Genomic DNA, 72,089 nt, shown 5'->3' with positions numbered 1-72,089 from the left:
GCTCCTGATCCTCCTCCTGGTTCTGGTTCTGCTGTCTCTCTCTCCAGGCTTGGAGGTTTAATTGCGGGATACTGTTGCAGTTAATGAGTTTGTTCTTGCCTTGGATGAATTGGTCATTGGACACGACTGTTATGCCAGTGTTGTCACAGATGATCCGAGCCAAAGAGACACGACTCAGGGCAGCCCTCTGTGCTGAGGTAAAGACACCTGTGTTTTCATACCAGAGCCTGGGAATCAACAAACAAGAAGGGATATGAGAGACACGTTCATACATACTCTGATAAACATGCTGGAACAACCACTCTCTCTATTTCTCTTGATTTTCTCTCTCTTTCTCTTTATTTTTTCTTTCTTTCTCCCTCTCCTTCTATCTATCTTTCTTCCTTTCTTTCTTTCTTTCTTTCTCGCTCTCCTTCATTCTTTCTTTCTTTCTTTCTTTCTAGCTCTCCTCTCTCTCTCTCCATTCAATTTCAATTTAAGGGGCTTTATTGGCATGGGAAACACATGTTTACATTGAAATAGATAATAAACATAAGTGAAATAAACCATAAAAAATGAACAGTAAACATTGCACTCATAAAAGTTCCAAAGAATAACGACATTTCAAGTGTCATATTATGATAATATACAGAGTTGTAAAGATGTGCAAATAGTTAAAGTATGAAAAGGAAAATAAATAAACATAAATATAGGTTGTATTTACAATGGTGTTTGTTAAAACGGACAGATTCAGTCAGCTGATTCTAGCCATCCCTTCTCGTTAGTTCTAGTCGGATATCTTAGTCTCCCATTCAGAGGACCCCTACTTTTGTTAGAGTCTTATTGGTCAAGGTCACGCCAAATACTTATCACCACATCTCCTTCAGCCTATTAGTGGCCTGATTCCCAGGACTTCAGTGTCAGTTAGTCTATGACCCCAGCATGCTGTGTGGTCAGAAAGTGCTAACCCAATCCTAATGAGCACTTCCACAGTTTTCCTCCTGCTGAACGTTTCCTCCTGTGGACTGAATCCCTGCATGTCTGATGTTTAATTGTGTGTGCATCAAAACGACCACATAGTTAATGTCAGTTATAACTGGACATGATTCTCAGTTATCTGAACCATGAGTGGTCAGATGTGTGTGTGATGTGTGTGTAAGTGTGGACATCTTCCATTAAACTCCCATTAACCTGGACATCCGCCTCATCCTTGTTCTGATCGGACATTCTGTAGTGGTTGCTACCGGCCTTGAGGTTTCTTAAAATATTCATGGTCCTTCGATTCTCTACAACCCCTATTTTTCAGTGTTTGTTCTTCACTGGTTGCACTTTTCTTGTGGCAACAGGTCATACATCTTGCTGCTGGGATTGCACACTGTGATATTTCACCCAATAGATTTGGGAGTTTATCAAAATTCGATTTGTTCCCAAATTCTTTGTGGGTCTGTGTAATCTGAGGGAAATATGTGTCTCTGATATGGTCATACATTTGACAGGAGATTACGAAGTGCAGATGAGTTTCCACCTAATTTTGTGTGCAGTTTGCACATAGCCTGTCTTCTCTTGAGAGCCATGTCTGCCTACGGCTCATGCTCTGCTGCGCAGTACAGTCATATCTGACTAGGGCTGTGGCGGTCACAAAATTTAGGATCGGTAGGATAGTCCGTTTTACGAGGGTATGTTTGGCAGCATGAGTGAAGGATGTTTTGTTGCAAAATAGGAAGCCGAATTCTAGATTTAATTTTGGATTGGAGATGCTTAATGTGAGTCTGGAAGGAGAGTTTAGAGTCTAACCAGAGACCTAGGTATTTTTAGTTGTCCACATATTCTTAGTCAGAACCGTCCAGAGTAGTGATGCTGGACGGGCGGGCAGGTGTGGGCAGCGATCGGTTAAAGAGCATGCATTTAGTTTTACTTGCATTTAAGAGCAGTTGGAGGCCACGGAAGGAGAGTTGTATGGCATTGAAGCTCGTCTGGAGGTTAGTTAACACAGTGTCCAAAGAAGGGCCAGATGTATACAGAATGGTGTCGTCTGCTTAGAGGTGGATCAGAGAATCACCAGCAGCAAGAGCGACATAATTGATGTATACAGAGAAGAGAGTCGGCCGAGAATTGAACCCTGTGGCACCCCCATAGAGACTGCCAGAGGTCCGGACAACAGGCCCTCCGATTTGACACACTGAACTCTGTCTGAGAAGTAGTTGGTGAACCAGGCGAGGCAGTCATTTGAGAAACCAAGGCTATTGAGTCTGCCGATAAGAATGTGGTGATTGACAGAGTCAAAAGCCTTCGCCAGGTCGATGAATACAGCTGCACAGTATTGTCTCTTATCAATGGCGGTTATGATATCGTTTAGGACCTTGAGTGTGGCTGAGGTACACCCATGACCAGCTCGGATAATGGAGAAGGTACAGTGGGATTCGAAATGGTCGGTGATCTGTTTGTTAACTTGGCTTTCGAAGACCTTAGAAAGGCAGGGTAGGATAGATATAGGTCTGTAGCAGTTTGGGTCTAGAGTGTCTCCCCCTTTGAAGAGGGGGATGACCGCAGCAGCTTTCCAATCTTTGGGGATCTCAGACGATACGAAAGAGAGGTTGACCAGGCTAGTAATAGGGGTTGCAACAATTTCGGCAGATAATTTTAGAAAGAGAGGGTCCAGATTGTCTAGCCCGGCTGATTTTTAGGGGTCCAGATTTTGCGGCTCTTTCAGAACATCAGCTATCTGGATTTGGGTGAAGGAGATATGGGGGAGGCTTGGGCGAGTTGCTGTGGGGGGTGCAGGGCTGTTGACAGGGGTAGGGGTAGCCAGGTGGAAAGCATATCCAGCCTCCAATGCTTATTGAAATTCTCAATTATCGTGGATTTATCGGTGGTGACGGTGTTTCCTAGCCTCCGTACAGTGGGCAGCTGGGAGGAGGTGCTCTTATTCTCCATGGACTTTACAGTGTCCCAGAACTTTTTGGAGTTTGTGCTACAGGATGCAAGTTTCTGTTTGAAAAAGCTAGCCTTTGCTTTCCTAACTGCCTGTGTATATTGGTTCCTAACTTCCCTGAAAAGTTGCATATCGCGGGGGCTATTCGATGCTAATGCAGTATGCCACAGGATGTTTTTGTGCTGGTCAAGGGCAGTCAGGTCTGGAGTGAACCAAGGGCTATATCTGTTCCTGGTTAAAAAAAAATTGAATGGGGCATGCATATTTAAGATGGTGAGGAAAGCACTTTTAAAGAATAACCAGGCATCCTCTACTGACGGAATGAGGTCAATATCTTTCCAGGATATCCGGGCCAGGTCGATTAGAAAGGCCTGCTCGCTGAAGTGTTTTAGGGAGCGTTTGACAGTGATGAGGGGTGGTCGTTTGACTGCGAACCCATTACGGATGCAGGAAATGAGTCAGTGATCACTGAGATCCTGGTTGAAGACAGCAGAGGTGTATTTGGAGGGCAGGTTGGTTAGGATGATATCAATGAGGATGCCCGTGTTTACGGATTTGGGGTTGTACCTGGTAGGTTCATTGATCATTTGTGTGAGATTGAGGGCATCAAGCTTAGATTGTAGGATGGTCGGGGTGTTAAGAATGTCCCAGTTTAGGTCACCTAACAGCACGAGCTCTGAAGATAGATGTGGGGCAATCAATTCACATATAGTGTCCAGGGCACAGCTGGGGGCTGTGGTCTATAGCAAGTGGCAACGGTGAGATACTTGTTTCTGGAAAGGTGAATTTTTAAAAGTAGAAGCTCAAATTGTTTGGGCACAGACCTGGATAGTAAGACAGAACTCTGCAGAATATCTCTGCTGTTGATTGCAACTTCACCCCCTTTGGCAGTTCTATCTTGTCGGAAAATGTTATAGTTAGGGATGGATATTTCTGGGTTTTTGGTGGTCTTCCTAAGCCAGGATTCAGACACGGGTAGGACATCCGGGTTGGAAGAGTGTGCTAAAGTAGTGAATAAAACAAACTTAGGGAGGAGGCTTCTAATGTTAGCATGCATGAAACCAAGGCTTTTACGGTTACAGAAGTAAAAAAATGAGAGCGCCTGGGGAATGGGAGTGGAGCTAGGCACTGCAGGTTCTGGATTAACCTCTACTTCACCAGAGGAACAGAGGAGGAGTAGGATAAGGGTACGGCTAAAGGCTATAAGAACTGGTCGTCTAGTACGTTCGGAGCAGAGAGTAAAAGGAGCAGGCTTCTGGGCACGGTAGAATAGATTCAAGGCATAATGTACAGACAAAGGTATGGTAAGATGTGAATACAGTGAAGGTAAACCTATGATGAGAGAGATTTTGTCTCTAGAACCATCATTTAAACCAGATGAGGTCACCGCATGTGTGGGATGTGGAACTAAAGGGTTAGCTAAGGCGTATTGAGCAGGGCTAGAGGCTCTACAGTGAGATAAGGCAATAATAATTTACCAAAACAGCAATGGACAAGGCATATTGAATTTAGGGAGAGACATGCGTAGCCGAGTGATCATAGGTCCAGTGACTAGCTAGGCGGGCTGGAGACACGGCGATTCAGACAGCAAGCGGGTCGGGGCTAGCAAGCTAGCAGAAGGGCCTTAGAAGGATGTCGCGACGGAATCAGTCTGTTGTAGCCCCCTCGTGCCGTTACGTCGGTAGACCAGTCGTGATGGATCAGCAGGGCTCAGTGTAGTAAAAGGGTCCAGGCCAATTGGCAAAATAGGTATAGTGGCCCAAGAAATTGGCCGATGGGCCTCTTCAGCTAACAGTCCGATATGCTCTAGACAGCTAGCGGGCCGTGGCTAGCAGGCTAGCAGATGGGCATTCAGGGGATGTCGCGACGGAGGAGCCAGTTGAAAAAACCCCTCGGGCAGATTAGGTTGGTAGTCCAGTCGTGATGGATCGGCGAGGCTTCGTATCGGCAGTAAAAGGGGTCCAGGCCAATTGGCAAAATAGGTATTGTTGGAGTTGCTGATGGACCTCTTCAGCTAGCCGGGAGATGGGTCTAGCATAGGCTAGCTCCAGGCTAATTGGTGCTTGCTTCGGGGCAGAGACGTTAGCCAGGAGTGGCCACTCGGATAGCAGCTAGCTAGCTGCAATGGTCCAGGTGAAAAGGTTCAGAGCTTGCGGTAGGAATCCGGAGATATGGAGAAAAATAAGTCTGATATGCTCTGGTTTGGATCGCGCTGTGCAGACTGGCGAGTTGTCTGGGCTAAGGTTAGTTGATGACCGCTAGCAGTGGCTAGCTGACTACTAGTTAGTTAGCTGGCTAGCTTCTGTTGGGGGTCCCGGTTCAAAAGTAAAGAAAATAGCATATCCATACCACATTGGGTGAGGCGGATTGTAGGAGAGTATGTTGAAGGTGAGGTTAACTTCTTTGGGCTGCAAGCCCGACGTCGGTACACTTATGACAACAGCCAGGCCAAGTGCAGGGTGCGAAATTCAAAATATATTTTTTAGAAATATTTAACTTTCACACATTAACAAGTCCAATACAGCAAATGAAAGATACACATCTTGTGAATCCAGCCAACATGTCCGATTTTTAAAATGTTTTACAGCGAAAACACCACGTATATTTATGTTAGCTCACCACCAAATACAAAAAAGCACAGACATTTTTCACAGCACAGGTAGCGTGCACAAAACCAACCTAACTAACCAAGAACCAACCAAACTAACCAAGAAACAACTTCCTCAGATGACAGTCTTATAACATGTTATACAATAAATCTATGTTTTGTTCGAAAAATGTGCATATTTGAGGTATAAATCATAGTTTTACATTGCAGCTACAATCGGAAATAGCACCGAAGCAGCTAGAACAATTACAGAGACCAAATTGAAATACCTAAATACTCATCATAAAACATTTATGAAAATGTTGTACAGCAAATGAAAGACAAACATCTTGTGAATCCAGCCAATATTTCCGATTCTTTAAGTGTTTTACAGCGAAAACACAATATAGCATTATATTAGCTTACTACAATAGCCAAAAACACAACAGCATTGATTCAAGCCAACAGTAGCGATAACGAATAAACCAGAAAAAGATATTAATTTTTTCACTAACCTTCTCAAAATTCATCAGATGACAGTCCTATAACATCATATTACACAATACATATATTGTTTGTTCGAAAATGTGCATATTTAGCGGCACAAATCGTGGTTATACAATGTGAATACTAGGCAAAATGCAATAACAATGTCCAGAGAAATCTTGGAGAGGCACCTAATCTAATCAAATAACTATTCATAAACGTTACTAAAAAATACATGTTGGACAGCAAATTAAAGATAGCTTAGTTCTTAATGCAATCGCYGTGTTAGAATTCAAAAAAAAACTTCAGTACGACATCCAGCTTACGTTATTGCGAGAGAGCGCCCAAAATCAAAGCGGAAAACACAACGACACATTTTCCACAGAAATAGGAAATAACATCATAAATGGGTCCTACTTTTGCTGATCTTCCATCAGAATGTTGTACAAGTGGTCCTTTGTCCAGAACAATCGTTGTTTGGATTTAGAATGTCATTTTTCCCTCTCGAATGAGCAAGCAAAACTTGCCAAGTGGCGCGAAGCTGTCCATCGTGAACAAACGCAAAGAACGGAACACGCCAAAACTTCCGAAAAAAATTCAATATTCTGATTAAACTATATTGAAAAAACATACTTTACCGATGATATTGTCACATTTATCAAATAAAATCAAAGCCGGAGATAGTAGCCGTATATAACGACAGCTTTTCAGAAGGCAATCCCCGGTTCCTTCTCGCGCCTTCCTGAAAACAGGAAATTGGTGTCACGTCATGCCAAGAGCTCTTATTCGACCTCAGATCAAGCTATACACTCCATTTCTTCTCTCACTGCTTATTGACATCTAGTGGAAGGCGTATGAAGTGCATGTATACTAATAGATTTCAAGCAAAAGATTAGGTAGGCCCTGGAACAGAGCCTCGATTTGAGATTTTTCACTTTCTGACAGGAAGTTTGCTGCAAAATGAGTTCTGTTTTACTCACAGATATAATTCAAACGGTTTTAGAAACTTGAGAGTGTATTCTATCCAGTAGTAATAATAATATGCATATTGTACGAGCAAGAATTGAGTACGAGGCCGTTTGAAATGGGCACCTTTCATCCAAGTTACTCAATACTGCCCCTGCAGCCCAAAGAAGTTAAGGAAAATATTTTAAAAATATATATGCGAAGAAAAGGAACAAAAATATATATACACGGGACACGACAAGACGAAGACAAAGACGTCTGCTCCGCCATCTTGGATTAATAGGTTCTTAGCCGAAGGAATATAAGGGAGTAAGGTCAGAGGGAACCTGAGGGTTACAGGTTCCATGACGGACAAGGGCCACGGTTGGTCGGAGGGCCTACATTTATTTTTAATTATAATTTAGTTAATAAAAAAAAATGATCTGGCTATGCCATATGGCTGTGGGCTACATTAGTTCAATTAGCAGACAAGATTTGCTTAGCCAGAGCATTGTTTTATTGTATGAAGTATACAATTGAACACAGCTGAATTAAATACAAAGGATATTTTCTCCAAACAATTTGAGGGAGTGCGCACATGCGGCTATTCTGTGTTGAGCAGTTAATTAACAAAGAAACAGCTACTTCTATATGCTTAATTTAGAGTTATTTATTTAAGTTGTGATACAAACGTTGGGCTAAATGTTTTGATTTTTTATACATTCCAAGGTTGCATGATGCAACTCTAATGATGATTTGAAAAAGTTGCATGAAAGGCATAAGCTCTGCTTTGCTTTTTGTGCAGGCCGTACACATTTCAGTCTCTCATGAACATTTTGACAAGCACTTGATAATGCCTCGAATTTCCCAGCGGCATCGCCTTTGTGTGGCTGTAAATCCCCCTAAAAAAATCCATGCCTTTTGCGGCCAGTGGCCCTTGTGCCCTTGGGCTGAATCTAATAATTGTAATTCCCTTCTCCCTGCGTGCTGCGTGCTCCGAAGCACCTCTCACTCGCATGGCTCTCTGTCACTTGATCGGGTCTTTCTCACAGGCAACAAGACAGACACATCAGCGACGCAGCTACACACACCCTTATCCAATACCGAGGCGCAAATGGAAGATATTGGAAGAACTGTCCACATTTACTTTTCGGCAGCCAACAAGATGAGTAGGCCTAACGAAGAGCAAAAGCACTAACCTATGTCAATCTACTATCCCCCATAGCACCAAAGTTGACCTATTCTATTCTGTGCGAGAAATAAATATTTCAAACACAGTCTGGGACAGTTGTGGGATGCGATAGATTCCAAATTAAGACAACCACTAGCATCAAAAAAACTTTTTTATGCAATGAGGCTGACGCAACAGATCCGAAAGTTTAGCTTAAAATGTTGATAAACTATTAGGCTATTTCTTCACATTATAAGCGTAGCAATGCACACACAGCAGTAGGCTATAAGAGAAAAAAAATCCCATTAGCGGAAAACACCATTATCAAAAGTGACTGCAAATGTGATTATCCTTGTAATGTTTTTATTATAAAGGTGCATTTTTATGATGAAAATGATCTTCCCCAAACTTGAAACTCACGCGCTGCTTATGTATACCAGTTAGGCTCTACACCCCTTGTAAAGCGGATTAATGTGCTTCATTTTAAGAAGTTACTAGGCCACTTTAGTTGTGATACAAACCTTATTTAAACATATAGGCCTATGGGCTAGGCTACATGAGGTCTGGGACTATGATTAGAAAAACAAGCAAAAAAAAGGTATGCATTGTTTCTTGCCTTATGCTGGGCATTATTCACAAGTGATAATATATCATTCACGTGATAGGCTAATATTATCACCCAACAGACTATTATTGAATTCATCTTGTCTTTACATATACTAAATAATATATGTGTGAAATTTGTTTTGATTTAGAATAGACCATTATCATGCACCTGTCTTGAAACAAGGGCAGGGGGAAAAATGTATGTAATTTATGCACTTAAATAGCGAATAGAGGATGCTTTTGACGTGGTTCATTTTCATGCCAGCCAGGTAGGCTATAATTCTGTTGTAAAGAGAAGCAATGTGCTTAATATTAGGAAAGTTGAGAAATAAATATAGTAGGCCTAATATTAGGAAAGCTGATGGGTTCCTCCTCTTTTCAATAGAGGCCATCACTCTGTTTTCTCACTCAATTGCATAGCCTATAGAAATGTTGCGCAACATGAGCTCATGGGCTCTTATGAAGTGTTTGATTAGATTTTCGATTACATTTGCATTGATGTCAGAGTGATTACAGGGACAATAGAGTGCTGAGTAGGCAGTTATCAAGTTTGGTAGGCTACTAATGACCATCAGCAGCATCAGAGCTCGGAGAAGCCTAATTACCATGACTAAACGGTCACATGGAATTTGACTTCATGACTGCTGGTGTGGTGGTAATACAGTCAGCTCTATATCTGACCATGATCAAAACATGGTGTCAGAAGTGCTTCAACCTCGTCAAATATAGGACATGAGATATAATTTCACAGAAAATTATAATGTTCCTTGAGTTTTGCTTCGTCATTGAGTAGAGCAGCACAAGCGGAGTCGTTGCTCCTGGATTACTGCAACTCGCTGTTGGCTGGGCTCCCTGCCTGTGCCATTAAACCCCTACAACTCATCCAGAACGCCGCAGCCCGTCCCTGGTGGTTTCAACTTTCCCAGTTCTCTCACGTCACCCCGCTCCTCCGCTCTCTCCACTGGCTTCCAGTTGAAGCTCGCATCCGCTACAAGACCATGGTGCTTGCCTACGGAGCTGTGAGGGGAACGGCACCTCGTCCTTCAGGCTCTGATCAGGCCCTACACCCAAACAAGGGCACTGCGTTATCCACCTCTGGCCTGCTCGCCTCCCTACCTCTGAGGAAGTACAGTTCCCGCTTAGCCCAGTCAAAACTGTTCGCTGCTCTGGCACCCCAATGGTGGAACAAACTCCCTCACGACGCCAGGTCAGCGGAGTCAATCACCACCTTCCGGAGACACCTGAAACCCCACTCTTTAAGGAATACCTAGGATAGGATAAAGTAATCCTTCTACCCCCCCCCTTAAAAGAGTTAGATGCACTATTGTAAGTGGTTGTTCCACTGGATATCATAAGGTGAATGCACCAATTTGTAAGTCGCTCTGGATAAGAGCGTCTGCTAAATGACTTAAATGTAATGTAAATGTTGCTATGGATATCACAGAAGCAGAGCCGCACTGAGCAGCGCGCATGCAGAGTGAGCAGCGCGTAGGGAGCAAGTGACAGAGAGGAGCAGCTTATGGATTTACTAACGAAGGAAGTTATTTCTGATTTTGGGTTTCGGGCAGGGCCTTAAATTATTATAATTTTTTAAAATATATATAGTACTTCCTTTTAATTTTGATCCCCTTTTCTCCCCAATTTTCGTGGTATCCAATCGCTAGTAATTACTATCTTGTCTCATCGCTACAACTCCCGTACGGGCTCGGGAGAGACGAAGGTCGAAAGCCACGCGTCCTCCGAAGCACAACCCAACCAAGCCGCACTGCTTCTTAACACAGCGCGCCTCCAACCCGGAAGCCAGCCGCACCAATGTGTCGGTGTTGAGGAAACACCGTGCACCTGGCCCCCTTGGTTAGCACGCACTGCGCCCGGCCCGCCACAGGAGTCGCTGGAGCGCGATGAGACAAGGATATCCCTACCGGCCAAACCCTCCCTAACCCGGACGACGCTAGCCCAATTGTGCGTCGCCCCACGGACCTCCCGGTCGCGGCCGGCTGCGACAGAGCCTGGGCGCGAACCCAGAGACTCTGGTGGCGCAGCTAGCACTGCAATGCAGTGCCCTAGACCACTGCGCCACCCGGGAGGCCCGCAGGGCCTTAAATTTGATGGAAGCAATCGGGCCTGGGTAGGGTAGGGCCTGACCGTCTTGGGCATGGGTAGGCGTCAGGCTTAAAATTCATACCCATGCAGGGCTCTAACACACACACACACACACCTGTCTCCCTGGCGGATCCTCTGGAACTGTGTGGCTATGAGGCAGGCGAAGAGAGGCCCGACGTGGCCTCCTCACACAAAAGGTTCAGCCACGCCCCCCATCCACACGTTAATGTTAGCTGTGGTGCCGTAGAGATTCAGTAGTCTGCTGGCCAGGTCTTCGTTGTTCAGAACCACAGCCTGCTCATCCTGGTTCCTAGGCGTTGAGAGTCCACAAAATGCACGCCAAGCATTGTAGCCTAGGTTGAGGGACAGAATGAAAAGAATGAGTGCATGGAATCAATCAATCAAATGTGTTTATAAAGCCCTTTTTACATCAGCTGATGTCACAAAGTGCTATACAGAAACCCAGCCTAAAACTCCAAACAGCAAGCAATGCAGATGTAGAAACACGGTGTTAAAATATTTTATCAAGGTTTAAGATAAATGATTAAATAATTCTACCCGGAAACTTAACCATTAGGATTAGAGGTTATGTAGCATGGACAAGGAGTAATTCAAGCTGATAACCATTGGGGAAGAAAGGAATGTATGTGTGTGCCGAAAGAAAGCAAAGAGACTCCTTAACCTATGTTTGAACCCAGCTATAACTCTGGGGAGATAAGATAGGACAGGGAGAGCCCCTCCAGGTTTTCTGTATCTGGGGGGGACTGGAACTGTCAGCTGAGTGGTAATAAACTGTGGTGAGACTTCAGGAGAAAATCCAAATATTAGTGTGTATGTATGTGCGTAGGTTAAGAGAATAGTATAAAATGAACGTTTTTGTATATGCACGGGAGAGCTCTCGCAAATAAAATTGGATTTGACTAATTGTGAGATGGGAATTCTGTCTGTTTCATTTAAACCAGAACTTTACAACCTCTGGGTTTCAGACCTAAAAAGATAATTGCAATTTATGAACATTAATTACTAAATTACATAACAACGGTGGCAAGGAAAAACTCCCTAGAAAGGCAGGAACCTAGGAAGAAACCTAGAGAGGAACATGGCTCTGAGGGGTGGCCAGTACTCTTCTGGCTGTGCCGGATGGAGATTATAACAGTACATGGCGAAGTTGTTCAAATGTTCATAGATGACCAGCAGGGTCAAATAATAATAATCACAGTGGTTGTAGAGGGCGTGACAGAGGGTGCAACAGGTCAGCACCTCAGGAGTAAATGTCAGTTGGCTTTTCATAGCCGAGCATTCAGAGTTCGAGCAGGTGCGGTAGACAGAGAGAGTGGAACAGATTGATAGAGCTATATTGAGGCAGAGAAAAATGATTTTTTTTTATCTTGAAGGCAAAATGTATTTCCCAACAGATTTGGTGTCAACAGACCTACTCTGCTGAGAAAAACATCATAGACTGGTCAGTGTGGTCACCAACCGTTGCTGTGTTTTGGACACTGGTGAAATAAAATGTAAATTCAATAAAACATTTATTTGTCACATGCCGAATACAACGGGTGTGAACTTTACCATGAAATGCTTGCTTACAAGCCCATCCCAATGACGCAGAGTTAAAAAATTATATAACAAAAAAAAAAAGTGTTATCAGAATGGCGGTATGTGGACGTGCGTACCAGACCATGGTCACGTCCCCGCTGCATGTTGAGGGAGCCCAGGTCCAGTGCCAGGGCCAGACGGATTACCAGGATTTATACTCTGAGCACGCTCTGACCAACTGGCTAGTGTCTTCACTGACATTTTCAACCTGTCTCTGACCGAGCCTGACCAACATGTTTCAAGCAGACCACCGTAGTCCCTGTGCCCAAGAACACTAAGGTAACCTTCCTAAATGACTACCGACCTGTAGCACTCACGTCTGTAGCCATGAAGTGCTTTGAAAGGCTGGTCATGGCTCACATCAACACCATTATCCCAGAAACCCTAGACCCAATCCAATTTGCATCCTGCCCCAACAGATCCATAGATGACGCAATCTCTATTGCACTCAACACTGCCCTTTCCCACCTGGACAAAATAAACACCTACGTGAGAATGCTATTCAAACAGCTCAGCGTTCAACACCATAGTACCCTCAAAGCTCATCACTAAGCTAAGGACCCTGCAACTAAACACCTCCCTCTGCAACTGGATCCTGGACTTCCTGATGTGCCGCCCCCTGGTGGTAAGGGTAGGTAACAACACATCTGCCACGCTGATCCTCAACACGGAGGGCCCCTCAGGGGTACGTGCTCAGTCCCCTCCTGTACACCCTGTTCACCCTCGACTGCATGGCCAGGCACGACTTCAACACCATCATTAAGTTTGCTGATGATACAACAGTGGTAGGCCTGATCACTGACAACGATGAGACAGCCTATAGGGAGGTCAGAGACGTTGCCGTGTGGTGCCAGGATAACACCCTCTCCCTCAACGTGATCAAGACAAAGAAGATGATCGTGGACTACAGGAAAAGGAGGACCGAGCACGCCACCATTCTCCAAAGTGGAGGAGAGGTTGACTTCATCACTACTTGTATTTGTGAGAGGTATTGACATGTTGAATGCCCATGCATACCCCACAAAACATGCCACCAGATGTCTCTTCACAGTCCCCAAGTCCAGAACAGTATATGGGAGGCGCACAGTACTACATAGAGCCATGACTACATGGAACTCTATTTCACATCAAGTAACTGATGCAAGAAGTAGAATCAGATTTTTGAAAACAGCACAGACACATGCATACACACACACGATAATATACGCACTATACACACATGTGGATTTTGTGTTGTAGATATGTGGTAGTGGAGTAGTGGCCTAAGAGCACACACTTAATGTGTTGTGAAATCTGTTGTGAATGTATTGTAATGTTTTAAAATGGTATAACTGCCTTAATTTTGCTGGACCCCAGGAAGAGGGGATCCATAATAATTACAAATACCACTCAAAGGACATCCAGCCAACTTGACACAACTGTAGGAAGCATTGGAGCCAATGTGGGCCAGCATCCCTGTGGAAAGCTTTCGACACCTTGTAGAGTCCATGCCCGACGAATAGAGGCTAATCTGAGGCCAAAATGGTGGGTGCAAATCAATATTAGGAAGGTGTTCCTAATGTTTGGTGTACTCAGTGTACATCCTTTCTTTGATGGCCTAATTATACCCTAACACAGTGGTGTTAGAAATCTCCTGCTTTACAGGCACATCAGGCCTGGAAGTCACATTATCATGGCTTGCAAAGTGATGTATAATTCCTATTGGAATCGAGACAGAGTTAGGATATCCAACAAGTAGAATTGTTAATCACCCACAACCTGCATTCAGAATGATTGCCAGGGTAGGGACGATTGAATACTGAGACTATCTCAATCATCTAAATCCAATTACTAATAGATTGGATTAGTTTAGAAAACTGTATGTTATTTATCTTTGTGTAGCATCAAATTAATCTACCAATCAATGTACTTGCAAAAACACAGACATTACAGTAAAACAGCAATTCTGAAAATCTCCCTGCAATAGAGCATGCTGGGAAATATTATATATGGTTCTATGTAAAACCCTCGTTCCAAACAATCCTTCTTGCCTTCCAAAGAATCATCAAAGAACCCGTTTTTCTGACCAAAACGGTTCTTGGTAGAACCATATCCCTCTGCAAAGAACCCATTTGTCGTAACAACTGTTGTTGTGAAGTCTTGTTGAAGATGTGTGGTGCTCTTCCTAACAGTTCTATTCATAGTTAATGTTGCAAAGCCCCGCCCCCTGTCATCTGTCATTTTTCAGATATGTCTGAAAATATATTTCCTTCTTCCTTCTTCCGACAAGTCTGCCCTTGCTTTGAATGATAATGTGGAGCAAATTGCATTTGATTGAGCATAAATAAATAAATAAATAACTTTACCCTCACCTATCTTTGCTTACTCTATATTCTGTCCTGTTTTTTCCTGCTGCAACTCTTTTGCAGTATCATGAGTTATATGACTGTGATGATTATGTCTGCATGGTCTGTGAATGAATTACTTTATTTTGAGCTGTGTACTCAGAGCCTCTTGATATTGGCACACTTACAACCAGCACAGGTTATAAATAGTTCACCACTCTTGTTTGCTTTCCATTTCTTCTGTGTAATGTCTTAATGAACAGTTATACAATATTTAAATTATTTAGGGAAATTGACATCATGCAACAGACTTGTGCATTGTGACAGAAACATCTGTTTTAGGATTTTATCGTAAAACACTTATCTCAAGTCACAATTAAACTTCACTTTTGTCAAAGTAAAATTGGTTCATTGGGAGCAGCTCTCCAGAGCTAGCTATAATAGTCTGTTGAAATCAGTCTTTAACACAAAGAGATTTCTGTTTGGCTTTTTGCCATTGCATACTGTATACAGTCACGTAAAAAATTATTGGCACCTTTGATAAAGATGAGCAAAAAAAAACTGTATGAAATAAATAATAGAACTACTGCTAAAGTGTTTTGGAAAATTATATTATTTTATTGTAGTACAATTGTTAGAGAAGGAGATTTTGTTTAACAAGACATATTTTTCCCCCAAAAAGACAGGTAAAATATTTTGGCATCCCTGTTCTCAATACCTTTCAATACCTCACCTTGCAAGGATAACGTGACTGAGACTTTTTCTAAAAGGTTTTATGAGATTGGAGAACACATTCGGAGTGATCGTAAACCATTTCTCCATACAGAATCTTTCTAGATCTTTCTGCCCTTCTCAGTTCAAACCACATGTGTTGAATGGGGTTCAAGTACGGAGACTGAGATGACCATTGCAAAATGTTGATATTGCGGTCAATTAACCATTTCTTTGTGGATTTTTATGTGTGCTTGTGGTTATTGTCTTGCTGGAAGATCCACTTAGCAGAGGCAACCAGGTTTTTGGCAAAAATGTACTTGTACTGGGTAAAGTTCAAGGGCCCCAGGACCAGTGGAAGCAAAATAGTCCCATAACATCAAAGATCCATCACCATTGTTTACAGTAGGTATGGGGTTCTTTTCTGCCTATGCATCAATTCTTTCTACGCGAAACCCACCACTGGTGTGTGTGGCCAAAGAGCTTTATTTTCGTGTCATCTGAACATAGCACTGGTTCCGGTCCAAGTGCCAATGGCGTTTATCAAACACCAGGCATTGACATTTGTTGGATGACATGAAAATGAAGCTCTTTGGCCACGCACACCAGTGGTGGGTTTCGCGTAGAAAGAATGATGCATAGGCAGAAAAGAACCAATAACTGTTTCTTGAGAAAGCTCCATTGGGAAGATTCCGAGTAAAAAAATTAGGTCATTAGCTCTTAACATGACTCATGTGTCATTTGAAATAAAATAGCCACACTAAAGCTTGGGATCTGGTTTACAAACTCACCATCATTCTTCCTTGTTTCAGGGAGTGACACTTTATTGATGTTATCTTAGGTCACAGTAACAATGTGTCGATGCAGTGCATTTGCATAGAAACATTTCTGGTATGCAACACAATTTGAAAACTATTTTGTGTTGTTCTTTGTGGAATAAGGGAAGGGAACAAAAAAAAGCCCTTGGTAATATTTTATCTGTGATGATGTTTGTTCCATGGTTAATCGTCCGAGTATAGGGTTTGTGTCTGGTCAAGGCATGAACGTTCAGACCCATCTCAAACAATGATACTGCAGTATTATCTGTTTCTGAACACATAGACCAACATAGAGTTTTGTTTTGCATGGCTGATTACTAATTGCTCGGACCTGCCCATGTGACAGACACATAAGAGCATGGTTGCAACACACAGTGTTTCCTGAGGTATGCCGCTCTGTCATGTTCACCAGCCTCTATGGCACCATGCAGCCATGAGTCTTTTGTGTCACTGTTGCATTCGGGATCCTCAGAACACGTGTTTTGCATAACCACTAACAGAAATATCTCTGGGGAAACTATGAGTCATTTTGTGATAGCCTACATGGCCCACACTGGAACGTGTTTAGCCAGTCAGGACCGGAAAGTTCACGTTGAGGTTTTAGTCAGATTTACCAATAAATTATTTATCTTTGGCCAATACCATGAAACAGCGAAAACGAATTAGAGGCCACATGATTGCACCAGTGGTGAGAGGCTGGCAGACTGTGGAGCACTTAGGTTCCTCCTAGCCCCTACACCTTAGGCCGTATGCTTCCATGGCCTATTCAGTCCTCTCAGCATCCAGCCATCAAGAATCAATGTAAATACCTTGAACTATACTTGAGGTATGGCCCAAGAAGTGGGTCATTAGTGAGATAAAATGTATTCCGTTGCACAACATGGATAATCACCATATAGACCATATAGGTTCTACAATAAGGAAGTGCCCCTGAGAACAGCCTTAAAAAATGGACATAAACTATAATAGTTTATATTCTAATCAGACCTGGGTTCAAATACTATAAAGGGTATGTCAATTACATTCGAAGACATTCGGTAGTAATTATTTTGATATTTCTTCTTTGAAAATACAAGTAGTTGAGTATTGGAATGTATTTGGAAATTAACTTTGAAAGTATTGGCATGTATCAGAAAATACTCAAATACACAGACAAGTGTATTTTAAAATACAAATATGTAAACACTCCATCCATTTGAACCCTGGTCAGTTTGGTATGTGAAATAACATATTTGGAAATGGTTTCAAATAGTATGCTATTTATAGGACATTATTTTAAAATACTAAAAAATACTTCCAATAGAAATAGTTGATTCGGGCAACATTATTTGAAAAAACTCAAATACACAGAAAATAAGTATTTCAAATACAAATAATCAAATACAAATGTATTTCTATTTTAATATCATAACTGAATACATTTCTTATCGTATTATGCAAATTGTTAAAAAAGAAGATGTCCACTATCGTTCAAAAGTTTGGGGTCACTTAGAAATGTCCTTGATTTGTAAGAAAATAAATTTTTTGTCCATTAAAATAACATCAAATTGATCAGAAATACCAGTCTCAAGTCATCAGTGAAGAGGAAACTCCGGGATGCTGGCCTTCTAGGCAGAGTTCCTCTGTCCAGTGCCTGTGTTCTTTTGCCCATCTTAATCTTTTATTTTTATTGGCCAGTCTGAGATATGGCTTTTTCTTTGCAACTCTGCCTAGAAGGTCAGCATCCCAGAGTCGCCTCTTCACTATTGACGTTGAGACTGGTGTTTTGCGGGTACTATTTAATGAAGCTGCCAGTTGAGGACATGTGAGGCGTCTGTTTCTCAAACTAGACACTAATGTACTTTTCCACTTGCTCAGTTGTGCACCGGGGCCTAGCACTCCTCTTTCTATTCTGGTTAGGGCCAGACTAGTTGAGTATCTGGAGCATCAGCATTTGTGGGTTTGATTACAGCCTCAAAATGGCCAGAAAGAAAGCCCTTTTTCTGAAACCTGTCAGTCTATTCTTGTTCTGAGAAGTGAAGGCTATTCCATGAGAGAAATTGCCAAGAAACTGAAGATCTCGTACAACGCTGTGTACTACTCCCTTCACAGAACAGAGCAAACTGTCTCCAACCAGAATAGAAAGAGGAGTGGGAGGCCCCGGTGCACAACTAAGCAAGAGGACAAGTACATTAGAGTGTCTACTTTGAGAAACAGACGCCTCACATGTCTTCAACTGGCAGCTTCATTGAATAGTACATGCAAAACACCAGTCTCAACATCAACAGTGAAGAGGTGACTCCTGGATCCTGGCTGGGATAAATAAAATATAAATAAATAAAAAATATATAAATATAGGACAAAACACACATCACGACAAGAGAGACAACACAACACTACATAAAGAGTGATCTAAGACAACATAGAAAGGCAGCAAAACATGACAACAACATGGTAGCAACACAACATGGTAGCAGCACAAAACGTGGTACAAACATTATTGGACACAGACAACAGCACAAAGGGCAAGAAGGTAGAGACAACAATACTTCATGCAAAGCAGCCACATTCCGATCGTCGTAGTGAGGAGACCAAGGCGCAGCGTGTGAGAAATACATCTTCCTTTATTTTGAAGAATACGTAACACGAAACGAAACACTCTTACAACAAAACTAACAAAACAAAACAAACGACGTGAAGCTATAAACGAAAGTGCACACACACAGCTACTAACGTTCAACATAGACAATTACCCACATAAACCTAGTGCCTATGGCTGCCTTAAATATGGCTCCCAATCAGATACAATTAATGACATCTGTCTCTGATTGAGAACCATTCAGGCAACCATAGACACAGCTAGACAACTATACTAAACACAAACCCATCTACTCTATTTAACCCCCTAAACCATACAACCACCTAGACACTACAAAAAACACATACATTCCCCATGTCACACCCTGACCTAACTAAAATAATAAAGACAACAAAAATACTAAGGCCAGTGTGTGACAGTACCCCCCCCAAAGGTGCGGACTCCGCCGCAGAACCTGAAACAGAAGGGGAGGGTCCGGGGTGCCCCCATCATGGCGGCGGCTCCGGCGCGGGACGAGGCCCCCACTCCACCCTGTCAATACCCGCTTTGGTGGTGCCTCTGGAGCGGCGACCCTTGTAGCAAGTCCCGGACTGAAGACCATCCCAGAGGCGCCACCGGACTGAGGTAGCCCGGACTGAGGGTAGCTCCGGACTGAGGGGTAGCTCCGGACTGAGGGTAGCTCCGGACTGAGGGGTAGCTCCGACTGAGGGAGCTCGACTGAGGGACGGGCAGCTCATGACTGAGGGACGCAGCTCCGGACTGAGGGACGGCAGCTCCGGACTGAGGGACGGCAGCTCCGGACTGAGGGACGGCAGCTCCGGACTGACGGATCTGGCTGCTCTGGCTGGCTGGCGCGATCTGGCGGATCCTGGTGTTGCCGCTCTGGCGGATCCTGGCTGGTTGCCGGCTCTGGCGGATCCTGGCTGGTTGCCGCTCTGGCGGATCCTGGCTGGTTGCCGGCTCTGGCGGATCCTGCGTGTTGCCGGCTCTGGCGATCCTGGCTGGTTGCCGGCTCTGGCGGATCCTGGCTGGTTGCCGGCTCTGGCGGATCCTGGCTGGTTGCCGGCTCTGGCGGATCCTGTGGTTGCCGCTCTGGCGGATCCTGGATGGTTGGCGGCTCTGGCGGATCCTGCTGACTGGCGGCTCTAGCGGGCTTCCTGACTGACGGGCGGCTCTGACGGCTCGGACAGACGGCGGCTCTGACGGCTCGGGACGACGGCGGCTCTCACGGCTCGGGCAGACGGATGCTCTCACGGCTCGGGCAGACGGATGGCTCAGATGCGCTGGGCAACGGATGGCTCAGATGGCGCTGGGCAGACGGATGGCTCAGATGGCCTGGGCAGACGGATGCTCAGATGGCGCTGGGCAGACGGATGGCTCAGATGGCGCTGGGCAGACGGATGGCTCAGATGGCGCTGGGCAGACGGATGGCTCAGATGGGCTGGCAACGATGGCTCAGAGCGCTGGGCAGACGATGGCTCAGATGGCGCTGGGCAGATGGATAGCTCAGATGGCGCTGGGCCGACGGCAGACTCTGGCCGGCTGAGGCGCACTGGTAGGCCTGGTGCTGGTACCGGAACTGAGGTACCGGGCTAAGGACACGCACCTTCAGGCTAGTGCGGGGAGAAGGAACAGGGCATACTGGACCCTGGATACGCACCTTAAGACCTAGTGCGTGTGCCGGCACTGGGTTACCGGGCTGAAGACACGCATCTCAGGGCTAGTGCTGGGAGCAGCAACAGGACGCACAGACTCTGGGAACACACAGGAGCTTGGTGCGTGGCGTAGGCACAGGTGTAATGGCTGGAGACACGCACCACAGGGCTAGTGCGTGGAGGAGGAACAGGGCTCTGGAGACGCACTGGAAGCCTGGTGCGTGGGAGGCACTGGTGGTACTGGGCTGGGGCGGGGAGGTGCGCCGGAAATACCGGACCGTGCAGGCGTACTGGCTCCCTTGAGCACTGAGCCTGCCCAACTTACCTGTTGTATGCTCCCCGTCGCCCGACCAGTGCGGGAGGGTGGAATAACCCGCACCGGGCTATGTAGGCGAACCGGGGACACCATGCTTAAGGCTGGTGCCATGAAGCCGACCCGAGGAGACGCACTGGTGGCAGATGCGTTGGGCCGGCTTCATGACATCCGGCTCAATCCTCATCTAGCCCTACCAGTGCGGGAGGTGGAATAACCCGCACCGGCTATGAACACTACAGGAGACACCATGCGCTCTACTGCGTAACACAGTGTCTGCCCGTTACTCTCGCTCTCCACGGTAGTACAGGGAGTATGCGCAGGTCTCCTACCTGACTTCGCCACACTCCCTTTCAGCCCCCCCCCCAAGAAATTTTTGGGTTGTACTCACGGGCTTCCAGCCTTGCTTCCGTGCTGCCTCCTCATATCGCCTCCTCTCGGCTTTAGCTGCCTCCAGCTCTTCACGACGGAGGCGATATTTCTCCCGGTTGTGCCCAAGTCCCTTACCATCCAGTATCTCCTCCCATGTCCAGAAACCTTAGTAGGTTGTTCCTGTTGCTGCTTAACACGCTGCTTGGTCCGGGTTTGTGGATATTCTGTCACGATCGTCGTAGTGAGAGACCAAGGCGCAGCGGTGAGAAAACATCTTCCTTTTATTTTGAAAAACGTAACACGAAACGAAACACTCTTACAACAAAACTAACAAAACAAACAAACGACCGTGAAGCTATAAACGAAAGTGCACCACACACACACAAGCTACTAACGTTCAACATAGACAATTACCCACATAAAACCTAGTGCCTATGGCTGCCTTAAATATGGCTCCCAATCAGATACAATTAATGACATCTGTCCTGATTGAGAACCATTCAGGCAACCATAGACACAGCTAGACAACTATACTAAACACAAACCCATCTACTCTATTTAACCCCAAACCATACAAGCCACCTAGACCCACTACCAAAAACACATACATTCCCCATGTCACACCCTGACCTAACTAAAATAATAAAGAAAACAAAGAATACTAAGGCCAGGGTGTGACACCACAACTGTCAGTAAGAGTGTCCATGATTGAGTTTGAATGAAGAGATTGAGATAAAACTGTCCAGGTTGAGTGTTTGTTGCAGCTCGTTAGTCGCTAGCTGCAGCGAACTGAAAAGACGAGCGACCCCAGGGATGTGTGTGCTTTTGGGACCTTTAACAGAATGTGACTTGCAGAACGGGTGTTGTATGTGGAGGATGAGTGCTGCAGTAGATATCTCAGATAAGGGGGAGTGAGGCCTAAGAGGGTTTTATAAATAAGCATCAACCTATTGAGCTGTTGTGGGAGCAGCTTGACCGTATGGTACGTAAGAAGTGCCCATCAAGCCAATCCAACTTGTGGTAGGTGCTTCAGGAAACATGGGGTGAAATCTCTTCTGATTACCACATCAAATTGACAACTAGAATGCCAAAGGTCTGCAAGGCTGTAATTGCTGCAAATGGAGGATTCTTTGACGAAAGAAGGACACAATTATTATTTCAATTAAAAATCATTATTTATAACCTTGTCAACGTCTTGACTATATATCCTATTCATTTTGCAACTCATTTCATGCATGTTTTCATGGAAAACAAGGACATTTCTAACTGACCCCAAACTTTTGAGCGGTAGTGTATATTTTCCAACGGGGCTATACATTTGGGTGAGGTTTTCTTCTCTCCTAAGTAGCCTCGTTTCACTGCCAAAAATAAAATGAAACCATTTAGTGTTCATCGAAATAACAACACAATGTCAAATACAGGTAGCCTAGTCAAATAATTAACATCCAATCAAATTAATCGTTACTCTTTCGCGGGAATTCCACCAACGGTCCGTATGTAGCTGCTGCTCATTCCGTTTGCTCAGAAATTTACAAATGGTTCAAAAAAGTAAGGCCCGCGTCCATAGAGACACATACCAGCTCTACTGGTATTACTGCTACTACCAGCAGTACTACACCTGTACCTGTCAACGACCCAAGTTGTTCTGCTTCCACGAGCACATTCAATGCTAGCATCAGTAATTCTACATTTGTTGTTAGCCCAGCTAGCATGGACACTGACAGTTGTGAATCTGATGCAGCCGAAGAACTACTGCCCCCTTACCCGGGAAAGCACCGAACAACAGACAGGGATGTTGGACCATCGAAGAGGTGCAAATATGATGAAAACTACATTTATTTGGGGTTCACTTATATTGGGAGTAGTGCCTTTCCTCAGCCACAGTGTGTTATATGTGCAAAAGTACTATCTCACAACTTGATGAAACCTTCACTCTTGCGCAGACATTTAGAAACAAAACATGCCAATTTGAAAAATAAGCCACAGGAGTTTTTTGAGCGAGAACCAAGACGACTTTCGAGTAGTAAGACATGTATGAAAGCAACAGATACCATTAATAAGAAGGGGCTAGAAGTGTCTTATATGGTAAGCTACCGAGTGTCTAGGACAGGCAAGCCCCATACTATTGTGGAGGACTTAATTATTCCTGTTGCCGTGGATATGGCTGGGACAATGGTGGGGGGAAAGGCCCAAAGAACTATACAGACAATGCCTTCATCAAACAACACTGTTTCACGACGCATCAGTGACATGGAAGGAGATGTTATGAAACAATTACTGCTTCGCATACAAGCCACCGAACACTGTTTGCTCAAAAACACGACTGGCCTATCTTGGTGATGTTTTTTCTCGCCTGAATGATCTGAATCTAGGATTACAGGGACTCTCCGCAACTATATTCAAAGTGCGGGACAAAATTGAGGCTATGATTAGGAAGTTGGAGCTCTTCTCTGTCTGCATTAACAAGGACAACACACACATCTTTCCATCATTGTATGATTTTTTGTGTGCATATGAACTCAAGCTTACGGACAATGTCAAATGTGATATAGCGAAGCACCTGAGTGAGTTGGGTGCGCAATTACGCAGGTACTTTCCTGAAACGGATGACACAAACCACTGGATTCGTTATCCCTTTCATGCCCTGCCTCCAGTCCACTTACCGATATCTGAACAAGAGAGCCTCATAGAAATTACAATAAGCGGTTCTGTGAAAATGGAATTTAATCAGGAGCCACTGACAGATTTCTGGATTGGGCTGCGCTCAGAGTATCCTGCCTTGTCCAATCGCGCTGTTAAGACACTGATGCCCTTTCCAACCACGTACCTATGTGAGAGTGGATTCTCGGCCCTCACTAGCATGAAAACTAAATACAGGCACTGTATTTGGAAAATGTGTGGGAAATGATTTAAGACTGAGTCTCTCTCCAATACAACCCACCATTGCAGAGTTATGTGCATCCTTTCAAGCACACCCTTCTCATTAACCTGTGGTGAGTTAAGAGGGTCTACACCAGAAGTGAATGGTTATCTGTAGGAGGAATGTATATGGTGGAGGGAATTAAGCTTGGAATGTACTGAGTGCAGGGAAGATGATCACATGTTGGCAGGCACTGATAAGGGTGGAGAGCTGTGGATTAGTGAGGAAGGGGGTCCATATTAAGGGAGAAGGAACAGTTTATTGCCCATATCACTTAACTTCCTGCCAAGCAATAAAGATGTAATGTTGAGAGACCACCCAAATCGGGGTATATACAGTATATTACCACTGGTGGAAATATGTTTTTGTCTTTTGCAGCTGTATTGACACAATGGGTGAATCAACTTGGTTTAAGTTTTACTGATTGTCCGTGAGATTTAATAGGTTCATTTAGAACCTAACACTTTCAAGCGTTCAGTCAGGGATGTCTAGTTGTAAATTAGTTTTGTTAGAGGATCCACATACTAAAATTACAGCTTCTATTGAATTGGGACCAACATTATGTTTGTACAACTCAGTTCCGCAATACCAAAGAGAATACAAAAAGCTTATCACACTTTTCTGTCAAGCTCTGATTGGTGAGGGCTTTATGTGGCAGGTGGACCCTGTCTATACCCCAGTTCTACGTTGAGCGGGTATTCATTTTTCAAGTAGAGTCTTTAAGGGAGAGACTGACTTATGATGGCATTGTTCAAGCTTGTATTCGTTGTCTTCATTGCTTACCAGACCACAGGTACGAGTCCGCTATACAATTGCACACATTTTAGGTTGTTTCCTCTATGAATGTGATGTTATAGTATTTTTTATTCAATGGACATTATTGACATATTAATTAATGTTTTAATTCAATTAAACATGTAATTAAAATGTGTAATCTTGTTCATGAGACATTTAGAACCATAAATGGAGTGCTCAATTATTTAATCATCTTTTAATATTTCCACAGCTCTGGCGAGGGTTGTCACTGGGGAGGAAACACAAAACGCCTGGGACAAGCTGAACGTAAGAACTGTTGTTATTTTGGAACAATGATTCCCCCATTTAACCCCCAAAATATAGCCATACTAGTGTATGCAACATATTGTGCTGCCTACTGTACTAACAACCAACTGGCAAGGTTCAAAGCAGATTCAGAAAGCTAACAAATATGGTGAGAAAAAACAGAAATGTGTAGTACCGGTAGAAACTTACCAGATAATGTGCTCTCTCTCTCTCTCTCTCTCTCTCTCTCTCTCTCTCTCTCTCTCTCTCTCTMTCTYTMTMTYTMTCTCTCTCTCTCTCTCTCTCTCTCTCTCTATATATATATATATATATATATATATATATTTATGGGTACTTGTATATACATATAATTCAAGAAATATACAGTACCAGTCAAAGGTTTGGACACACCCAGGTTTTTTCTTTATTTGTACTATTTTCTACATTGTAGAATAATAGTGAAGACATTCAAACTATGAAATAACACATATGGAATCATGTAGTAACCGAAAAAGTGTTAAACAAATATATTTTAGATTATGCAAAGGAGCCACCCTTTGCCTTGATGAGAGCTTTGCACAGTCTTAACATTCTCTCAATCAGCTTCATGAGGTAGTCACCTGGAATGCGTTTGAATTAACAGATGTGACTTGTTAAAAGTTAATTTGTGCAATTTCTTTCATTGTTAGTACATTTGAGCCAATCAGTTGTGTTGTGACAAGGTAGTGGTGGTATACAGAAGATAGCCTTAATTGGTAAAAGGCCAAGTCCATATTATGGCAAGAACAGCTCAAATAAGCAAAGATAAATGACAGTCCATCATTACTTTAAGACATGAAGGTCAGTCAATCCGGAAAATTGAAAAAACTTGGAACGTTTCTTCAAGTGCAGTCGCAAAAACCATCAAGCACTATGAGGAAACTTGCTCTCATGAGGACCGCCACCGGAAAGGAAAACCCAGAGTTTCCTCTGCTGCAGAGGATAAGTTCATTAGAGTTACCAGTCTCAGAAATTGCAGCCCAAATAAATGCTTCACAGAGTTCAAGTAACAGACATATCATCAACTGTTCAGAGGTGACTGCGTGAATCAGGCCTTCATGGTCAAATTTCTGCAAAGAAACCACTACTAAAGGACACCACCAACAAAAAGAAGAGACTTGCTTGGACCAAGAAACATGATCAATGGACATTCGTCTGGTGGAAATTTGTCCTTTGGTCTGATGAGTCCAAATTTGAGATTTTTGCTTCCAGCCGCTGTGTCTTTGTGAGACGCAGAGTAGGTGAACGGATGATCTCCGCATGTGTGGTTCCCACCGTGAAGCATGAGGTGGGATGGTGTGGGGGTGCTTTGCTGGTGACACTGTCAGTGATTTATTTAGGATTCAAGGCACACCTAACCAGCATGGCTACCACAACATTCTGCAGTGATACGCCATCCCATCTGGCTTGCGCTAAGTGGGACTATAATTTATTTTTTCAAGAGGACAATGACCCCAAACACACATCCAGGCTGTGTAATGGCTATTTGACCAAGAAGAGGGGTGATGAAGTGGTGCATCAGATGACCTGGCCTCAAAAATCACCCGACCTCAACCCAATTGAGATGGTTCAGGATGAGTTGGACTGCAGAGTGAAGGAAAAGCAGCCAACAAGTGCTCAGGATATGTGGGAAGTCCTTCAAGACTGTTGGAAATGCATTCCGGGTGAAGCTGGTTGAGAGAATGCCAAGAATGTGCAAAGCTGTCATCAAGGCAAAGGGTGGCTCCTTTGAAGAATCTAAAATCTAAAATCTAAAATATTTGTATAAAGATATAAAGAATAGTTTATCTCTTTTTTGGTTACGACATGATTCCATATGTGTATATTTCAATTTCATTTCTGTATTCTTGTTAAAGAAGAAGGTAGAAAACAGTCAGTTTATAAAAGACGGAAATGTTTTGCAACACGAAAGAACAGTTAATCAAAATCAAGCACTGTTTTTCAGGCAGTACATTTTCAGGAATAATATAAATGTCCACTTATATACTGAGTAGAATAAATGGAGGTCTTTTCCTCAGTATCCCACCACAACTTTGTGTTAGCATTCTTCTCTTTTCCTCTCCTCCGCTCAGAAATGGGACAGCTGCCAGGACTGTGCCCAAATAATTGAACTGCTTACAGCCCTTCTCTCCAATCCAGACATGCAGGTGAATACATCAGCAGAACACCCCTGAACCATACATTTAATAATTCATAAAAACACCAATAAACACTCACAACCACCCATAAACACCCATAACAGTCTATAACCACCCATAACCACCCATAAACACCCATAACCATCAGATCGCTACTATTTGCATGATGTCCATTCACCTGGTTCAGTTTTTGTTCCTGGTTGTCGAAGTAAGGTTGAGGATAGAGTCTTGAAGTTTCTTTTGAGCAAACCAGAAGGTAACACAGACTTTCAGTTCCTGATATGGTTTTCACCTGTAACACCCCTATAACGGCCATCTCAAACCCTCACTCTACACTATAAGTGTACGTATGTGCATTTCTGTTCTGCACTGCTGTGGAATTAGAGACACCCTGTTTTCTATCTAAACATGAAAAGAAACTACTAAGTATTTTACTGTAGCTTTTGATACTTTCTTTAATACGTGTTAATGATTGTAGAACCCAATAAATATACTTAATGCATTTCAAAGTGATTTCAGGATCTTTCTCAACCTCTGCCACTCCTCCATCCCCAGACCAAGATCAGGAGCGAGCTGGAGAAACTGTGTGACTACATGCCAGGTCCTGCAGCACCTAAACTGTGCCAGGAGCAGGTGGATAAGAACCTCCCCCTGTCCTTCACCTTCTTGACCAGCTTCGTCGTAAGTGTTAGTGGGAGGTTGAGAAAGATCCTGGTTTGTACTTCTTCAAATACTTCTGACTGAATGTGAGCCTAAATTAAGCTTCTCTCCTCTCCCACAGAAACCAGCTCAGGTGTGCTCCGTGTTGGGACTGTGTGGCTCCCAGTCAGAGGGCCAGCAGCATAACCTGCTGACCAATCACATTCAAGACACTCTGAAGTCAGCCATGACAATGACAAAGGTGAGACAGAAAGAACAAGACTAATGCTCTCTCTCTGACCTATTCTGTGTCCTGCTGACTGTTTTTGTCTGTCTGAACCTGACGGTGTTTGTCTGTCTTCATCTTGTTTTCTTTCTCCCTGTCTACCAGGTGCAGTTCTCACCACAATGTACCTTCTGCGTTTATCTCATCAAGTTACTGAAGAGTATGCTGCCAAAAGTAAGGCATGCCTTAGAAATATAATTACTGTAGTGATTCCATTTATTTAAGGCATGCGTACACACAAACACACACATGCCCTGTATCTGTTTCCCCTCCCAGATGGCTGTGATTGATATGCTGGGGAAGGTGTGTGGCATCCTGCCCTCATCTTACAGAGATCAGTGTGTGAACCTGATAGAGAAGTATGGTAAGATGCTGATGGACATGCTCCTGAGCTACATCACCCCTGAGGCCATCTGCACCCTCATCCAAGTCTGTCATGGCATGGAGACGCTTGTCAGTGGTGAGTTCATAACCACTTCCTCGTTCATCTCTCCTGCTCTGCACCACCACCGTATAGTCACTTTTCTCTCTATCCATTTCCTCTTTTATATTTCCTTGTTTTGAAATGACTTTCTCTCTCTCAGAGAGTGCTCCTCTGTCTGACTGTGAGTCCTGTCTGACCCTGGCGGTTTTGACTCATCTACAGTTGGGCTCCAACGCTTCAGAGCCCCAGACCGCCTCCTTCCTGGGCTCTGTCTGCCAGCTCCACCCCAACGCCCTCCCCAAGGTCAGCCCTGCCCCCTGGTCTACATCGCCCCTCATCTCACATAGGAGCCTTATGGGCTCATGTCTTATTTCTCTCTTTTCAGTGTGACGGCTTCACCCAGCTCCATGGCCACCAGCTGAAGGGGGTTCTGGGTAAACCAGAGTCTGCCCTTAATGTGTGTGAGGTATGTCATATTTAGATTCACTCAACTACATACTGTAACATAACATGAAAGTCACTTAAATCCAAGTTCTATGGGTTGGGTGGGGATGTACTGTAAGTGGCTGTGAGTAACTCGAGACATTTGTTTCTCAGAGGGTGGGTCTGTGTGGGGGAGTGAGAGAGGCAGGAGAACAGAGAGAGGACCCATGCATTCTGGGCACCAGCTACAGGTGCAGAGACCTCAAGACTGCCCTGGAATGCGGGGTAAGGCCACCAAACAAACAAAGTTTTATTTGACCTTTCTTTTAGCAGAGTCCCATTGAGACTAAGGTCTCTTTTTCAAGGGAGCCCTGCATTATATAACAAATTACACAATATAAAATACAAAAAGTATAGTACTCATTTCATAACAGAACAAAGGTGTTTAAATCTTGGCATACAATTTGTCTCATGCAGACAGTGTCCTTCTGCCAGAAGTTTGTGTGGAAGTAAGAACCTTCGCACAGCACCTACTCACAAAGTGGATGGTAAGTTGATTTGACATACAATATTTGTTTCAGAAAACTGGTTGTTACACACAACTCAGGTAAATGTGGGTCCACTCTCTTTTCAGAATGATCATCCAAGATTTAGAGAGCCTGCAGCCTTTGCTACAATGAATGACCCCAAAGCTTTCATCAAATTGTAAATACTTGATATTTACTGTGTCAATATCAGATAACATTTCCTGCAGACATGGACATTGATTGCACGGAGTATTTTGCCAATGATATTTTATAAAGCTCTTTTGTCCTTTTATTTGCTGTACACAACAGACTCTAAATGAACCATACAGAGCAGGTCAATGAATTCCTAGGGCTGGGGATTTCTCAAGAGGACACAATAAAGATATTGAAACTAGACATTCTTTATATTAGCAGTAAAGGTGGCCTAGAAAGGTAGTGGAGAAATTATTAGATCAAACAAGAGCTGAGGTGTTGACACACCAACGTGTATGCTTGCGATTTTAGCTGTAGATGGTCATAAAATCCTTCTCAAATATATTAGTTGTGTTCATGCCCATTCTTTTGTTACTCCAAAGTTAAAAATAAGGTGTGATCAGAGCTAAACTATATCAAGTAATTTACTCAAATAAAAAACAGTTTCCTTTACAGCTACTGACCCTTTTGTTTAAATGGTGCAGTGCAATCCAAACACTGTACATTACATTGTCCTCATTAGGGACATGATATTCTACCTCTCCCAATTCAGTTGCTTCTCTGTTACAGTGCCCATGGAGGTTAGTGCTACAAGAGTAGCATGTTGACGAGAACAAAAAAAAGAGACACTTACATACAGAATGCCAGAATAGACTTTTATTCAAAGACTTCCCATGTGGGACAGCGTTTCAGGTCTTTCGGAAATGGAACATTTGAGACAAGGGAAGGGGTGTTTAGGGGTCAAGAGACGGGCTATATCACATGTGATGGGTTGGGGATGGTAGCAGTAGGCAGGGTTTGGGTGGCGAGGGAGGGAAAACACTAGAAAAGGCACTTTTTCACCTTCAGTAACCAGACTGACAAGAAAGCAGAGAAAACAAGAAAGACACAGTCCACACAGACCCACTAGAGAGCATTGTAAACAAGGCCGGTTTCTCTGTACAACACCAGCCAGACTTTTGCTTCCATCTGTAGGCCTACGGGAACAAAAATATTACATTTGTTTTACTTCTGGGAGGTCAGTCATCTCACAAACCCTTGTCGCTGAAATATAAATAACACTGGCGAATGCTTAGAGCACCACCTTGTGGCCGCAACCCAAAGTTTTTCTGTAGAACACTTCAGGAACCAGGCTAAAGACAGCCCCTTAATCAGGAGTGACAAGCTGAGTTTCTCTGTAACCACAGTCTAAGGAGGGGGAGTGCCTCACATTACATCTTCAAGTGACAAAGAACACGATAGAGAACTAGAGATATGGAAGCTATATCCCAACAAGCCAGAGGTCATTAGCAGCTTCTGACTTCTCTGTAATACATCAGAAAACATGGTCTGAAGGGATTACGCTTCCAAACAAGGTACCATGTTTTACGACAAACTCACGTTCCTCTTCCCCAATTACATGTTTGGTTATGTCTAACAAAATGGCAAAAAGTTTAATTTTTATAAAATAGCTAAGGGGGACAAGAGTTGCATCCTAACTACCCAATTACTCCTAGCAATCTTCAACCCTAAATGTGCCATGACTTATTTGTCCCAATGGAGAAACATTGGGTGGGGGTTAGGTACAGAGAGGAGGGAAGGGGGTAGTCTTTAGCTAACATTCCACTCCTTGGCACATGACATGGAGAACAGGGAGTGGATTAGCTAAAGATATGGGTAGACAGGCTAGGGTGAGAATATATTTCTGTGAAGTCAAATCACTACAGAACAGTCAGAGGGAAAGACAGGGAAATGGATTTCAAGGAGTGTGCAAGCAATTTCAAGTGGGTAAAGAGGAGGGGACAGAGGTGTAACATTTTCAATAAGGGAGTAGATAGCGTTTTGGGGGGGGGGGGGCATTCTTCCCTCCCAGAGTGTGTTGGTTTTTCTGTAGTACACCTACAGCTCTGGGTGGGAAGGTTGGGGTTCAGTATTTGAGCTTTTTGGGGACCTCCCAGGGGAAGGCCTCCCGCCCAAAGTGGCCATAGGCAGCGGTCCGCTGGTAGATGGGCTTTTTCAGGTCCAGCTCCCTGGAACAGAGAAACACAATAAGGTGTTGGGTAAATAAATAAATGCATAGATTTACCAGAGGGCAAACCAAGCCGTCATCGCCATTTAAATGTAGAACCCCTCCACCAACGAGGACCAGCTTTGACCCCATGGAACCCCTTGCTGACAAAAAGTGTTGCCGGCAGCCACCATTGTTCCACACTACCTGACAATGACACCAGGGCGGAGGTCAAAGTTCTTCTTGACAATGTCCAGCAGCTCCCTCTCGCTCTTCTGGGAAGTCCCATAGTGGAAGATGGAGATGGACAGGGGATGGGCCACTCCAATGGCATAGGCTACCTGACAACACAGCCACTTATTAACAAAGGATCAAGATTTACATGACAGGTAACTATAACATATGCTACCTTTACTTTTCATCTCATTGCAATGCATAACAGCTAGAAGTGAATGACTTATATAGCATTCAAAACATGACTCCACATGCTGAAGACCACAAAACAAAAAGACAAACCGTTAGGTAACAGCCATTAGCTCATTCCTCACCTGGACCAGTACACGCTTGCAGAGCTCAGCTTTCACCAGGGACTTGGCCACCCAGCGGGCAGCATAGGCAGCAGAGCGGTCCACCTTAGTGTAGTCTTTCCCAGAGAAGGCCCCTCCACCATGGGCCCCCCAGCCTCCGTAGGTGTCCACAATAATCTTACGTCCTGTCAGGCCAGCATCACCCTGTGAAGGGGAGAGGAAGAGTAAGCCAAGTAGCCCAGGACAGCCTTGGAAGTGTCTGTATCTCGTGTTGATAAGAGTGCCTACTTTTTAATATCTGACTGACAATGTACCTACTTAATCACATCTCTATGGATCATTTTTTTCTTCCCCTACATCGTCTATGGGTCTAGAAAATATCTCACCTGAGGACCGCCGATGACGAAGCGGCCGCTGGGCTGCAGGTGGTAGATGGTGTCGTCGTCCAGGTACACGGTGGGCACCACAGCCTTCACAACCTGCTCCTTCAGCGCGTCCCGCATCTCATCCAGGCAAATGACCTCGTCGTGCTGCACAGACACCACAACAGTGTGCACACGCACTGGAAGCATGGCCCCACGGTCCTGCCTGTACTGAACAGTCACCTAGAGGGGGGGAGACGAGGTATGAAACGTAATTCAAAGTGTACAAACATGTCTTACAAGGTAAGGCACTAGGATATCTGCATACAAGTGGAGATAGCTGTGCCTCAAGTGTGCCTGAAAGGACTGCTTTATAACATACTTCCGGAAAAGGAATTTCCATGAGTTGTCAGGAGATAATTGTTTTACTTGATTACAACCAAAATAAAAAGAATTCCACCAGAATAGTCTTTCTGGTTCCACCCCTGTGTACGTACATCATTTTTTAAATTATTATTATTATTTAAAAAATATGTCCTTTTCCGCCAAGTGAACATAATCTTCTGGTAACCAAAGACATACTCCTGCCTTACTCAATGGGTGAGTGCATTTCAGACCTTAACCCATAAGAGTCTAAACCAGGAGGGGTGGGGGTACTACTAAGCTATATGGAATGGTTTTAAGGTCATACCAAGGATAATTTTGCTATTTGATTAAGATTTGTAAGACTCCTTTAGTACATTTAAAAAATATATCTAAAACAATTATTTGATGAAAAACTATTTATGGCCTTACTGCTATTAGCCCATACCAACACCTTAAATAACACATTCACTAAATGGAAAAGATAGTGTGGTGGATGAATCAGAATTAGTTGGGTAACATAGAGAATTAAGATGTCTTATCTGCATAATATGCTTATGTGATAAGAATGTATCCCTTCGGACTCTGGTGTTGGCAGTTGCACTTCTTCCCTCAGCTGGGGCTCAGTCACCTGGGGCCCAGAGAGGGGAGAGGTCAGGCTYRTCTTTCACATGTCYCTGGTGCTATGCAGAATATCAGAAAGGGAAGAGGACAGGAGGGAACATTGTCTTCATATGTGAATGTATCTGTTAAACCATGTGAAGGGATGGTGTTATTTTTTTATTTTATTTTTATTTTTTTCTCTCCCATTGATCACAAATACAAGTGCTTTATTGGGTGTCTGCCTAAATTGTAACATAGTAATTACATGAGTAATGCACAATGTGTTTCACTTTACGTTAAGTTGCTTGTTCCTTTGTAGAAAAATTGTAGTTACGATATTTTTCTTTATAACATTGTAATAAATAACATTTGGATATATTCTGTGAAATATGTAATTGCATTGAAAGTACATTGTAAACACATCTTGCAAAAATCTTCCCCTGAAATTAGCAAGCACTGATGCAGAAGATAATTGTGTAGTTTATTTTTGTATTTTTTTAAGCTTTTCCTTGTCACTGTGCATTTTTTAAACGTCAACTACTTTTTTGTTGTTTTGTTTACTATTGTTCGTCTCCATTGTTTTCAAGTGTTGGTGGGAAGACGGGTGGCAGTGCTGAAGTAGCCACTATATTTTTAAAACCTAGTTCGATCAGTTGTATCAGAGGGTATGAAAAATAAAGACTTTTGTATTTGTTCTGACTAGGACCCCAGATGTAATAGGACTGAAGGGAATTTGAAACAGACCCAGGGCGAGGAGGGCTTTTACTTTGTTTACTAATAGGTGCTGTAACAAGTTATTCTACATTGAAGTGTATTTTCCCAATGATTGTAATAGCAGCTAGCCTAGTGGTTAGAGCGTTGGGCCAGTAAGCGAAAGGTTGCTAGATCAAGTCCCCGAGCTGACAAGGTAAAAATCTGTCGTTCTGCCCCTGAACAAGGCCATTAACTCCCTCTTCCAAGGCTTTCATTGTAAATAAGAATTTGTTCTCAACTGACTTGTCTAGTTACATATATATACAAATCTACAAAGGTTATACCATTATGTGTTTCACTTTATATTTAGTTGCTTGCTCCTGGGTAGGTACATTATAGTTACATACATATCCATTGTAAATACATTACATTTAATTCAGTACATCCTTTAAGCCAAATAATATGGAAATAAGATAACAAGCTGTAATTAATGATAGGGTTAGCATTGTTACAACAGCTGACGGAGTCCTAGCCTAGCTTATTTAGGTGGTAGTGACTTATGTAGTTACATGTAACAAGGTTACACAATAGGCTGCATTGTTAACATGGTGCTACACAGGAGACTAACATGTTAGTTACATTTGGAACTAGACCTCTTGTAATTACACATACCGGTACATCAATCATGCGTAATTACACATGTGGAATAACCTCCAAGTAGATTTGTAATTACATATCCTTGTTACACTTGTGTAATAACACAAATAACACCTTATTACAGTGTAATTAGTAATTACATGTAACTATGTTATAAATAGATATGAATTAATTAATGTGCACTTAAATTAAAGTGTTACCCAATATATTCGCATTACGAATTTTAAATGTACAATTGCAGCATTGTTAGTTTTATTAATTTTTTATCACAAAGAAGACCTACAATCCCTCTCTCCTTTCCACATCTGTGAATTTGAATATGAATGTGAACTCAGGTGAGATGCTCAATTGGGCTCAACTAAAATACTGGAATACTTTTGAATACATTTTTATTTAATTTAAATGTTATCTGCATAAATAAAGCACCTTTAACAATATTAAACACGTTGAATCTATTTGCATTGAAGTTGTGTAGACTTGACAATCCAGTATTTTTAAATTGTGAACATTCATTTGAGACCAATGCACGTACTTCTGTGTTTGGGCTCCCCAAGCCTTCAGCTTTACCAGCTTGTCATGTGGGGAAAATCTGTTTTGGGAAAGGAGTATAACCACAGACAGAACAGCATCTGGTTGCTTTAAAGACTTAATTGGAGTTGGGGGATTCAATTTAGGATGAAAGAGGGGTTCAAACGTTTCTCCCCATCTGGATAGTCTTTACAGTAGAGTAGTACAAGTCAGTAAATAAAATGGTACTACTATCCAGAGTCCTACTGTACACTGTGGAATGATTCCAAATATCCTTCATGATCAAATCAAATTGTATTGGTTGCATACACATATTTAGCAGATGTTATTGCGGGTGTAGCGAAATACTTGTGTTCCTAGCTCGAACAGCGCAGTAGTATCTAACAATTCAAAATAATGAAAGTAACAGTTCCATTCCGCTGCTATGGAAACGTGCATAGAGTCCATACCATAAAAGAGCAGCATGAGAAGCATCAGAGAGGAGTGGCAGGAGGAGTGGGTCAGTTTGTTTGCAACTGGACTATGATACATACTTAATCTCCACCTGTATTCTTCTGGAGGTTTTTAATCTAATAAATGGCACCCAAGAGCTGTGGTGGCCAACCCTACTCTTTATTTTTATAATATGTTTATTATTTTCCAATAAAAATAAAGTAAAAAAGACAGCAATACAAACAATGACATTCATTGTACTGTTGAATGGGATGCCAGTTTAGAGGACAAAACAAAAGTTAACTACACATACACAAAATAAAACAAATCCTATTAGGTGGTACCTGTATAAGAAGACAGCATATAGTCATTACAAGCAGTGTAGTTCAGCCAAAAATAAATATTGAGTGGAGTACAGCACAGAGTAGCAGCAGATCGTCAGCCCAGTTATGAAGCGGGACTAGACCATTTATCCAGTATCGGCTGCCATATTTTGTAAAACAATGGACTTCTATTGGAGGTGTTGTATCGAATCTTTTCCATATGGATTACATTCCCTAAATCCCGTAACCACATTTCAAAGGTAGGTACAGTCTCCAATTTCCAAAATTCAATATGAGCCTTTTGCTAATAGAGTACACAGAGAGACGACTTTCCCCTCCTGTTATTCCCATCAACTGACCAAACAGAAGCGATCAATGGGTCTGGGGCTAGAACTCTATCAAAGGCCTTAGATAAGTAATCAAAAATGAGAGCCCAGTAAGCATGTAATTTAGGGCATGTCCAGAATAAGTGGGTCAACGTCCCCTCATCCTGCTTGCACCTCTCACACAGTGGTGAGGTGTCCGGGAATATTTTATGCAGTTTTACTTTTGAGTAGTGTAACCTGTGTATCACCTTAAACTGTACAAGGTTGTGTCTGGCATTCATCGAACTGTGGTTTATATTCCTGAGAGCTTCTATCCAGTCCTCATTTGAGATTTCTGAACCAAGTTCTTGTTCCCAAGCCCTTTAATGGTGTCTGTGGATACCTCTATGTGGGCCTGTAGCACATCATACAGTCTAGAGACCGACCCTTTTGAATGGGGTTTGACAAGTATCAAGCTATCTAATGTAGGACTATTGGGCTTAATGCCATACTGTGGGATATGTGTCCTTAAGAAATTCCTGATTTGGAGGTATCTGAAAAAATGTGTTGTTGGCATGTTGAACTTTGCCTGTAATTGTTGAAATGAAGCTAACTGGACCATCTATGTATAAATTACCAATTGTTGTGAGCCCCTTCTCCCTCCACTGTGAAAACACCACATCATCCAATGCAGGGTGGAAAGCATGATTCAGGCTAATCGGGCTGTCTATGTAAACAGTGGGTATGTTAAGAAAATCCCTAATCTGTTTCCAGATCCTAAGCGTATGACAAATGACTGGATTGGAGTCATAAGTGGCTTTTCACATATGATGGGCTATTAACAAGTGCAGGAGTGAGGAACGTTTACAGGAGGCCTGTTCAATCAAAAGCCATGAAGGCATATCATTCTGTCTCATCGCAGGTAAACTTCCCTCCAGAAGACACAATGTTCAGATTAGCAGCCCAATAATACAGTTTGAAGTGAGGAAGGCCAAAGCCCCCTCTATCTTGTACTTGCATAAATGCTTCTTTGAAATTCTGGCTGCCTTGTTATCCCATAAAAATGGAGTTACTATTGAATCCAGTTCTTAAAATAGCTTTGTGGTATGAAATATGGGTAGACATTGGAAGAGGTAAAGAAACCTGGGTAGGACAACCATTTTAATAGCGTTTATACGACCAACCAAGGAAATAGGCAGAGTTTTCCAGAAATCTATATTTTGTTAAGCTGATATATTTTCATGTCCCAATTCACTTTCAATAGCTGGTCAAGGTCTCTTGTCACTACAATGCCAAGGCTTGTGAACTTGTCCCTCACTGTTCTAAACGGGGTAGATGCAGAAATTGCATATCCACAGGCGTGATATTGCATCAACTCACTTTTTGCCAGTTTATCTTGTAGCCAGAGAAGGAGCCGAATGTGTTTATCAAGTTAAGTAATGGTGGAATAGAAGTTTTAGGCTTGGACAAAAACAAAAGAACAACGTCTGCATATAGGGAAATTTTGTGCTGTGTGTCTTTTATTAACAGAAGCTATATCGGCACATGCCCGAATGCGAGTAGCAAGGGGTTCCATGGCTAAGCGAAGAGAGAAGGCGAAATAGGGCACCCCTGTCGGCACCCCGAACAGGCGGAATGACTGCGACATTTCCTGATTGGTCACAACGGACGCCATTGGGTGTGCATAAATAATTCTTATCCAATTAATAAATTCCTTTCCAAATCCGAAATGCTCCAGAACCGACATCATATACTTCCACTCAATCTGATCAAACGCCTTCTCTGCATCAAGAGCTATTACCACTGCCTCAACTTTATGATCATGATACATTACGTTGAAAAGGCGTCTCAAATTGTAGTATATATGTCGGCCCGGGATAAAACCTGTCTGGTCAGGGTGTATGAGTCGGAAATATAATTTTCAATCGGTTTGCCAATATCTTTGTCAACACCTTGTTTTATGGGAGTAACGACACGGGGCGATACGACACATCTCCATGGAATCCTATCTTTTTTCAAGATCAGGGCTATTGTAGCCTCATACAGTGTTTGCGGGAGTTTGGTATTTTCTTTGGATTGTTGAACATTCGCGCAGCATAAGTGGAGATAGACTAGCGCAGTATTTCTTATAGAATTCTATTACATATCCATCGGGCCCAGGGCCTTGCTGTTTGGAAATTGTGCTATCGCTGTGTTAATTTCATCTAAGGTTATCCCTGCATCGAGTGCGGCAGCTGCCCCCTGTCTAGTTTAGGAAGTTCACATTCAGCGAGAAAGCGTCCATAGTTTGTGGATCAGTAGCATCGCATTTTGATTGGTATAGCTCTGAGTAAAACTGCGCAAAGCATTTATTAATGTCCTGCGGATCTGGTTACTATTTTACCCTTCTTGTCTTTTATTTTTTGTGAATAGCTCTAGATGCTTGTACATGCCTTAGCTGTCTTGCTAATAATTTATGTGGTTTGTCCCCAGTTCAAAATAACTTTGTTGCGTTCTAGCAAGTAAAGAGCCCACCCGTTTCGAAAGGATGGTATTGTATTCATACTTTAACTTTGTGATCTTCTCAAGGACTGTATACGAGGAATTTGTCCTAAAAACGTTCTCCTGTTCCCCTAACTCTTTCAATTTCTCTCAGCCTAGTATTGGCACGTTTCTTCCTCTCTGATGTATAAGAAATAATGTAACCTCTAATCACAGCCTTTAGAGATTCCCAAAGGGTGGAGTCGTCAACATCCCCCTTGTGTCTTAGTACTGAGGAAAAAGGCAATCTGCTCCTTCAAATACTGACAAAAAGCCTCATCTTTCAACAGGTATGCGTCTAAGCGCCACGGTCGCCGACCTGTCGACATATTGTCGAGTTTCAGCACCATGGACAGAGGAGAGTGGTCCGTAATTAGAATGGGGTGATAGGTAACCGACTCAGGCTGAAATTAGTTTGGAGTCCAACAAAAAATAGTCAATTCTGGAATATGATTTATGAACTGATGAAAAGAAAGAATAATCCCTGTCTGTTGGGTGCGTCAGTCTCCAAATATCGACAATGTTAAGGTTTGTCATCAATGTATTTAGACAGACACTGGCATTTGATTGTTGAAGTGACCTTGATAGCTGTGTTATCTAAAAGAGGATCTAACTTACAGTTAAAGTCACCTCCAACAATAACACTTGTATCCGAGATATTTTGGTATGGCCTTAAATACCCTTTGAAAAAATAATGGATCATCGAAGTTGGGTCCATATAATTGACCAAGGTTATTGGTTTGAATTCAGTGTACCAGCCACAATAATATATACCGACCATTAGGATCTGAAATCGAGGTTGAGTAAACAAAAAGATGTTTTCCTTATCAGGATTTCTACCCTCTCGCTTTTGCATCAAAGTTAGACTGGTATATCTGACCGATCCAGCCGACTCGTAGCTTGGCCTGCGCGGAGCGTTTAATATGAGTTTCTTGAAGAAGCACTATGTCAGCACCCAGTGATTTAAGATGAGAAAAAACCTTAGCTCGTTTCACGACATGCCCTAATCCATTACAGTTCCAGCTGACTATCTTTATTCCACCTGGTCTACTCTGTGCTCGGTCACTATGTGGCATTTCTTATTTTAAAGCAAATTGCTGCTGTCATACAAAACCCAGAAGAAAAACGTCCCGCCATGCGGGAGCTTGTCATGCCACCTGTATTAAAAACGTGAACATAAAACACAGACCCCATCCCCCTCCCGTCCCTTTACTGAGTGACCTTCCCCAAACGAAGCACTCCTTGGCTAACACACAAACCTTAGGGTCTAGACATAAAGCTTGAACTAACTCGTCGTCATAGATGCTCCGCATATAAACTAATATTAAATAACACTTAACTTAACTCTCACGTTAGGGGGTGAGTGGCGCTAAACATGACATGCCAAACAATGCTATATTAGCCACAACATCTCACCTATCATATAAGTCCCAATTTCTGATCTTTGATCGAGAAGACATAGGCCGGAAATTCAATTCACACACATTCCTGGCCTGTATTTGGCCATTTAGCCTGCTGGCACAGCCGTTCTGTATCCTCAGCCGGGGAGCTTGCTTGTCAAGAACAGATCGGCCTCTTTTGCGTTGTTTAAACGTACGTGTGTGATCCCTCGACTGTCACCTTAAACCGGGCTGGGAAGAGGAATCCATATCGGATGTTGGCCGCCCTGCATTTGTTGCGTACCTCATCATACTCTTTCCGTTGTTCCTCACCTCTAAGCTAAGATCTGGGTAGAAAGACACCCTGGCTCCGTTGTAGTTAAGGGGGAACTTTTGACTAGCCAGCTTGAGGATGAGATCCCTGGTGTGGGGATAGTGCAGCCTTACAATGAATGGCCTTGGTGGCCCGCCCTTGGCCGGCTTCGTTGCCTGTGCTCTGTGTGCGCGGTCGATCAGGATGGCCGTTTTGAAGTGTTCACTCCCCAGCAATGCCAGTATCAGCTCCGAGACAAATTCAGTGGGTTTCCCTTTCTCAGTGTCCTCCTGGATCCCACATATTCGGATGTTCTGGCGTCTTGAATGCRACTCGAGCATTTCCAGTCGGGCCTTCAGGGTTTTGTTGTCATTTTTGAACGTTGCGCACTGTTTCTCTATGTCCTGTAGCCTGGCCTCGTGATCGATTGTCGTCTGCTCAACCTCGTGCAMCCTTCCCTTAGTTGCCTTCACAGTTTCGGCCAAAGTCCCAATACTCTTTGAGATATCAGCCAACCTTGTGTCCACCTTCTTGCTTAGTGCGTTTATGGCAGCCAGTATGTCACTTTGAGTAGGATCTGTGGGGAASTCTTGGAAGCTAGCCTCTTCAGCTAGCTCCTCGTGGGTCGGCGACGTTGAAATTGGTTCGTTGTCTATCTCATTCCAATTATCTTGTTTAGCGCCCCCTTTTTTGTTGCCTTTTCCCTTTGTCATATTTGTTTGAAGTTATAGGTTGTGAGAGGTTAAGATAAATATTAATTTGTTTCAAAATTGAGCGGAGCTCTAGCAATGCACGTCTACTCCATAGCACGCTCTCTAGCGCCCCCCGGGATGGTGTTATTAATGGGGAACCAATTACTGGTTTCCACAATGTCTGTGCGCCAGTCAGTCCCTCCTTTGGCCTTGGGGGATGTGTGGTAGTGTCTAGAGTTGACAATTGATTTATGCCATTGGATGAGTTGGTGTTTTTGTGTTGGAGTAACAGGTACAAGATAGCAACCTCGTCTTAGGGGCCAAACTGAACGATAATTTATAGCGAATGCCATCTGGCTACAGGATACTCCTTTCTCATTTATAAAGTCTCACTTTGTGAACTGTTCCTAATATCTGTGGTTTGTTATGTCGACTAGGGGGTGGATCTTTGCTATAACAGATCTCAGTAGCCATTGTGTTGCCACTCAACAGATCATTAGAAATGGTGAATCGTTGAAAGTCATTGCTATTGCAAAGCTCTTATTATTAAAGATGTAGTTTAAGTATAACTCTGACTTGTGTGATAAGTTTGTCTCCTCATTTGATAATACAGAAATTAACCACCACAATAGCCCACCAAAAAAGTATTTTCTGAAGAGTCTGTCCTATATCTGAGAGGTATAAGATCAGGAATGTTTTTCTACATGTATTTAACCCCTTATTTTTGGCACTAAACAATCTAAGCAGAGGGTTCTACTAAGCTATATAGAATTGCTTTAAGAAGGTCATTCCAAGGACAATTCTTCCATTTGATTTTGAATTTTAAATGTCAATCCCTGCCGTATTTGGTGTATAGACTGCGGTGCTGAATCTAACCTGAGTTTTGGAGTCTGGCCTCAGCCAGGGCAGGGTTCCGTTGCGGCGCAGTTCAGCCATCTTGGCATTGAGCTTGTGGGCGAGGACGATGGTGAGGGGCATACACTCCTCAGTCTCATCAGTGGCATAACCAAACATCAGACCCTGTAACGCAAAACACAGTCAAGCACTTGGTGCGGAAACAAAAACCATAAACACTAATATGCAGTTGAGCATGAGGTCCAGTCAATTAGTCACTGACTCAAACGGTCAATGACAAGAGCCTTCTAACCTGGTCTCCAGCCCCCACATCCTCCTCTTTGCGGTCCAGGTGAACACCCTGAGCGATGTCAGGCGATTGCTGCTCCAGGGCCACCAGGACATTGCAGGTCTTATAGTCAAAGCCTGAGAAGGGAATAGAGTCAAACCTCAGTGTTACTTACTGTCTGTATCGCTTTGCCAAAGCTAATCCTGTGACTTCTTAAAACCATGTATTCAATTCAATCAAATTTGCCATAATACCCTTGGATGAGTCATCATAGCCAATGTGCTTGATGGTGTCCCTGACAACCTTCTGGTAATCTACGTTGGCCCTGGAGGTCACCTCCCCTGCCAGCAGAATCATCCCAGTCTTAGCCACTGTCTCTGAAAAGATGCAGACAGAAAGATAAAGCATGTGAGCAAAAGACTGGGGACAGATGGAGGGAAATCAAGTGAAGGAAAGTGAGTGAGACTAAGGTAAACGTGTGCATTAGCTAACTAGGATGACGAAGGGGGGGCAGAAGCAAGGGCATGTTACAGCATCAGACAGTGCAACATGGACAAACCTACATACAAAAACATTTAAAAAAATTATAGACGTGATTGATCCTTACCGCATGCCACTTTGGCATCAGGGTCCTGTTTGAGATGCGCATCGAGCACAGCATCGCTGATCTGGTCACAAAGCTTATCTGTCAAACAAGAGAAACGAGAGTTATGACTGTATCCTGCAGCAAAAAAATATCCTGCTAAACAATTCCCCAGACAGGTTATTCCTGCAAAACCAAGAACCTTATGGACCAAACTTGCAACACAAGGCAGACTCCGCAGCCAAGTATACAGTGCATTCGGAAAGTATTCAGACCTCTCCACATTGTTACATTACAGCCGTAATCTAAAATGGATTAAATTGTTTTTTCCCCCTCTCATCAATCGACACACAATACCCCATAATGACAAAGCAAAAACCTGTTCAGAAATTTTAGCCAAAAAAACTGAAATATCAAATTTACAGAAGTATTCAGACCCTTTACTCAGTACTAGAGGTCGACCGATTAATCGGAATGGCCGATTAATTAGGGCCGATTTCAAGTTTTCATAACAATCGGTAATCGGCATTTTTGGACACCGATTGTGGCCGATGTAAAAATATTTTTAAAACACTTTTATTTAACTAGGCAAGTCAGTTAAGAACACATTCTTATTTTCAATGACGGCCTAGGGACGGTGGGTTAACTGCCTTGTTCAGGGGCAGAATGACAGATTTTTACCTTGTCAGCTCGGGGATTTGTTTTTGCAACCTTCTGGTTACTAGTCCAACGCTCTAACCACCTGCCTTACATTGCACTCCATGAGGAGCCTGCGTGGCAGGCTGACTACCTGTTACGTGAGGGCAGCAAGAAGCCAAGGTAAGTTGCTAGCTAGCATTAAACTTATAAAAAACAATAAATCTTAACATAATCACTAGTTAACTACACATGGTTGATGATATTACTAGTTTATCTAGCGTGTCCTGCGTTGCATATAATCGATGCGGTGGCTGTTAATTTCTCATCGAATCACAGCCTACTTTGCCAAACAGGTGATGATTTAACAAGCACATGCACGAAAAAAGCACTGTCGTTGCACCAATGTGTACCTAACCATAAACATCAATGCCTTTCTTTAAAATCAATACACAATGTTTTTAAACCTGCATATTTAGTTAATATTGCCTGCTAACATGAATTTCTTATAACTAGGGAAACTGTGTCACTTCTCTTGCGTCCCGTGCAAGCAGTCAGGGTATATGCAGCAGTTTGGGGCGCCTGGCTCGTTGCGAACTGTGTGAAGTCCATTTATTCCTAACAAAGACCTTAATTATGTACAATTCTGGCAAATTAATTATGATATAACATTGAAGGTTGTACAATGTAACAGTAATATTTAAACTTAGGGATGCCATCCGTTAGCTAAAATACGTAACGGTTCCGTATTTCACTGAAAGAATAAACGTTCTGTTTTCGAAATGATAGTTTCCGAATTCGACCATATTAATGACCAAAGGCTTGTATTTCTGTGTGTTATTATGTTATAATTAAGTATATGATTTGATAGAGCAGTCTGACTGAGCGATGGTAGGCAGCAGCAGGCTCGTAAGCATTCATTCAAACAGCACTTTTGTGCGTTTGCCAGCAGCTCTTCGCTGTGCTTCAAGCATTGAGCTGTTTATGACTTCAAGCCTATCAACTCCCGAGATCAAGCTGGTGTAACCAATGTGAAATGGCTAGCTAGTAGCGGGGTGCGCGCTAATAGTGTTTCAAACGTCACTCGCTCTGAGACTTGGAGTAGCTGTACCCCTTGCTCTGCAAGGGCCGCAGCTTTTGTGTAGCGATGGGTAACGATGCTTCGAGCGCAGGTAGGGGCGAGGAGAGGGACGGAAGCTATACTGTTACACCGGCAATACGAAAGTGCCGATAAGAACATCCAATAGTCAAAGGTTAATGAAATAAAAATGGTATAGAGAGAAATAGTCCTATAATTCTTATAATAACAACAACCTAAAACTTCTTACCTGGGAATATTGAAGACTCATGTTAAAAGGAACCACCAGCTTTCATATGTTCTCATGTTCTGAGCAAGGAACTTAAACGTTAGCTTTCTTACATGGCACATATTGCACTTTTACTTTCTTCCCCAACACTTTGTTTTTGCATTATTTAAGCAAAATTGAACATGTTTCATTATTTATTTGAGGCTAAATTGATTTTATTGATGTATTATAATAAGTTAAATAAGTGTTCATTCAGTATTGTTGTAATTGTCATTATTACAAATACATTTGTTAGTTTTTGGTCCTCCAATAATCGGTATCGGCGTTGAAAAATCATAATCGGTCGATCATAAAATCATAAACCATCTCTGCAGCACTCTACCAATCAGCCCTTTATGGTAGAGTGACCAGACAGACACCACTCCTCAGTAAAAGTCACATGACAGCCCACTTGGAGTTTGCCAAAAGGCACCTAAAGGACTGACCATGAGAAACAAGATTCTCTGGTCTAATGAAAACAAGATTGAACTAATTTGCTTGAAAGCCAATCTTCACATGGAGGAAACCTGACACCATCCTTACGGTGAAGCACGGTGGTGGCAGCATTATGCTGTTCTCACATCAACACCATTATCCCAGAAACCCTAGACCCCACTCCAATTTGCATACTGCCCCAACAGATCCATAGATGACACAATCTCTATTGCACTCCACACTGCCCTTACCCACCTGGATAAAATGAACACCTATGTGAGAATGCTACATTGACTACAGCTCAGGGTTCAACACCATAGTGCCCTCAAAGCTCATCAACAAGCTAAGGACCCTGGGACTAAACACCTCCCTCTGCAACTGGATCCTGGACTTCAACGGGCCGCCCTCAGGTGGTAAGGGTAGGTAACAACACATCCGCGACACTGATCCTCAACACAGGGGCCCCTCAAGGGTGCGTGCTCAGTCCCCTCCTGTACTCCCTGTTCACTCATGACTGCATGGGGGGGGGGGGGGGGGCACGGCTCCAACACCATCATTAAGTTTGCCGATGACAACAGTGGTAGGCCTGATCACCGACAACGACGAGACAGCCTATAGGAAGGAGGTCAGAGACCTGGTCGTGTGGTCCAGGACAACAACCTCTCCCTCAAAGTGATCAAGACAAAGGAGATGATTGTGGACTACAGGAAAAAGAGGACCGAGCACACCCCCATTCTCATCAACGGGGCTGGAGTGGAGCAGGTTGAGAGCTAAGTTCAGGAGACTGAAAAGATATGGCATGGGTCCTCAGATCCTCAAAAGGTTCTACAGCTGCACCATCGAGAGCATCTTGACTGGTTGCATCACTGCCTGGTATGGCAACTGCTCAACCTCCGACAGCAAGGCAAGGCACTACAGAGGGTAGTGCGAACGGCCCAGTACATCACTGGGGCCAAGAGGCTTCTAAACAGCTTCTATCCCCAAGCAATACGACTCCTGAACACCTAATCAAATGGCTACCCAGACTATTTGCACCCCCCCTTTACACTGCTGCTACTCTGCTGTTATCATCTACGCATAGTCACTTTAATAACTCTACCTACATGTACATATTACCTCAACTAACCGGTGCCCGTGCACATTGACTCTGTACCGGTACCCCTCCGTATTAAGTCTATTGTTATTTTACTGCTGCGCTTAAATTACTAGTTACTTTTATTTCTTATCCATATATTTTTTAACTGCATTGTTGGTCAGGGGCTCGTAAGTTAACATTACACTAATACCTGTTGTATTCGGCACATGTAACTAATAAAATTTGATTTTATGTTTTTCAACAGCAGGCACTGGGAGACTAGTCAGGATCGAGGGATAAGTTAATGTAGCAAAGTAGAACGATCCTTGATAAACACCTGCTCCAGAACGCTCAGGACCTAGTCCTGTTGGAAGGTGAACCTTCGCCCCAGTCTAACTCCCCTAAGCACACAGCCAAAATAAAGCAGGATTGGCTTTGCGACAAGTCTCTCTGAATGTCCTTGAGCTGCCCAGCCAGAGCACGGTCTTGAACCCAATCGAAAATCTCTGGAGACCTGAAAAAAGCTGTGTAGCAACACTCCCTATCCAACCTAACAGAGCTTGCGAGGATCTGCAGAAAAGAATGGGAGAAACTCCCCAAATACAGGTGTGCCAAGCTTGTAGTGTCATACCCAGGAAGACTCGCAGCTGTAATCGCTGCCAAAGGTGCTTCAACAAAGTTCTGAGTAAAGGGTCTGAATACTTATGTAAATAAGGCCTAAGTTTGTTATATTTTCATAAATTTGCTAAAATGTCTAAAATCTTGTTTGCTTTGTCATTATTGGATATTGTGTGTAGATTGACAAGGGGAAAAAACTATTTAATTCTATTTTTACTATTTGGTTATGGAAAATATATTTCACAGCGGTTTAGATGGTATAGTAATTCACTATACTTGCTTTGTTGTCAAACTGAAATTAGGCTATTAGAATTGTAGCAATTAGAGGTCGACCGATTACGATTTTTCAACGCCGATACTGATTATTGGAGGACCAAAAAAGCCGATACCGATTAATCGGACGATTTTTATTTATTTGTAATAATGACAATTACAATAATACTGAATGAGCACTTATTTTAACTTAATATAATACATCAATAAAAATATATTTAGCCTCAAATAAATAATGAAACATGTTTAATTTGGTTTAAATAATGCTAAAACAAAGTTTTGCAGAAGAAAGTAAAAGTGCAATATGTGCCATGTAAAAAAGCTAACGTTTAAGTTCCTTGCTCAGAACATGAAAACATATGAAAGCTGGGGCTTCCTTTTAACATGAGACTTCAATAGTCAAAGGTATATGGAATACATATGGTATAGAGAGAAATAGTCCTATAAATACTTTAACTACAACCTAAAACCTCTTACCTTGGAATATTGAAGTCTCATGTTAAAAGGATGTTAGGTGGGACGTTCTTTGAAAAACTGGACATGTATGCCATATTGTTTTTATATATTCGTTTCTTACAGTAAATGTATTCGTACATTTGCCCGAGTCGAACACAGGTGTTGCATCAATAGACAGCGAGCTCGTTCAAGTGACACATCTTTCACAACTACGCGTGAAGAGTACAGTAGGTTGTTATCCGGTCACTGGGTTAGCTGAGCTTTCCAACTGTCAATACTAGGTCATTACAGTGCGGTTCAGTTGTGTAAGTGATATTTTGATTGGCAGAAGCAAGGGGCCGCGTAACATATAATAACAACGCTGGTGTATTTACACGGCAAAATTGCTCCCTATTTAGGATATCCGTTCAAATACGCATACTCCTCTAAGAAAACCAATGGTCATAACTGCATGTCTCTATCATAATCCGTCAAACGTTAGCGGAGTTTTTATCCTTGTAGGGTGTCAAAATTAGAGTGATTAATTTAACAATCCAGACAAGTAATTTAGTGACCTACTTTTCTGAATTAGCATTATCTGCTACTAGCTAGCTAACTAGACACCACACGCTAGGGCAAAGGCATCCCGCGTGGCCTGAACATAAACTGTAAAGAAATGGGCCTGACCCTATCGCGTGTTCCCCATTCATAATATCGTCCGTCTCAAAGATCAGAAAATGTGAAAACATTGTCAATTAGCTAGCTGGCGAGCCATACAAACAGTATACTAAGTAACGTTATGCGTGTTCGTAAAAATGACTGGCACCCATTTTTTAGCAATTTGTTACTGTAGTTGTTACTGAATCTACGCCATGACCTTGTGTCGAAAAATAGAAACTAGCTAACGTTACCTAGCTAGCTAAAATAAGACCGACGCATTGCGAACTCACCTGGATGACCTTCTCCAACAGATTCAGAGGTGAACAAAAAGCAGTCTTCATCAATGAGCGAGTTATGGAAACCGTTCAATTGCCGGTTCATTTTAAAGGAATTGTTATTTGCCGAGTTATAACTAGCTGGCTACCTAAAATGTGTCAACTGTGGTTTAAGAAAATATGATTTATCTGATAGTAATTATAATTCCCAATTTAAAAAAATACCAATACCAGCCTCTGAAGACTAGTTATTTGCCCGGTGTTCTCAAAAAGAAAATAATTGGTGGTGGTGATGGTGATATTTATCCTTTTTCGCGCGTCTTCTTCTTCGGGTTTGGGTTGGCGGATCGCATTCAACTTTTAAAGTGCATACACTGCCACCTACTGGAGTGTGAGGCCAATCACAGCCTAACTACATAAAATTATCTTCTTTAATCATGTTCCTCTAAGAAAGTAAAATAGAGCCCTAGACACCACTTCCCTCCACCACTACACCACCCAAACCCCAATCCAGCCTCTCTAACCCTTTCACACAGTCTCTCCCTATCTACGTCATACAATTCACAAATATCAACACGTGCTCCACCGTTTCCTTCTCTAAACACTCATCACACAGACCTGTTTCATGTCTCCCTATCATCCACAATGTGGCAATCAAACCTGTACTCCCAAACCATAGTCTACTCCACACAACGTCCTCTCTAGTACATCCCACACTGACCGATGCATGCAATACAATTGCCTCCCCTTACTACTAGTATCCCATTCCCTGCCAAAGATCGAGCCCTTTTGCCCAGATTAAGGACATGACTTCCCTACGACCCAGCGGGACCTGAATAGCACAGGAGGTTGATGGCACCTTAGTTGGGAGGACGGGCTCGTGGTAATGGCTGGAGCAGAATGAGTGGAATGGTATCCTGGTTTCCATGTGTTTGATGCCATTCCATTCGTTCTGTTCCAGCCATTATTATGAGCCGTCCTCCCCTCAGCAGCCACTGCTGAATATCTACCCCTTCTCTCCTCATAGCACTCTTAGCCACCACATTGACCTTCTCATTACCCTCCACACCCACATGGGCAGGAACCCAACAAAAGCTAACCTCCACTCCCATCCTCTCCAATCCCATTAACAGCACCATCATCCACAACCAAGTCTCCCCTATTCAACCTGCGCTTCTTCACACTACTCAACACTGCAGCCGAATCAGAGCAGATCACCACTCGGAGTGTTTTCACCTCCTCTACCCATCTCCAACCTATAATCATGGCCATCAACTCTGCCGTATACACTGACACATAATCAGTTAACCACTTACATACTCTAATGTAAACACCCCAGCCCCCACCCTTCCACTGACTGGATCCTTTGAACCATCTGTACATATCCTTAAAAAGGAATAAAACCGATGATCTATATATCTCTCCACACACCATCTCATGTCCTCACCCCATTCTCTCCTGCCCTCAAACATGTCCACATCTACACTTGGTTTTGGAAACAGCCACAGAGGAATGTTCCCCAATGCAATTGCCAGCCCTATCTCTCTCTCCCCCAGTCCATATTCTACAACCGTCTGTCTGATTGTCCATCTATATGCTTTCTGCTTACCCCCTCCTCGCTCCCAGTATTCCCTAGTTGCCGTGACTGCAGGATGTCATTCTAATTTCCCTTTCAACCTCGCCCAGTACAGTGATGCAAGTTTGTCCCACCTTATCCTCAGTGGCAGTTCCCCACTATCCACCTGCAATCTATCAACAGGTGTCGTCCTGAAGGCACACACAATCTCAGGGCCCTTGACTGTATCCTATCCAAGCTCTGTAGTACCGTTTTGGCTGCCGATCCATATACAAAGCACCCATAATCCAAAAATGTCCTGATCAATGCCTGCTACATATACAACAGTGTTTGTCTATCTGACCCACAATCATATCCTGCCTCTGCCCTCATGAGGTTCAGCACCTTCCTACACTTAATTTCAATATACGCAATGTCTCTTCCACATAAGCCTCTCATCAAACCACATACCTAAATACTTGAACTCACCCTACCTATATCCTGACTGTATATTTGCAGCTTAACATCTTTAACCTTCCTCCTAGAAAACACCATAAGCAGGACTTGGCCACTGACATCCTAAACTCCCACGTTAAAGACAAATCTTCCACAACTCCCACAGCTTCTTGTATCTTCCTCATCACATATTTCACATTCCCACCTCTCTTCCATACAGCCCCTTCATCAGCATACAAGGCCAGACCCACTCCCTGTCCCAACTCCTTAAATATGTCATCCATCATCAGGGTGAACAACACCGGACTAACTACACTTCCCTGAGGAGTACCATTGTCCACTTCAAACCGCATTGACAATTCTGACCCACCTTCACCCATATGACTTGATTGAACAGGAAGTCCATGATCCAGTTATACAGATGTCTCCCAATACCCAATGCACTCAACTTGATCAACAACCCTTCCCTCCACATGGTATCGTAAGCTTTCTCAACATCAAAATACACAACACTCATCACCTCTTTTATTGTCAAGGCCTTGGCTATCTCTGTACTAACTGTCACCAGGGCATCCATGGCAGAACTCCCTCTCCTGAAACCACTCTGTGCTCTGCTCATCAAACCCCTAACTTCCAAGAAATACATAATCCTACTCACTATCATCTTTTCATCAACTTACACATGTTGGATGTCAGTGCGATAAGCCTATAACTGCCCGCCCTAGCGGAATCTTGGTTTTACAAACGACAACACCACCGCACGTTTCCACCCAGCAGATATCACCCCAGTCCTCCACACTTTATTATACAACTCTAACACTGCTTCCAACTCACTGTTCGGTGCATGCTTAAACATCACATAACCCACCCTATCTTCTCCAGGAGCCCTTGTCATCTCAAACATAGAAAACTCTGCATCCATAGCTTCTACTGACTCCCCTTCTTTCTTTAAAACATTTCCATGCTCCTTTAACTTTTCCCCACGTCTCCTCCTACTCTCATCACACAGGTGATAACATATTTGAACCGCTGCAAATGCACCACCTAGGACATTTTCCTTTCCTTTACTTGATACAGCTGTGACGTTTCCTTCTACAGACACTGAAATTCCAGCAGTTTTACTGTTCCCCATCATTTTTTGAAACGTTTTCCAAACCTCACCAATTTCGGTCCCTCTACCAATAGTGGAGTAAAATTCCCGCCATGCCTCCCTTTTCGCCCTCTTAATCGTTCTTTATCGCTCTCTTCCTCTGATACTCCATGAGATTCCTTTTCTGTCAATCAATTCACTCTTAAGTACCCGTAGAGCTATATACCCTTCCTGCACCACATTTGAGCAGTCATCTGTCCACCATGGCACCACCCTCCGTCTTCCTCCCCCCGAACACACTAGAAAAGTCACATCTGCAGCTGATATGATTACAGACGTTACTGCCTCAGCGTTCTCATCCACAGACCCCTCCATTGATAACGTTTGTCCCGCCCGCTCACACAGGTACTTGAACATCTTCCAGTTAGCGTTCTCAAAGCACCACCTAACGTAATTGCCTCTACTCTGCACACACACACCCATATTGACCTCACATCGAACCGGAAAATTATCACTCATCACTTCCCATTCACACCTCCCTGCCTCCGCCACAGGTACCAACATCAAGTCCAAGCATGACTCCGCATTGATTCTTGTCCCCCTCCCATCATTAACACACACTAATCCCCTTTCACCCATAAATTCTTCAGCTCTACTCCCATTGTTATCTTTAGGCGTACTTCCCTAGAATTCATTATGGGCATTAAAATCACCACACCATATTACCTTCCTACCCCTACATGTCCTATCAATCCCTTCTAACTATGCTAACATGAACGGTTTGCAGGGGTTATAGAAATGAGCTATTACAATCTTACCCCTACTCCTACATACTTCTATTCCCACACATTCCAATTCCTGTAGCTCCAATACTCTGTACGCCATCCCCTCTTTAACGAACGTAACACAACCCCCACCCGACCCCTCCACTCTATTATACCATACCGAACTGAATCCCGGAATCACAAACTCCAGTTGAGGTTTGAGCCATGTCTCTTGTATACACACTACATCTGGTACTACATCAATGTCATATACAAACTTCTTAAACTCCTGCCCGTTAGCTATTAAGCTTCTAGCGTTTCACTGAAGGACCTCAAAAACCATACCAAAAAGGATGTTCCGACCATCACCTCTTGGCTGATTCAACATCTTATGTATCATTACTCCAGTTGCTTCTGTAATTCCCAGGAAATCTTTAGCCTAGCGTACCACCACGTCTATGCGTGCAGACTGTTCCTTAACCTGATCACTCATATTCATCACCCTACACATGAACGCCAAGAAATCAACCCTGTTCACCACCAACGATTCTTTTGTAACCGCACACTGATATTTCATGGAAACCGAGTTTGTGCGACTCTCTCACCTCCCCCTTCCATCGGACGCCCCTGCGCCAATTTCTTCTCAGATTCTGTACTTTGAAATCTCCGTGCTGCTTCAGCATATGCTACCTTGTTTGTGATCTTATATCTCAGTATCTCCGCTTCCTGCTTCAGTACTATACAGCACCCAAATGCAGCACTATGTTCCCCGACACAGTTACAGAACCTTGCCTTAATAACCTCTAACGAGCCTCTACCCCGGGTCCGGGAGCACCCCCCATCCCCCCACACACTGATTAGCATAGCTAGCATAGCTTCACAAGTAGATAGTAGCATCTAAATATCATTAAATCACAAGTCCAAGACACCAGATGAAAGATACAGATCTTGTGAATAAAGCCACCATTTCAGATTTTTAAAATGTTTTACAGGGAAGACAAAATATGTAAATCTATTAGCTAAACACGTTAGCAATATACCACTATTCTAACTCCATCAGTTTCTTACTCCTTCAGGTGCTATCACCAATTCGGCTCAACTAAGATATTATAGCCACTTAACCAAGAAAAACCTCTTCAGATGACAGTCTGATAATATATTCATGGTATAGGATAGTTTTTGTTAGAAAAAAGTGCATATTTCAGGTAGAAATCACAGTTTACAATTGCACCGACCTCACAAGACGACTAGAATTACTATAGAGAGCAACGTGTATGACCAATTACTCTTAATAAAACATTTCATAAGAATAGACAAAGCATAGCAATGGAAGAGACCAGATCTTGTGATTCCAACAATATTTCAGATTTTTCTAAGCGTTTTACAGCGAAAACACAATAAATCGATAAGTTAGCATACCACATGTGAAAACGTTACCAGAGCATCGATTCCAGCCAAAGAGCGCTTAAACGTAATCACCGCCAAATATATATTAATTTTTTCACTAACCTTCTCAGAATTCTTCCGATGACACTCCTGTAACATCATTTTACAACATACATATACAGTTTGTTCGAAAAGGTGCATATTTAGCCATACAAAACCGTGGTTACACAATAAAAATACTAGGAAATCAAGCCTCAATATGTCTGACGTCATCTATCAGAGTGATCTAGTTTAATTGAAAGCTAATCATATACTGGACTAAAAATACAGGGTTGACAGGAATCGAAAGACAAATTAGTTCTTAATGAAACCGCTGATTTACATTTTTAAAATTATCCTTACTTTTCAATACAGGGTTCGCCAAGTGAAGCTATACCAAACAAAATGGCGAAATATGCGTTTAAAATTTTCGACAGAACAACAATTTATCATATTAAATATTGCTTACTTTGAGCTGTTCTTCCATCAGATTCTTGGCAATGTATCCTTTCTATGTTATAAACGTCTTTTGGTCGATAGATGTCCTCTGTCCTTCGAAATATCCACTAACGATCGAACGGGACCCCAAAACGTGTCCAAAGTTTCAGAGTGCACAACAAATAAATTCCTCAAAATCGCACTAAACGGATATAAATTGCTATAAAAGGTTCAAATTAACTACATTATGATGTTTTTAACAACTATAACGACTGAAAACATGACGGAGAAATATTGCTGGTTTAGACAACGATTTGGAATGAGGCAAGTCCGATGTCCTTCACGCTTCAGGCGCGCGACGAGAAAGGCGGTCCCTATACATTTTGTGGTTTTATAATGGCTGGGATTGTGCAATAGACTCATTCAAAACGTGATGACGTACAGACACCCAGAGGAAGACGTAGGCAGTGTCGGTTTCTTCATAGCATTCACTGTCGCCTTAAAAACAGACTCCAGATCAGGGGTAAAAATTTCTAAAATCTGACCCCTGTCATGAAAAGTGCTGTAGATATTGTTCTGTACCACTCAGAGACAAAATTCCAACTTCTATAGAAACTAGAAGGTGTTTTCTATCCAATAATAACAATAATATGCATATTGTACGATCAAGAATTTAGCACGAGGCAGTTTAATTTGGAGACCCAAATATGCTAATGCGGAACAGCACCCCCTATAGTTGCAAGAATTAACCTCAACTCCACACTTGCCATATTCATGCGGTCCCCCACACTTCGCACAACGTCTCTGCCCCTTACAGACGCCAGCCACATGTCCCATGCGTTGGCACTTAAAGCACCGAAGCGACTCTGGCACAAACTCCATAACATACAAGCTGATGAATCCTAGATGTGCTCGTCTCGGAAGATTCACTTCAAACTCTAGCAGCATCGTAGTGCGCATTTAAGAAATGTATGGGCATAACAGGCCCGGCTCTGGACGTTCTGCTGCCCTAGGTGAGATGCAAAATTGCCACCCCCCCCTATCCCCGCTAAACTAGAACAGGTAATAATTGGCAGAACAGAACATACTAGCAATACATTTTTAACACATCTGGATAGTAGGCTATATATCAGTTCAATGTCAATAACATAACATATACAAATATTTGTGTTAACTTAATTTATTCACTTATAGCACCACCTGAACCTCCTGCCTCCCCTCCAACTGCACGACGGGGTAGGAAGAAAAAGGCCGAAATGGCTCTTCTGGCTCCCCTGGTGGCATATCCAAACCCTCAGCCACGGCTACACACTAACAACGCGGCAGCCTATACAGCATGGGACCCCGTGCTGTGGATTCAAAAGACTTGGCAACATGATGAAATTAATGACATTGCAAAAGATCTTCCCGATCCCAGTCAGGACTCTGTCAAATTCTGTGTTGATTGTGAACAATTGATGAGACAATGCAAACCCTCTTCCGCTGAAATTGCCCACATCTGTCGAAAAAATAAGGGTTTGAGATGGGGTGATGTAGAGGGTGGGTTTGACTCCAATTTATTTTGGCAGAATGACGGTGAGTTCCAGAACCAACTGGGACAGTTACTTCAGAGGATAAAATATCAATATCCCCCTAAAACAGACTGACCAGCGATTCAGACATGTACACAAGGTGACGAAAAGTGCCTGGAAGATTACAGGAAATGCCTGGAAACCTGCTTTCGCCAATTTAGCATGTTGAATAGGCAAGAAGCTGGGTATGAACATTTGTTAAAAAGCGCCTTGGTGTCTGGCTTGCGCTCTGAAATAGGGAAGATGGTGAAAACAACCTGTATCAGATGGGAAACTACGTCACTTACAACAGTGGTGGAACCTTGCAAGCACGCCGAACGACAACTGACACAAAAAACGAGTGAGACGCAGAAAGCTAAAACTGATAAACTACATGTGGCCAAACTGACTTTTTACCAGGGTAAAGTAGAGGGGAGAGGGAGGGGACATGAAGGAAGAGGAACGTACAGATGGAGAGGACGTGGAGGACCAGGGGGAGATCGGTGCTGTTTCAACTGCGGGAAACCAGGACACTTTGCTGTTCCTTGTAATGAGCAACCAGCCACAGAAGATAGAGCCTGGCAGAACAACCAACAACCAGGCAGAGGATGAGGGGCGCCGAGGGGAAGGGGAGCCTATTCAACCTGGCAGACGGGAACACCTGCCCAGAGAGACGGAGGACGAAAAGCAAAAAAAGGCAGTTGGAAAGAAAGAAACAGGGGAAGTAGAGAAAACTGGACACAGTCATGAGGAGCACACTATTTTCCTTAGTAGTTGTAGTTCTTTGTCTCTGAGTGTTTGTTAGACTGAATACATCAGACGTACCACAATGGTGATGATAGGGAAATGTTATTCTTTTCTCGTCTTCGGTTGAGTTTCCTAGACTACGTTACATGCAGAGCTGCAGGCGGTGCATGTCTTAGTCTAGTCTTCTTCTTCTCTGTTGAATGTTTCAGAGTTTCTAACAATTTTGTAACGTATTCAGCTCGCGCTGCACGTATACTGGTCTTGTAGTTTTAAACCATTTCAACGTGTAGCCACCGCTCCACGCTTTCTGGTCTGATATGTTAATTCTTCAGCGAGCCCTTTTAACTTCTTACGGATCATTGGGACGCTAGCGTCTCACCTCGACAACATCCGGTGAAATTGCAGAGCGCAAAATTTCAAATGACAGAAATCGTAATATTAAACATTCATGAAAATACAAGTGTCATACATCATTTAAAAGATTAACTTCTTGTTAATCCAGCCGCGTTGTCAGATTTCAAAAAGGCTTTATGGCGAAAGCACACCATGCGATTATCTGAGGACAGCGCCCCGCACACAAAAGCATTACATACATTTTCCAACCAAGCAGAGGCATCACGAAAGTCAGAAATAACGATAAAATAAATCACTTACCTTTGAATATCTTCATCTGGTTGCAATCACAAGGGTCCCAGCTACATAACAAATGGTTTCCCTCGTTCAAAATGCATACAAATGAAGTTACCAATAAACTTCTTCCAAACACATCAAACAACGTTCCTAATCAATCCTCAAGTACCCTAATATGTAAATAAACGATAAAATTTATGACGGAGAACACCGGAGATCATTACCGGAGATAAATAACGAAGTACGAGCATTCACCGGAACGCGCAACAAATACTACAGCCAAAATGGGAGCCACTTACTAAGACTACAAATTTTAGCTAATTTTTTGCGCGTAATAAACAAACCTAAAACTCTTTTTAAAGACTGTTGACATCTAGTGGAAGACCAAGGAACTGCAATCTGGGAGGTCTTCCTTTTATATTCCCATTGACAGCCATAGTAATCAAGGGTGAGCTGAATTTTTTTTTCCTGGATGGATTGTCCTCGGGTTTTTGCCCGCCATATCAGTTCTGTTATACTCACAGACATATTTTAACAGTTTTCAAAACTTTAGAGTGTTTTCTATCCAATACTACCAATTATATGCATATCCTAACTTCTGGGCCTGAGTAACAGGCAGTTTACTTTGGGCACCTCATTCATCCAAACTTCCGACTACTGCCCCCTAGCCCGAAGAAGTTAAGCACTCGCCTTGGAAGGCGGTTCCATCATGTTGCCACAATGTCTGTGCTCACGTGGGCATGGTCACTGACTCGGCAAAAGCTTACATGAAAAACTATTCTCCTCTAGAAGGCTAAAATCACATTTAATCTTTACATAAATAGTTTAATATTTAATCATATAACTTTTACAACATTTTGATGTAAATCTGATAACTGGGATGTATACATTTGTAGAGTTACAGTTATTTAGTTATACAATCCTTAATGATATCACAAAACAATACATTTTTGACAGGAWTTATTGTTTGGATCCCCACCAACCATTCCAGACATTTGGATTTGAAAACTAATGTTCCAATTCCCAATCTTTTGATGTTTGAAGTTTTGGCAAGATTTTCTCTCTACACACAAAGGATTTTTGACTCCTCCATACTGCAATGCAAAAGAGAGAAAGTTTACGACCGGCCATTAAAGTCATACAACCGGCCCCACTCCCCCCTTCCTCTCTGGTGGGAGAGAGGGGGGGGCTCTCTTTGATTCTCACACAGGAGGGAAAGTTATGACATGATGCTGTGCATGCGAGAACCCCAATTGTTCCAAACCAGACTACACTGCTATCAGCGGTACCAGCAACAGCAAATTGGTTTTCAGTTGTTGACCTGGCTAATGCTTTTTTCAGCATTCCCGTCGCACCAGAGTCACAGTTCTGGCTTGCATTTACGTTCTTAAATCGCCACTGAACTTGGACGGTGGCGCCGATGGGGTACACCGAATCCCCCGCATTTTTTCTGCTGCATTGGCACAACATTTTGAGGGTTTCATGCCCCCCGAGGGGAGCAAGCTGATACAGTACGTCGACGATTTGTTACTGTGCTCTGAAACCTTTGAAGCATGCGAAATTGACACCAGAGCTCTGTTCATGTTTTTAGCAGAAAATGGCCATAAAGTCTCATAGATAAAGTTGCAACTTGTCTCCCAACCAGTACAATATCTGGGGCATGACATTATTCCAAATGGTAGGCAGCTGGGCTCAGAGAGAGTCAATGCAATTCTGTCTGTGCCACAGCCAGTAACAAAGCAGCATATGATGACACTTACTGGAATAGCAGGGTACTGCAGGGCATGGCTGCCTGAATATGCAGAGGTTGTCCAGCCATTGTCTGATCTAATTTACGGTCACAAGATGACAATGAATGACAAGATAAAATGGACCCCTGAAGGACTGGACTCTATTGACAGACTGAAACAATTGTTGACTTCTTCTCCCTGTTTAGGATTGCCTAACCACTCTAAACCTTTTAACGTTTTTGTTTGGGAAAATAATGGGTTCATGTTGTCTGTCCTTACACAGGAACATGGTGGAAAGCAGAGACCTGTGGGATACTACTCCAAGAGACTTGACAGTGTGGTGAGGGGGCTGGTGTGTTGTCTTAGGGAAGTAGCAGCTGCTACAGAAGCAGTTTTGGCATGTGCTGATATTGTAGCAATGTGCCTACTAACTGTTCATGTCCCCCATGCTGTTCACACTCTGATTTCACAGCCCAAAACTGCTCACTTGACTCCTGCACGGTTGCTTCACTATCCGATGTGTTGTTAACCATGTCTCATGTTACCCTAAAGAGATTTTTTTCGTTTTGAACCCAGCAACTCTGTTGTCTACCGCGGTACCAGCAGTACCAGCAACAGCAAATTAGTTTTCAGTTGTTGACCTGGCTAATGCTTTTTTCAGCATTCCCGTCGCACCAGAGTCACAGTTCTGGCTTGCATTTACGTTCTTAAATCGCCGCTCTGGTGGAGCTGGTGTCAAAACCATGTTCTGACCTATCGGATATGCCACTACTTAATGCTGATTTAGAATTTTTTGTAGATGGCTCTGCACAGCGATCAGATAATGGACAGCCATTGGTGGCATATGCAGTAACATCTGCTTCCACTACACTGGAGAGCGTTAACCTTTTTCAGCTAGGGGGCAGAATTTTTATGTTTGGAAAAATAACGTTCCCAAGGTAAACGGACTATTTCTCAGGTGCAGATGCTAGAATATGCATATAATTGACAGATTAGGATAGAAAACACTCTAAAGTTTCCAAAACTGTCAAAATATTGTCTGTGAGTATAACAGAACTGATTTTGCAAGCGAAAACTTGAGGAAATCCAACCCGGAAGTGCCTTTTATTTGGAAAAATCCCTGTTCCATTGCCTGCCCCTCCTCCATTTAAAGGGGTATCAACCAGATTCATTTTCCAATGGCTTCCTCAGGCTGTGACCAGGCTTTAGACATAGTGTCAAGCTTTTATTTTGAAAACTGAGCGAGATTTTTCAAAAGTAGTCAGGTGTCCTTTGATTAGTTCCTGCGCGCGAGAGGGGTAGCTCTCCATTTTCTTTCTCTCTTTTATTGAATAGGTTACGGTCCGGTTGAAATTATTGAAATTATTGCATTCTTTGCCAGCCTCTTCGTCTCGATGACTGTTTGGACCCTGCAGAGATGGGAACAGGCAAGAGGGGAGGAAGGCCTAAATGCTACCGCAGTCCGACAGCGGGATTTAAATAACAGCCGCTCCAGCTCGAGCCAAAGCCAGGCTCAGGACAGGACAGGCTCAATAAACAATAGCCGCTCCGATACCAGAAGAAGCAGGAGGTCGATGCATCCTCCTGTTATGTATGTAGTCTTTTTCCACACTCAGAGATCTCGCCGTTCTTACAGTGTTCAGTAGAGGCCAGCATTAATGACACTCTATGTGCACTGGAAGTGCTCTCATTGAATGAAACTTCGTGGGGTAAACCTTCACAGGGTTAAACTTTGAAGGAAAAATGCCTTAATGGTGATTTGGCATCGACAAAAGATATGAGAGACGGATTTGAATGTAAACGTTGGTGTACCAAAATTATTTTAGAACCTAGACACCGTGTACCAGAACCAATTCTAATCCAACCCCAGGGAACCCCATTCCGAACCTGCCATTGTCACAACCCAAGTAATACCTCCATACCACAATCTAATGAATCCCATTTGTGTCACGGTCGTTTGTATAATTAACGGACCAAGGCGCAGCGTGCGTGGAGTTCCACATGTTTAATTAAAGACACTCGAAACGAAACGTGAAGTCAAATGCAGTGCAACTGGCAACTACACACAAACAAACAAGATCCCACAAAAACCCAGTGGAAAAAGGCTGCCTAAATATGATCCCCAATCAGAGACAACGATAAACAGCTGCCTCTGATTGGGAACCATACCAGGCCAACATAGACAAATAATAACTTAGATAACCCACCCTAGTCACACCCCGACCTAACCAACATAGAGAATAAAAGGATCTCTATGGTCAGGGCGTGACAATTTGGGAATGTCAACATATGTTAGTTATAGAGTCTTCCCAATAGGATGTAGCTGGATAAATGGAACATGCGATTCTAACTGGCCCGGTAAACTGAATGTGGGGCAGACCACTATTTGGACAGAAACAGACAAGTGATCTCCACATCAATACGGCTCAGCCACGTTTACTGATCATTATTGGATCTGTGGTGATAAGGCATACCTTTATTTAGCAAGAATTGGACAGGGTGCTGTGTTTTTGATAACTAAATATCTCCATTGTTGTAATGCATAAAAACGAACTATCCTATTCGAAGCAGATTAAGACGGATTAGGAGGAGCATTTCACAATTGAATGACGTTTCAAATGAGTGCCGACGATCCTTGAAACTTGAGATGTTTTGGCGTGGGTTAATTCCTTGGTATGGGGCATCGGAAAATGCACGTGAGTTAGACCGATTGGGATATAATTTAGAATCATTGGTAAATTTAACCACTTCAGGATTTTCAATAATGAGACTGGAATTGCAAGCCGCTCGCCTCACGGCTATACAGAATAGAGTAGCGCTTGACATGTTACTAGCACGAGAAGGGGGTGTGTGCCAAATGATACGTGAACATTGTTGTACATTTAACAATGAGGGTAACTTCACGATTGTAGTGGAACATCTGAAAGAGCTCAGTGGAGTGGCGATCTCGCAAAAGAACACCAACCAGACAACGATTGGAATCCGTTTGGATGGGTTCAGTCATTATTTGGTGTTATGGGAGCAACAGTTTTCCATTGGCTCATTTATGGACTAGTAATCTTTTTTGCTGTGCTATTTCTCATTGTCAGTGTTAAAAATCTTTGTTGTGTCAGTGTTAAAGTGCTGGATACTGCCCTCACTATGCCATTGCTTGATGATCATGCTTTATCTGAGGATGATGATGAGAATAATGATGATGTATCTATAAATTATAGAAGGCCTGATTTTCAAGACCAATTTCCTATTCCTGATTACATATCTGATGATGAGGACCCCAACCCTGATTTTAGGGCTGAGGGTATTGAACGAATGGTCCACTCAGTTTATAGAAAATGTCCCAAGAAAGGTAGATGTTCTTGGTGTAAAAACTCAATGAATGTTAAGGATGGACATTTTCATCATGCTGACCCATACCATCGTACCAGTGTGATGACTGTCCTATTTGCTGTAATGAAGCTTGTGTGTGAGTTTTTTTAATGTTTACTTTTCTGTTCCAGATTGACTGTGTTTTGATAAGAAAGGTCTAAAACTCAGCAACCCAAAGGAAGGTTGTTTACCATGGATGAAATGTCAGGCGCCAGAAATATGTATTTGGTTTGTTTAAATGTATGTTTAACAATAATTATGTAGTGCTTGTACCCTTACATTTTTATAGAAGAAACTGAGTTTCTTGAGAGGGGAATGTGGGAGAGAATTACGTATTTACCAGATTTGTTTGATATTAATAGTTAACAATTATATACTTAACAAATAGTAAGACCTTTCTATTCTGTTTAATTCTGTGTTTCTGTAAAGGGATGGATTCCACTCTAGCTTCCTGAAATTGGGTTTTGCTAGAGATAGCTTGAGCTGACAATGACTTTGCGATAAAAACCTACAACCTGAATTCCATAGACAAGATGTGGTGTGTGTGACCCGAGATATAGAGTGCCTCATTGTTTCATCATCCTGGCATCTGGGAAACTAAGCCGGGTTGGGGGTAAAACAACATCCCGTGTAGATAAACAGGAGATGAACCAAGGTGGCTTACGGGAGGGGTGGAACCAGCTTTGAATAAGCATTTTTAGGTCCTATATAAAATCTCAATTTTTTCATTTTCAGTTAAGCTTCGGCAACACACCCACTTTGGAGTGTGAGGTCGACGGTTTCATAATCGATATTGAATGAATATGATTGTTCGAAGAAATTACAAAGTCTCTGTCACTTGGTTAGAATTTCCACCACAAAGTCTGATTTAATTTGATACTAATTTTAGAATTTCAATTGAAATATTTTCAATGTTATGTTTAACTCAGGCCTTTTCATTAGGGGAGCAATGCTAAAAAGTATTAGAAATATTGATTTGTTTATTACTTTTTGGACTTTGAAAACTGTCACGGTAATGGAAATTTTGTGAAAATGTTTTAGTGAATATTTGAAATGCATAATATCTGATCAAAAACATAAAAATAATTATGAAACAGATAAGTACACATCCTAATTAATATCAGTGATTCAAGAGAACATTTAGTGAAAAATGACACTTTTTTTTACAGTTTCGTGAGAATGACCGATTTATCTAGGCTAGCTACACATACAGATATAGAATTAGAAAGAAATATGTGCTTGTGTTGCAATGCATAATTGTCCCTTGATGTGATGAAGTCTAAAGAGTTTTAATGAATTGACTTGGAACTGAGAGGAAATAATGCCCAAATATTCTAATATACTGAATGAGAGGTAACATCTGAACAGTGCCTGTCCTGTGCCATTAAGGTCCAGACCCCAATTGGCTGGGGTGGAAGGCCTACTTAAAGCTTTGATGCTGTTTTCCCTACTCCACGAGTAGGCAGGCTACCCTTTGTTATTGTGAGATATCATCAATCATCCTGTTTTCATCAACATCTCCTGGTACCTTCTAATCCACACAAGAAAATCTGCCCTTGCCTTTTCCTACTAGCACTGACTTTGCTGATAACTACTTTGTTGAGGGAAAATGTACCTGCTACGACTGTAGCAAGTACACACATACGACTGACTGTATGTGGATGTCTCACCTAGCTATCTTAAGATGAATGTAAGTCACTCTGAACAAGAGCGTCTGCTAAATGACTAAAATGTGTTGTCAACCAAACAATTCAATATTACTTTTGTAATATGGTAAATAGCCTATTAACTTGTTGACCAGTTAAACAATTATATGTTGGATTCAGGTCTCCAACTCAACCAAAAATAACATTTAAAGAATAGGATGGAGCCAGTGACTCAGATGGAACTATCCAAGCAGTAGATACATCTCCTTTAAATGTTGATCTTTGGTTGCATTGTCAACAAATCACAATTATTACTTTTGTAATAAAGTAAATAGCCTAGTTAAGGCTATCGTACAAGTTAAGGCTATCGTACAAACTAATGCAACAGTACTTATTCAACTTCAAAATGAGTAACACATCCTTGGCCACATTCTGAGGTTACTGTAACATTGAATGTCTTCTTATGTAATCATAGAAAGTGTGCATGTTCAAGATAGTGTATAAATGTCACAGATTTGTTGAGATATTCACAATTACTATAATAATCTGCGTAGAATCTCTAACGGCATTGACCACTTGCACCATGTACATTACATAATCTCAATTGCGATCAAGGTCATTTGGCTGTGCTAGTAGATGATCACAGTGATAACACATTAAGATGTTGTATAAATAAACAAAATATCAAACATTGTATTCCCATTTTAACTTTGTTGAGCTTTTAAATGTTTGGAAGCGCAGTGATAACACATTTAAGTGACAACTAAACCAAAAATCTGACATTGATTTTCGATTGGAATTTGGTTGTGCTTTTAGATGGTTGAAAGCATGGTAATAACACATTGGGAATTCAACAAGCTTTCGACTGTCTTTTTGAGTGGGACCAAAGGTATGTGGACACCTGCATATCAAACTTCTCATTACAAAATCATGGGCATTAATATGGAGTTGGTGCTATAACAGCCTCCACTCTTCTGGGAAGGCTTTCCACTAGATGTTGGAACATTGCTGCGGGGACTTGCTTCCATTCAGCCACAAGAGCATTTGTGATGTTGGGCACTGATGTTGGGCGATTAGGCCTCTGTGCAGGCCAGTCAAGTTCTTCCACACCGATCTCGACAAACCATTCATTTATGGACCTCACCTTGTGCACGGGGGGATTCTCATGCTGAAACAGGAAAGGGCCTTTCCCAAACTGTTGCCACAAAGTTGGAAGCACAGAATCGTCTAGAATGTCATTGTATGCTGTAGTGTTAAGATTTCCCTTCACTGGAACTAAGGGGCCTAGACCGAGCCATGAAAAACAGCCCCAGACCTTTATTCCTCCTCCACCAAACTTTACAGTTGCCACTATGCATTGGAGCAAGTAGCGCTCTCCTGGCATCCTCCCAACCCAGATTCGTCCGTTGGGCTGCCAGATGGTGAAGAATGATTCATCACTCCAGAGAACACGCTTTCACTGCTCCAGAGTCCAATGGCGGCAAGCTTAACAACACTCCAGCCGACGCTTGGCATTGCGCATGGTGATCTTAGGCTTGTGTGTGGCTGCTCGGCCATGGAAACCCATTTTATGAAGCTGCCGACGAGCAGTTATTATGTTAATGTTGCTTCCAGAGGCAGTTTGGAACTTGGTAGTGAGTGTTGGATGATTTTTACGCACTTCAGCACTCGCCGGTCCCGTTCTCTGAGCTTGTGTGGCCTACCACTTTGTGGCTCAGTTGTTGCTCCTAGACGTTTCCACTTCACAATAACAGCACTTACAGTTGACCGGGGCAGCTGTAGTAGGGCAGAAATTTGACCTACTGACTTGTTGGAAAGGTGGCATCCTATGACGGTGCCATGTTGAATGTCACTGAGCTCTTCAGTACGAGCCATTCTACTGTCAGCGTTTGTCTATGGAGATTTCATGGCTGTGTGCTCGATTTTATAAACCTGTTAGCAACAGGTGTGGCTGAAATACACTATTTTGAAGACGTGTGCACATACCTTTGGCCATGTAGTGTAGGTTGTAATCTCATTATTAATCAACATATCAACCAAATATTACCCAATTCTCCACGTTGAAATTACGTGGTGTGCCGAGTGGGTAGCTACTCTAACTTCATTGATATGTGACTATACACCCAATTATGTCTCTTGCCGCTTGGTCTACTAGATTAAGATTCATATATGTAAAGAACATTTCCCACCCTCAGTGCACATTAAGTTCACATTATTTGTCAATTGCACAGAAGGTGTAATCGAAATGAGATTTTCACTTTTAACCCAACCCTCCCGAAAGACACAAATGTTTTGGGGAGGTGCAGGGGGCTGCCACATTGGGCACCCAGGGAGCTGTTGTGGGGGTTAAGTGCCTGGCAATGGCATCTAGGATTTAATACAAGCAACCCTCCGGTTGCCAGTTCACTTCCCATCAGATTTTTCTTGTTGGACCTGGGATTCGAACAACAACCCTCCAGCTGTTGGCTCAACTCTCTAACAGCTAGACTACCTGTCACACAGAGCTCAGAGTTTTAGTCTCAGTTGATAATCTTTCTAATCCTCCGAGTAATTATTCTGATTGCTAAAGAACAGGGGAACCTACGGCTACCACACAGCTTGTGTGCATGTATCTCTCAGTCATGGAGTCATGACAGTGACTCCTTTCTCTGCTATGTGTAACACCTGGGGCTGCAACTGTCAGATTCATTTTGACTGTCTGCCATGTCAAGGTGTGACTGTGTAGCCTACAGTAGCTTTTTAATTGGGAGACAGTACGTGTGTTTGTGTTTGTGGGAGAAGCCTTCTCAGCATATTCAGGGCTTTCCCATAGGATAAGCTGCTTTCCAATAGCCCCTTTCTCAAATCCCCCTCTCCCCGTCTGACCTAAATGCCCCTTGCACACGCGCACACACATTTGCATCTGTCTAACATTTTGCCAAAAAGGCATGGCACTTTTTCACCAGTTCTATTGTTCTCTATCACAGTTCATGACTTCATTCTTTCGTTTTTTAAATTTAAGATGACAGACACCAGTTTCATTGTTTTATCAAATCATTCAACACCATGGTAATGAACACAATGTTCTACTTCCAGGACTGAGACAAACTTGATACAAACAGTACCATAGAGGCACGGAATATGTTGGAGGTAAAACAAAAAGAAATGGACGAACTTGTGAAAAAAAGAACAAGTATAGTATACAATATTATAAAAAATAAAGCAAACTGGATGGAATATGGGGGAAAATGCACAAAATCTTCAACATAGAAATGCACCAAAAATAATTTACTGAAACTTGTGTCCAGTGTTGGAGTCACCCATGATTCACCAAATGATATTTTGAAAGAGGAAGCAAAGTACTTTAAGCATCTGATTTTGTTTCAGTCTCCTCCATCTCCAGTAACCAAAGTTAATTGTAAGGATTGCTTTCCTATTAATAATGTAAAATTAACAGTTGTACAGAAAGACAAATTACAGAGGAGGAACTTCTTGATGCAATTAAAGCCTTTAAGTCCAGTAAAACCAGGGCTGGATGGCATACCAGTTGAGGTATACCAAACCTTTTTTTGATATACTCAGAGGACCGTTATTAGCATGTTTTAACCACTCCTATAAAAATKGTAGATTATCAGATATTCAACAAGAAGGTCTGATTTCTTTATTAATTTAACAGGACCCAAGTGGTAAATACACTGCTCAAAAAAATAAAGGGAACACTTAAACAACACAATGTAACTCCAAGTCAATCACACTTCTGTGAAATCAAACTGTCCACTTAGGAAGCAACACTGATTGACAATAAATGTTCACGATGCTGTTGTGCAAATGGAATAGACAAAAGGTGGAAATTATAGGCAATTAGCAAGACACCCCCAATAAAGGAGTGGTTCTGCAGGTGGTGACCACAGACCACTTCTCAGTTCCTATGCTTCCTGGCTGATTGTTTGGTCACTTTTGAATGCTGGCGGTGCTTTCACTCTAGTGGTAGCATGAGACAACCCACACAAGTGGCTCAGGTAGTGCAGCTCATCCAGGATGGCACATCAATGCGAGCTGTGGCAAGAAGTTTGCTGTGTCTGTCAGCGTAGTGTCCAGAGCATGGAGGCGCTACCAGGAGACAGGCCAGTACATCAGGAGACGTGGAGGAGGCCGTAGGAGGGCAACAACCCAACAGCAGGACCGCTACCTCCGCCTTTGTGCAAGGAGGAGCACTGCCAGAGCCCTGCAAAATGACCTCCAGCAGGCCACAAATGTGCATGTGTCAGCATATGGTCTCACAAGGGGTCTGAGGATCTCATCTTGTACCTAATGGCAGTCAGGCTACCTCTGGCGAGCACATGGAGGGCTGTGCGGCCCCACAAGAAATGCCACCCCACACCATGACTGACCCACCGCCAAACCGGTCATGCTGGAGATGTTGCAGGCAGCAGAACGTTCTCCACGGCGTCTCCAGACTCTGTCACGTCTGTCACATGTGCTCATGTGCTCAGTGTGAACCTGCTTTCATCTGTGAAGAGCACAGGGCGCCAGTGGTGAATTTGCCAATCTTGGTGTTCTCTGGCAAATGCCAAACTCCTGCACGGTGTTGAGCTGTAAGCACAACCCCCACCTGTGGACGTCGGCCCTCATACCACCCTCATGGAGTCTGTTTCTAACCGTTTGAGCAGACACATGCACATTTGTGGCCTGCTGGAGGTCATTTTGCAGGGCTCTGGCAGTGCTTCCTCCTTGCACAAAGGCGGAGGTAGCGGTCCTGCTGTTGGGTTGTTGCCCTCCTACGGCCTCCTCCACGTCTCCTGATTACTGGCCTGTCTCCTGGTAGCGCCTCCATGCTCTGGACACTCACGCTGACAGACACAGCAAACCTTCTTGCCACAGCTCGCATTGATGTGCCATCCTGGATGAGCTGCACTACCTGAGCCACTTGTGTGGGTTGTCTCATGCTACCACTAGAGTGAAAGCACCGCCAGCATTCAAAAGTGACCAAAACATCAGCCAGGAAGCATAGGAACTGAGAAGTGGTCTGTGGTCACCACCTGCAGAACCACTCCTTTATTGGGGTGTCTTGCTAATTGCCTATAATTTCCACCTTTTGTCTATTCCATTTGCACAACAGCATGTGAAATTTATTGTCAATCAGTGTTGCTTCCTAAGTGGACAGTTTGATATCACAGAAGTGTGATTGACTTGGAGTTACATTGTGTTGTTTAAGTGTTCCCTTTATTTTTTTGAGCAGATGTTATAAAGATCCAGTCCATTAAAAAAATTGGAGGCCCTTACACCTCAGTGTTGTGATGGGAAAATTATAGCAAAGTGCATAGTACTTATAATTTCAAAAAGTTATGTTATCATCCTAATCTGGAAACAATAGAACACTGGAAACAGTACTGGGAACAATAGACACTATGAAAAATCTGGGAAACCAGGCCTGGTATTCATAGCCGACTTTGAAAAGATTTTGATTAAGTACGACTGGATTTTATATAGAAAATGCCTGGATGTGCTGCCATCCTGTTAACAGATTATTTTATTACAATGGTTAAGATGGATTTTCATTGTGTTCCATGGTGTTATTTGCCCCCTAGTGGAGCTTTCTGGTACTTAGAATGTACGCAAACAGGAAGTAGAGAATTCGTTCTGCACGCATAGAAGCAGCTAAAAACAACGCTACGGTGCAGGTCTTTCAGTGTAGTTATTTCTTGTCACGCTTCAGCCTTGGAAAATATTTGTTTGTAAGTTCGATTCAAGCATTTAGCTAATGATGATAATCTTGTTATTGATAGAGTTTCTTACATATCAATGTTGGTTGGGTTGCATTTACTCACACAAATTGCAATGCCTTTCATGTATGATTTAGCTGTATTACTTTGCTCGTGCGTCATGCAAACGAATTGTAAAATATACAATACTGTAGTTTTGTTACCGATTCTAGTGTAATATGCTTTGTTATTCTACATAGATGGTTGTACATTATTAGAGTAATGAAAGGAGTTAGTCAATTACCATATGAGTAACAATTAGCTATATGGTTTGGCATCATGCCAGATGCATGGTACCTTAGCACGTGCTTTGTATTCATGCAACTTCAAATGTATAATGTACAGCTACAGTATGGTCTGAATTGAATACTAAAGTATATTTTTTTCTGTATTTTGCAGTTTTACAACATAAACGTTTTCAATACATTCATTCAAGAAAAGTCACGCCTTGGAGTTTTATTGAAGATTTAGTTGTTAGCTATCTGTCTAGTTTTGCATGGAACGCAACTCAAGGGCAGAATAGTAAAAAAACAACATCACGGCGGGCTCAAGCTCAAGAATAACCACCACACGGTGGTTTGTTTACATTCATCAGCCAACAAAGCCTCTGTTCCTATGGGAAGACCAGCGTCTACGGTACAACAACCAGAGCCAAGAGTTCGACAGAGAGAGATGGAGGAGCCTCTTGCAGCACATTGGACCAAGTCTCAATTACAAGATCAAGGTCAGTCAAAACGTCAAGCAGATCCTCAACGGCGAGTTCTGCAGCCATCAAAGCACGCGCCAGGCAGACGCAGCGCGCTGCCACAAGTCTCCTATGCTGGAGAAGGAAGCTTCTTGTATGAAGCAAAAAGCTGACCTCGAGGCAAGTTATTATGTTCTCCAAGTTGAGAGAACAGCTGCTGCTTGCATTGGCTGAAGCTGCAGCCTTTGAAGAGCTGGTTAGGATTCGAGAACGGCAGAGACTTCACAAAGAGCTAGACAACCGGGACACAGCCCTTAAGTCCAGTCCAGCGTACCTGGTGAGTATGTGCAACAAACATGCTAGGCCCTAACGTTGCTTGAACTTCCATTTGAAGTGGGAGAAACAAGAGCTTAGTGTTGACCCAGCTACATACCATTAATCCAGAAAGTAGCAAACAACAGAACATGAGCAGAGACTCTACCGTTCAAAAGAAATGAACAGCAGCCATGGTGTAAATGGAAAACAAGCCCACTTCCAGTCACACACCACAAAGCTCCCTGAGTCACAAGTGGCACCCAGACCTCATCAAGTACCTCTACGCCGTGAGATGGTGAGTTCCGGACTCCTGAAAGTTTTGATGATCGCCCTGAAAATATTGGGGCATGGAAAGCATCCTTTCTCAATGCGACTAGAGACTTGAATTTATCAGCCAGGGAAGAGTTTAGATCTAATTACCAAGTGGCTAGGGGCAGAGTCGTCTGAGCAAGCAAACAGAATTAGATCGTCCATATTTCACGCAACAGCAGGGCTTAACATGGTCGGCAACGACTAGAAGAGTGCTATGGTACAATGAAGTGATCGAGAATGCACTGTTGAAGAAATTGATGATTTTCCAAACTGGCTAACAAAACAATCACCAACTAAGGAGAACTAGGTGACCATTCTTCTCGAACGGAGTGTGCTAAAGTAGAAGGGTACCTTCCAGGCATCGCTTATCTGGACCACATCTCGGGGGGTAAAACCTATTGGAGAGAAACTTCCATTCAGTTTACAAGAAAAATGGACTTGCACAGGGATCCAAATACAAGGAGGACTATCCGGGTAGGCATTCCCACATTTCTAGTTCTTCTCGAGATTCATCAGGAAACCAGGCGAAAACTAGAACGACCCCAGTTTCACCCTCTACACCTCAACTAACCAGGTGTCTATGAAAAGCTGAGAAACCTGCCAGTACAGCAGCAAGACACCTGTGACTGTATACAAACCGATGTGTCATCTGATCCTCAGACCACCAAACCAAACCCAGTAAGAACAA

General features: G+C 42.9%; 2 protein-coding genes across 3 annotated transcripts; one reads left to right on the top strand and one right to left on the bottom strand.

The window, feature by feature from the left end:
• The first annotated feature begins 24,797 nt into the window (after positions 1 to 24,797).
• LOC111961088 (prosaposin) lies at positions 24,798 to 30,263 on the top strand. The gene is made up of 12 exons (XM_023983205.2): positions 24,798 to 24,892; positions 25,106 to 25,161; positions 27,252 to 27,326; positions 27,873 to 27,998; positions 28,099 to 28,218; positions 28,348 to 28,416; positions 28,519 to 28,702; positions 28,827 to 28,969; positions 29,052 to 29,132; positions 29,264 to 29,374; positions 29,567 to 29,637; positions 29,724 to 30,263. Exons 1-11 carry the CDS (start codon positions 24,838 to 24,840, stop codon positions 29,600 to 29,602), a joined length of 1,056 nt encoding a protein of 351 aa, XP_023838973.1. The 5' UTR covers positions 24,798 to 24,837; the 3' UTR covers positions 29,603 to 29,637; positions 29,724 to 30,263.
• Positions 30,264 to 30,694: 431 nt separating this feature from the next.
• Positions 30,695 to 49,304, bottom strand: LOC111961505 (S-adenosylmethionine synthase). Of its 2 annotated transcripts, XM_023983827.2 has the most exons (10): positions 48,967 to 49,304; positions 43,223 to 43,300; positions 42,870 to 42,992; positions 42,640 to 42,752; positions 42,369 to 42,512; positions 32,709 to 32,927; positions 32,344 to 32,526; positions 32,003 to 32,136; positions 31,691 to 31,817; positions 30,695 to 30,785 (listed from the first exon to the last, which is right to left on the bottom strand). In XM_023983827.2, the coding sequence occupies exons 1-9, from the start codon at positions 49,055 to 49,057 to the stop codon at positions 31,715 to 31,717; spliced, it is 1,188 nt and encodes a 395-aa protein (XP_023839595.1). In that variant the 5' UTR covers positions 49,058 to 49,304; the 3' UTR covers positions 30,695 to 30,785; positions 31,691 to 31,714. The 2 variants fall into 2 exon arrangements, with proteins under 2 accessions (XP_023839595.1, XP_023839594.1); XM_023983826.2 differs by lacking the exon at positions 30,695 to 30,785 and having other exon boundaries at positions 31,486 to 31,817.
• Positions 49,305 to 72,089: the final 22,785 nt, after the last annotated feature.

This window comes from Salvelinus sp. IW2-2015, linkage group LG4q.1:29 (assembly GCF_002910315.2).
Source record: "Salvelinus sp. IW2-2015 linkage group LG4q.1:29, ASM291031v2, whole genome shotgun sequence".
Lineage (NCBI taxonomy): Eukaryota > Metazoa > Chordata > Actinopteri > Salmoniformes > Salmonidae > Salvelinus > Salvelinus sp. IW2-2015.
Note: the sequence above shows the minus strand (reverse complement) of the source record. Positions and strands in the feature narration are given on the sequence as shown.

Excerpts from the sequence above, each read along its gene's own strand:
- LOC111961088 (XM_023983205.2), top strand. The coding sequence starts at position 24,838 with ATGATGGCATTGTTCAAGCTTGTATTCGTTGTCTTCATTGCTTACCAG. Across the intron at positions 25,162-27,251 it reads ACGCCTGGGACAAGCTGAAC|AAATGGGACAGCTGCCAGGA; the intron begins GTAAGAACTGTT and ends TCCTCCGCTCAG. Across the intron at positions 27,999-28,098 it reads CCTTCTTGACCAGCTTCGTC|AAACCAGCTCAGGTGTGCTC; the intron begins GTAAGTGTTAGT and ends CCTCTCCCACAG.
- LOC111961505 (XM_023983827.2), bottom strand. The coding sequence starts at position 49,057 with ATGAACCGGCAATTGAACGGTTTCCATAACTCGCTCATTGATGAAGAC. Across the intron at positions 42,753-42,869 it reads CTATGATGACTCATCCAAGG|GCTTTGACTATAAGACCTGC; the intron begins GTATTATGGCAA and ends TTCCCTTCTCAG. Across the intron at positions 31,818-32,002 it reads CGCCCTGGTGTCATTGTCAG|GGAGCTGGACCTGAAAAAGC; the intron begins GTAGTGTGGAAC and ends TCTCTGTTCCAG.